The following is a 72,089-nucleotide window of genomic DNA, read 5'->3' as shown; positions in this document are numbered from 1 at the left end:
GGGAGATCATTGCTGTATTCTTACACTGAAATAATGGACGAACTTCACTTTCACTTTTATCCACATTCGTCACAAACTGTCATTAACCGAGGCTGAAACCTGAGAAATACAACAACCAGGGCGATGAGGTTATGCAATGCATTGTGGGTAATATGGGGCTCTGCTCGGCCCTGAGCTGCTCTGTTATTATTTGCGAGATACCATCAGCAAAGTATTTAAAATGTAGCGTGCCTGAATTGGTTTTTTTTTGTTGCACTTTTCTGAATCCTTCAAACCTCAGTTATATTTCTCCATTGATAAAGAAACCTTCACGAAGTCCTAAGCAGTTATTTCTTGTTAGAAATAATGCTCCTAACTGTTGTCTGTCCATACAATTATATAGATTTTATAGGTTTTTACTGATGGGAAAATCGCATACTTGTCCTTGATCGATCGACAGCAGCCTCTCTGGCTAAAGCAAAGCTGTTTCTCCAGTTTAAATAAAGCAGACTGACTAAATGTGGAATGTTTTACTACAAAAATATAACATTTCTGGCTAAAAATCCCTTTAAAACCAACAATATTCTGTGGAACCCACGGCACTATCAGAAACGTCGCTATCAGAAACAATGCGCGACGTGTTTTGGACGTAATATGGTCAATGTTTACATTAGCAAGCATCGCTAAGCATCGCTAACCCGTACTGGAGAGAGTATGTGTAAAGAAGCAGGCCATTAAAAAAGGAACTCACCTTGTGGTAAAGAGAAAAAGCATTTGAACAGGATGGCATTTCATCACGGCAGCATTTCGCTGAGTATCTCGTAGAATGCTGAGCAGGCATTAGCTCCTCCTCCTCCTCCTTTTTTTTTTTTTCAAGCTAAGGACCCCGAACCGGCAGTTCTCTAACAGGGCTGGAATAGAGGGATATGAGGGATATATGTTGTATATATCTGAGAGCCATAATATATGCCTAAAAATAGTATAATAGGGGGCCTTTAATGCTGCATGCAGCTGATGAGTCCCTGTGATGCTGTTCAGCCGGTTAAACGCCCCCTGCTGGATCCACAGTGCACTGTTTCTGTCTAAGAGCTCTTCAAATGGTCCGAGTCTCCCTGCAGACCATCCGTGGCCGTTTCTCTACCTCGAGGATTCTGGCTTCCAAGCCAATATTTCAAGGATGCCACGTCATCGAGTGGCGCAGCAGGACCGTTCAAAATGTCCAGCATACTTGGAATTCCACCGAGGCCGCGTCCTTGGTTTGGGGGAAATTTCGAGGCTGCACATGGGTAGACTTCGCGTCCTTAAAATCCCCACAATGCTTTGCGCACGGACCAATTTCAAAACCCTTGCGGAGAATGGCTGAACCGACGCAGCACACATTTAAATGTAAGTATAGTGGCGTAGAACACGTGTTGGTAAATATGTACTTTGTTACATTTGTTTCTTATCACCAAAAATGTGTTCCGTGAAAGTAAAGCAAGTTCATAATTAGATAGACATCGTGAGGTATTTATTTTCGGTACAGTTTACGTTGAAACCGTTAGAGAGAGTGGCACACTTGTTAGCCTGTTCCATTCTTCTTCGTTTTCCGACGCCGTGGCTTGGAAGCATACTTGCTTCGTTTCTGAAGGAAGTGACTTGGAAGTACGCGACTACCAAGCTAGCATCCTCGAGATTGAGAAACGGCCCCAGTCTCACAACAAATCTTGAAATAGCTACGTTGGTCGACAGGGCAAGACGTATTGTATTCACAAGTAACCCCTCTCAAGACGTGACATGGACACCATTTTGTCCTATTCATTTCTAATGACCGGTGTCCATGTCACGTGATCGCAAACTATCCCAGCGTGAGAAAAAACAAACATGGCAGATACCCGATTTATTTTTTGCCGTGGTGCCCTTGAGCAAGGCACCGGACACCCCCCTTCCCCCCTCACTCCCATTGCTCCCTGGGCGCTGTACACTAGCTGCCCACTGCTCCTAGTGCTCGACTCCTGGTGCTAGGATGGGTTAGAAGCAGAGGACACATGTCACTGTGTGAGACCATGTGAGGCCATCACAGAGGAGTTCATCCCTCCCAGTTCTATTCTATCTGACACAAGTACATTTAGGCTGAAAGTACATTTTGGCTGAAAGCTTGTCTAAAACATCTGTGTGGATATAAACTGATCCACAAACAGAGAATTGAGATCAACAAATACAAACTGGTTTCAAAAATGCCCGATCAAAAGTTGTACATTTTAGAAAGAAACACACAACTGCTGTTCATTTATCTAAATTCATTATATTATTGACCGATTCTATTTTTATTTGTGGAATTTTGTGTGTGTTTGAAGATCCTTTTTTGTATCTGTAATACAATGTGAGTTTACAAATATGTGTCTGTATTTGTAGAAGGTGTTTTAAATTACAGATTACACTTTTCATAGATTATTAATCTGTTCACACAAATCAAATTGAAACACCTACCTCCATAGCATTAGGTCTGAAACACATGCATGTTATGGAGAGCAGTATTGCTTTTGATGCCACTGCCGCCCACTTTGATTTATTTATAGATCACTGCCATTAGTTTAAACATATGTGATGTATTTTAAATTTATTGTGTGAATAACATTTAATCCGGCAGAAGAAATAGTTCCAGTTTGCTTTCACTGGAGATCTTTGCAGGAAAGTAAATGTTCCTCTGCTTCAGAAACTGAGATTAAAAACCTCCATAAAGTTTTTATGGGATAAAAGCTGACCTGAATTATTGACATGGCACTTTGACATCAAAGTTCTGCAAAGTAGAGCTGTATGCTTTTCAAGCAGTTTGTACAAATTACATTTTCTGTGAACGACGGTTTCTTGCAATCCATCCGAATTTAAAATTGCCTTGAACTTTTTGGGGGAAAGTTGTGTGAGATATTGGCGAGACATCAAACCATGCAGCATGTCTGTGCAGGGCTCCATTATTATTCATTTACTTTTTGCATATATGCTCATTTTTACAGGTTATAAACTGTGATTCCACAAGTTGAGTTCAAGTGATGAAAAGACGGATACAGTGTTTGGAAAGTACTGAATGTCCTCTTCCAGCATGAGAGTAACATGATAACAAAGGTCTCCCAACTGTAGCTGTGAACACGACAGGATGTGTGATGACCTGGAAGAGATCAGGACTGTTTGAGGCAGATGATAGCTATGTGATGAACATGATATTCAGCCTCTATGGAGAGAGACATCAAGCATGCTCATTTCTGACGTGGAGCTAATCTGAAGTAAACATTGAAGACTGCTTTCTATCCCTCCATCTTGTGACTGTGTGACTCCCTCTCTTGGATATCAGCCTGTGAAGGACACTGCTCAGGAACTAGCTGATGCTCTGTATGTGATGACTCCTTCCATTCTGGAGAGGATCACAGACACATGGATCCTGATGTTGAAGCTCAAGCCGGGGACGAGGGATATCTTTCCAACACAGTGCCCCGTTTTTTTGTGTACTTTTGAAATCTTGTCCTACATTGTTGAGACGAGTGTTAATTTCGTGAGCTATTTTTTATTTAGTTTTAGTCTTAGTCCTGTGTTAAATTTCCTTTTTAGTTTTAGTCATATTTAGTCACCTTCATCCTGTTTTTGTTTAGTTTAGTTTTAGTCGACTAAAAGTCTGAGCATTTTAGTCTTATTTGAGTCAAAGAAAACTAATTATTTTAGTCTACTTTTTGTCAAAGAAAACTTTTTTAGTCATCAGATTGGAGAACATTTCAGTCAAACTACAAACTAGCCAAAACCAATAATTTGTCATTTTAGTTTATTTCACAATAAGATTATAAAGTAAAGAGAGATTTTGGCATAGTTTTTATTTAGTAAACTACATTTTCGTCTCGTCACTTTTCGTCAACGATATTGCATGTTGATTTCGTTTACTGCCGTCGGTGCCGTCTCGTCATCGTCTCGTTTTATTCATGGAAAAAAGGCCGTTGACGAACATATTTCGTCATAGTTTTAGTCAACGAAATGAACACTAGTGAGACACATTTCGCCCTTGTAATATGCGGACTGTTTTTCTTGTGTTTTGCCCTTGTGTTGGATGTATCGCTGAGCGGCTGTTTTAGGATGCTGAGAGTCAGGTCGCTGCCAAGTGATCGAGTCTTAGCAGGCGTCTCACAGCAGGGGGTAGACGGATACCAGATTGTTGCTCTCATGTGTTAAACTCATCACTGAGACGACTGCCAAAGTGCAAAGATGCTTGTCTGTACTTACAGGCTCTATTTAAAAGGAGGTGAGGAAAAATGATATATTAACATACTGAATGTACAAGATATTATGGAGATTTTTAGTTGACCTTGAGGCGATTCATTGCTAAACCGAAGGGCTTACAGGAGGATGTTGATCATAGTTTAATATATTTACATGTTTTGTTTTTCACAGCTGTGATTATATGCCTTCTTCAGTATTGTACATGGCAAGTGTTTGGCACAGCTTAACGGTACGTCCACACAGCAGCTTTTCAAAAATCTTGAACATTTTGGAGCATTTTGGACATTTTGAACATTTTGGAGTCTGACAGCTTGGGGATTTTTTGCGAGCAATGCGACCAACAACCAATCACATGAATCTCCCGCCCCCGACATACTAAGCAAAAAACCCCGGTGATTTTATGCGAGCAATATATATATATATAAACTCCCCAAACAGGCGAAAACCTACCAGTTTCACCCACTGCCTCTGCCACCTCCCTCCATGCCTGGTTCCTCCGGTTTGTATCCCGGTAATAGTTCTGGTCGTAAAGAACCGGGTGATTTGCTACCGTAACTTCTCGTTTGGAATATGAGGAAATGAACTGCGGTCTGGCTCTCCCTGCTTACACGCGGTTTGATTGGCTAGCGCTTCTACTGTCAGATTTACATTCACGTGTTTGATTGGCTGACGCTTCCAGCTCAGCTTCAAAAGTTGAACATTGCTCGACTTTGGAATCCTGGAAATCCTGGAAATCTTCGCTTCGTTCCCCCACAATGCAGTTCGGCGAAAAGCGAGGCAAAGTGACGTCATCCCCATTCAAAGTCAATGGGCAGAGGAAGCGGTGGAAGATTCGTCTAAAGCTGCTGTGTGGACGTACCGAGAGTCAAAACTGCTCCACAAATTACAAATCTGCTCAAAGATTGTACGTGAACCCTTTGTAAAACCTCTCATAGAGATGTCCTGAACAGAGAATATGATTTGTTGGAGAAATGGAAATGTAGGGTCCTAAGATTGAATAGGACTGAAGCACTATTTTCTGAGTTAAATCCCAAATCAAATGATATCGTCTTCAGTGATTGCAATATGTTAAATCGTTATTTCGTTTGGTATCGTTTGGTATTTTATAGTTTTGGTATTGCATCATATTTACTCTTTAATCATATATTTTGGTATCATATCCTACAGTATTGTTTGGCATCGTATCGTTTTGTATCGCAATATTTGGAAATGTATAATTTGGGTTAATGTAATTGTATCATATTGTTGGTACCTTATTGTTTAGTATCATTTTCAAATATCGTTGTGTATGATTTTGTATCGCACCATTTGGTATCGTATTCTTTTGTGTGGCATTGCATCATTTGCTATATAATTACAGGTTCAGGGCTTTTGCACACGGTGTGAAAACTGCTAATATCTGTCCTGCCTTTTGTGTAATGGAGACAGGGCAATAAATAGATTACAGCCATCTTTTAAAAGGTCACAATTAAGAAACTTTGATTACACCCTTTACACCCAGCTAGGCGTGCACGCCCACAATGAGCCATTACGTTTGTGAGAGGCATCCACTGGGGAGCTCGTGTGTACAACCTCATCAGTTCATTGAAGAAAAGCCAACGCTCCATCCTCAACAAAACCTCTCATTTACTGCAGCTGCAAGTCTCCTTTATGCTTCGCTCGCCTGTGACCACCCAGTCCTGCATCCCAGGAGATTTCCATAAACCTTGAGACAGTCAGAGCACAAACTAGCAGCGAGGACACACACACACACACACACACACACACACACACACACACACACACACACACACACACACACACACACACACACACACACACACACACACACACACACACACACACACACACACACACACACACACACACACACACACACACACACACACACACACACACGCACGCACACGCACACGCACACGCACACACACATACCATGTATACATCACTTCAGGGGACATTACATTGACTTACATGCATTTCCTGGAGACTTACCCTAACCTTAACCATAACCAACACATGCCTAACCCTTACCCTTACCCTAAACCTAACCAAGTCTTCACCCTATTTAATTAATTAATAATTCCCCCCATGGGGACCTCCAATTTGTCCCCATAAGGTAGGCGAGTCCCCACACGTGACTATGTAAACAGATGTAGGTCCCCACAAGTATAGTAATGCTAGTACACACACACACACACACACACACACACACACACACACACACACACACACACACACACACACACACACACACACACACACACACACACACACACACACACACACACACACACACACACACACACACACACACACACACACACACACACACACACACACACACACACACACACACACACACACACACACACACACACACACACACAGCCCTATTGTCTTCCCAGATGCTGGGCGGTGAGATAAACCCAATGAAGAGGGAGATGGTGTTTTGGGGATGCACATTCCTTACCCCAGATGCCAGATGCTTGCCAAAGAAAGTCACGTGACCTCCCCATCGTCCTCTGCCAGCTCGACACAACCATCTGTGCATTCACTTGGCAGCCCCTTCTCCCTGCGGTCGACTTTCATTCTTGAAATATTCTCATTCCTTCCCGTTTTGATAGCCTCGAGGGAATGTGTCAAGGTGTTGCCGTCCAAGAAGTCCCTCGCGAATCGAGCGCTGCAGTTTGTAATTCCTAAACTCTACCCTGGGCACACTGTATTCTATTAACATGTATTAAAGCATATCAAAGGCCTGAGAGGAAGCACTGTGTTGATGCCGAGGACTGACAGCGCTTATATTTTTTTTAGGCAGTTCTATCTCTCTGCCGAGTTCAACATCACCCGGAGCAAAAGTTGGCTTCTTTCTTTTTTTTTTTTTTTTGAAGTGTGATTGCATTTTTTCCATGTGATGGCCACATATAGACTTATTCCATTCCAGGCCAAGAGAGAACATGTAGTGAGTGTAGACATTGGCCTTTTGTTCATTTAATTGGTTCATCTCTGCAGAATTTGATTGTACAGTGATGGACAATCTTGTGAAAGCAACAGGAGAGGAATCCAGTCAGAAGAACAACAGATGGCGAGGGGTCCGGAGAAAGAGGGACGAGATGAAATATTGTTTTTCTGATCAAGATGAAACCAGAGGTAATAAAAGTCATCTAATGAACACTGAGACATGATCACGTTGTATCGGCCCTTTCTTGACTTTATCACCGTGTCTCTGCCATGCCTCGTTGTGTTTCACATCCCAATTAGCGCCGTTTCAAATTCTTCAAGTGGCTTTTATTGCCAATCAGATAGCCTCGGTGCCCAGGAGGTTTCTGTTTAATATTTTATCCGCAGCTGTGTGGATACCATCAGATTTTGATTCCCCATTCCTCTCATTTCTTTTTAAGCTCTCATTTAAAACCCCGCCGCCGCCGCCGCCGCCGCCGCCGCCGCCGCCGCCGCCGCCGCCGCTGCCGCCGCCGCTGCCGCTCAGAATAGATCTATCACGAATCCGGTCTAACGGACGATGATGACATTCACGGGGCTAATTGATGCCGTGGAACAACCTCCGTGCTGATAGAGGGATCAGAATCATAGATATAAAACAGCGGTATTAACCACGGGGGATATATAGTTACTAAATATAATAAGGCGATAGGTCAATTGTTTCTGATAGGCAGTAGTATTTTAATAAAGAGGGAGAGCATGCTTCCTGCTTAGAGTCGAGCTTTTAAGGTTGTTGCCTCTATTTTCAGTTTGGTTCCCAGCATTAGCAGATCTTCAGGCGTTGAATAATCCATTTAACTCCATTGTTTCGGTACTCAGTTTGATTTATTTCAGTACTCAGACGGGTAAGCTGTAAAACCACCCAAACTTTATTTATTTGAATGGTTTATCTGATTCAGCGGTCACCTTAACTCGAGTGATGTATGACGTGTTCTGCATCCCATCTACAGCTCATTTAATTTAAAAAGGAACTGATTCAGCAGGAAAATGGAATAATCAATTATATTTCTCTCTGGTCTTTTTGGAAGTAATTACCTTGGATTTTGTACAGCTCTTTTTTTTCGTATTCCATACCTCGACAACATAACACTGCATTTTGATGTAGGGTATGGGAAGAACAACTTCACAAATGCAGGTTTCAAAATACAGGTGCTGCTTGAATCCAAATGTCCATGTGTTATGACTCGGTAGTCTCCAGTGGGATCTTCTTTGCTGCAGTGTGTCGGGGCAGCGGGGTGAAGACAGCTGATGCCAACAGACCTCAACACGTTCATCAGGAGGGCGGGCTCTGTCCTGGGAGGCGATCAGGAGTCGTTGGCAGTGGTGTCGGAGGGGAGACAACGGGTCTCACCCCCTGCGTGCCACGCTGGTTTCCTACCGGAGCACTTGTTTCAGCCACAGACTGAGACCACCGAAGACCACCACACAGCGCCACAGAGGTCTTTGCTCCCCCTAAGTAAAGGGCACTTCCACACCAACACTATGTGCAATACACATATCTATATAATTACCATCACTGCAATACACTCGCTGCTATATATAACTAGTATTATCAATAATGCTATGATAACGTGCAATTACGTAACTGCCACTACGTTTTATTTTTTGCACTACTAACTACTAACTACTAAATACTGCTAATAATAATTGCATTGATTGTGTGACCATCTACGTGTCTACACACTCTCACTCCCTAAGCGTCCAATAGCGACGTTTGGTCAGTGTCCGTGGCGTCCAATTGTGACGCTCCTAGGCTCCTTCAGCGTCATAAAGGGACGCAAATAGCTTTCAACTGATTGCAATGTATTCCCATCTGCGTCGGGATTTGACGCTCATGGAAGCACGGCATTCGTTTATGCCGGCTGCCCTTAAAGGCAATGTGAGCATCCATTCCCATTGGATAACGGAGAATTTTACACCCGGAAGTAAGTACTCCTCTTACTGTCGATTGATTTTACAGTGATATCTGCACTACTCATCGACTAAAAAAACACCAGATTATCCTTGTTAATTACACAACATTGATTGGTTTAAATTGTGTGCAATGCTTTTGTATTTTTCCCCTTCGATTCGGAGAAACAAATATGTTTTCTGAGTAAAGGATGGCAGAAGACACTACACTACCCAGAATCCTCAGCTATCGTTTGGCCTACACCATGTGCTCTGTTTGACAAACCCCGTTTTTTTCACCATTCATTCCGATGGCTGGCGTCTATGTCACATGATCTTCAAATGTCTCCCTGCAGAAAAAGAAAACATGGCCAAACTTCGTTTTATTCTAGTTGTAAAATGCCTATTTTAAAGTTAGTTTGGCCATTAAAATGCGTTTTGATGTCATTTGATGCGAGAAATATGAGTTGTTATTTCAGATTATGTGTGCAGTGGATGTACATGATCTTTAGTTTGCTAGTTATTATGAAGATTACTTCAGGAAATCGCGACGTTTTCATTGTTACCAAGGTGGTTGCTAGGGACGCTGCTATCGATATTATTTCTGTTATGTTGTGTAACTGTTTAATGGTGTTATCTTTATTGCTACCCCCTTCCCCGTCAATGTATAGTGTTGGTCCACAGCCTAAACATATTAGTTTAACAAAATCCGCATCTAAAGATAGCCTACGTTATTTCCCCCCTGTGCAATTCCAGTCTCAAATCTCACAGCACACCGTCAGTAACAAATACCGGAAACAGACCGAAATAATAATAATACCTTATTCCGAGTGTGCTTGCTTTTCTCTTTGAAAGTCATCACATAACGGCATTGTAATACACGGTTCGGCTGCATTACATATTACATATCTGCCGTAGTTCTGTATTTATAGAGCCCTGATGAGAAGACAAACATGAGGAACTGAAAACGTGACGTGGATCATAAATATATCAGCCATTAAACAACATCTTACATTTCTTTTCACACAATACGTCTCCTTGCAGTATCAACACTAATTCGGCTCACTTTTATATTTGATCCAATTGGTAGATAGGCTGTATTTACACCATAAAGGTGCACAGTTGATATAAAGAGACACCTGGTGGTTAAAGCATGTTATTGAATTTCAATATTTTTATTATTAGATATTAATACGATCCCTATAAAGTATATTCATTACTCGTTATTCTCTACTAATTGTTAATTAAAGACTGTATATAATGACTATTTTGCACATCCCTTTCAAGATTTTCTAAGGTTTATTGACATATCATATAGGCCTACACAACTGTGGTGTAGTTCTGCACTGAATGAAAAACTTGGGTCGCAGGTTCCTCAACAGTGCATTACAAGACATCTATCAATATTTGTGCATACCTCCAGCAATGTTAACTATGTTGAAGCACTTATTTTAACTGATATTATACATAATGTATTATACTCTTATAGATGTATGTAGATATTTCATCTCCGGCCTTGTCAGGTATTGAACAATCAATAAATAAAGAACACAGAATTGTTAAATATAAAACACAGAATTTGTGTGATTATACTAAATGATTTTCAAATAAACACAACTGCATATTTAACTGTTACACATGCTGATGTAACGCAAATGTTCCAACTTGGGATCAATAAAGTATATCTTATCTTAAGCTGATCGATGGCTACTGCCATATTTGCAAAATGTGCCTCTGAACCTTGACAAGTGCATGTTTCAGGCTTATCAATTAATGTAATGTAATGTTATCACAGGGGTCACACACATAAGACCAGCTGTTAAATAAAGCTCTTCTGACCTTAGCTGGCATGTGGGTATATATAGTAATACTGCCCATTATGGGCACAAGCAATTGTCACCCATTTATTAATTATATGTTTTAAATGTGAGTGTTTCCTGTCCCCTAAACCTCCAGGGATGTACACAGTTTAATACTGGCAACTTCTTATTATGGGAAATACGAAAACGTCTTTTAAAACTACAACTCCCAGTAGAGACGTGCCATAGAGAACATGTTGCGAAACAGAATAGCCAGCATGTGTAGTTCTGGGGACGGGGTGGGGGAGGGGGGACGCGGTGGACCCGTTCAAATCCAGTTTTGGACAGTCTGCCGTGGTTCCATCCCATTTCAAGTGCTGTTCGAGAATCGGCTTAACCCTCGGAGCACACTCTCCAATCACAGAGCTTGAGGACTATCACGGGGTTTGTCAAACAGAGCACATGGTGTAGTCCAAACGATAGCTGGGGATTCTGGGTAGTGTAGTGTCTTCTGCCATCCTTTACTCCTGGGAATGGACGCTCACATTACCTTTAAGGGCAGCCGACATAAACGAATGCCGTGCTTCCATGAGCGTCAAATCCCGACGCAGATGGGAATACATTGCAATCAGTTGAAAGCTATTTGCGTCTCTTTATGGCGCTGAAGGAGCCTAGGAGCGTCACAATTGGACGCCACGGACACTGACCAAACGTCGCTATTGGACGCTTAGGGAGTGAGAGTGTGTTGACGTTTCATATTCTCTGTGGATGTTTAATTGCTCTTTTTGCTGCACTTTTAGTGTACAGTTCTGCTGCTGTGTTTATTGTGTTTATTGTGTTTAGTTACTCTGGCACAACAATAAAGTCTTATCTTATCTCTATCATGAGACTTAAAAGACATCCAGAAGAGATTGCAATATCGTACATTTTTAACAATTTCTCTGGCAATCTTGTCAACAAAAGTCAAATGTATTCTCTTCCAAGCTCAGTTTCTGTCACCACCATCACCACCACCACCATCATCGTCGTCGTCGTCGTCGTCGTCGTCGTCGTCGTCGTCGTCGTCGTCGTCGTCGTCGTCGTCGTCGTCATCATCATCAACCTGAACCTCCAAGGACACACGCGTTCATTCGATTGTCTTTAAGCCCAGAACTGATCAAGGACAATAGCGTGTGGTGCAGTATTCTAACGTATTGTTTAGTACCGTATTCGTAGTGTGGCGTTTTGTATAGTTGTGTATGGTCCATTGCACCATTTGGTATGTAACGACAGGTTCAGGGCTTGTACACGGCTTTACATCGTTCTCTATGTGGCGTCAGAACCCGTGCAAACCCAATCCAAAATTCTGTTTAAGCTGCAAAGAAAACATCAGGAAGAATAATATGCTTCAGGCGAACTAAACCAAGGTTTCACAGTAGAAGTCTAAAACATGATTGTGTTTAAATGTTTAATATCTTATTGTTTCTGTAGACTCCATCAGGGCGGCAGTTGCTGTTTACAGAACAAGAGAAGGCCAGTGTGGCGATGGAGGATTCATTGTTAGGTCTCAATGAGGCGCAAAGTGAATTTTGATGAGAATGGTGTGGAAACAAAACAACACCATTTAATGAAAAACTCCACCAGTACCTTTTATTCCAGAATCCCATTTTCTCTGATTCACGTTGGCCAACAGCGACTCACAGGTGTTACATAACGTGAACAAGATTGAAGTGTATCAGCTCAGCAAATACTCTCCGACAGCGTAGTTAAGTGAGAACTTCATTATGTACCTGGATGACAGCACAATGAAAACAGCTATTGAACTGTTGATGTTTTTTGACACTTAATTAGAGCAGCGGTGATAAAAAAAGTTGATGGGTTTTATCGCTCTCTAAAAATACTGTACACACGGCAATAACTCCCAGCTCTCGGCCTGCGGTGGCGCCGTCGTTTTATGTCTCTAACGTTATCTTGTATCACACCACGGTGTTCAGGAAAGCAAAGAGCACAATGTTCTCCTTCTAATCTATTCACAACAGCATCCACGTCCACACATTCTCACCTCCTTCATCCGGTTTAGTCCTGGACTCCTCCTCCCTTGTGACCTGCACGTTTCTCACCATTTAGACTTGTAATAGTATTGATTCGCGTGTAAACAGGATGTGGCTCCAATTCTCCCATGGTGCAGTCTAACCTTAACGCATACATCAATACGTCAATGCTCTCTTCCCAGACTCCTCCTGAGCACACTCACAAATTGATATCCAGCATGGAGTAAATGAAACATCTATCAAATTAGACACACACACACACACACACACACACACACACGATTTAATGTACACAAGAAGAACACGTACAATATATACTTTCACTTCTGTGGTGAATCCAGTTAGTGAATATTGTGAAGCTAAACCACTGTTTGGAAATAGTGTGTGGAGTTAGATGATAACTGACAATAACCGAAAAGGTAGCTCATGTGATCCTTCAAGTGTGTCTTATAAAAACACTCATGTGAACATTAACATCAATTAGGCTCACTTAAAGGTGGGGAAGGTACGTTTCAGAAACCGGCTCGAGATACACTTTTTGTTATATTCCATGGAATGCTCTTAACATCCCGATAGCAATGAATAAGTGCTCTTAAGTGCTTTGACAAAAAATCCATAAAGAGATGTCATCTGTCGAAGCCGTAATACTGTAAAAAGTACAACTGACAGGCAGGATTGGATGGCCTCCCTGCCTGTCAGCCTTCCATCGGGGCACACACTTATCTCGTGCCCTCATTGGTCATGTGCGCGTTCGTGTGTGTTGGAGGAGGGGCTCTGTGAGGAAGTGGCAGATTTTCTCCGGTTGTGTATTTTCAAATTCTAGCGATCTCGAGCCGGTTTCTCAAACGTACCTACCCCACCTTTAAAGCAATGATCCTGTTCATACTGGTCTTTAACACTAGAACCGCCAACGGGAACTTTTTACCCGCTGCTTTTTATATTTATTTAACCTTTATTTAACCAGATAAAAGCATTGAGATAGAATCTCATTTGCAATGCTGACCTGGGCAAGAAGGCAGCAACGTTACACAAACATATAAAATACAGAGAACATAACTAAGAAAACAAAAGACGAGAAAGCAGTCACTACATGGAGCACATTGGGACAGTAAGAAAGGCACTACTTATTACTGCAAGAGCAGTTGGTGGTAAGGACTTCAGACAACTTCAATTTAAAACATGCTATTGAGACAAGTGCCCTCTGTTTCTTGATTGTATGTAACTTGTTTTCCTGAAAGTGTGTTATGTAGCACCCTCTGTTGTTAAACATTGTCAATATGAAGTCAGATTGAAAAAATGGCCAAAATAATTACCATGTATACCCATCAGCGCCAGCGGGTAATATTTACCTTATAGAAAATGCAGTGATTTTCGCCACGCGTAAACATAGACATGACGTGTTGCTATTGCAACGCCTGTTGTTTACTGCAGTTCCTTATAGATAGAGAGAGAGATAGATACTTTGCACATAACTCACGGTAGCGATATGTTATACTTCATGCTATCTGCAGAAACTAGATGGAAGCTGAGAGTCCACAGATTCTATTGATATACGTTGCATCACTGTAACTCACTCTTAACCCTGTGTTCTAGTATGATAAATAAAATAACATTGTACCTTGAAAATCAATGCGTAATAGCGGGTACATTTGACCCGTTGGCGGTTTTAGGTATACAGCGACCCCTGGCGGTTCTAGTGTTAAGACTAGGGCTGTCAAACGATTACAATTTTTAATCAGATTAATCACAGTTTAAAAATTAATTAATCATGATTAATCACCATTCGAACTATGTCTAAAATATGCCATTTATTTATGTATATTGTTGTGGGAATGGAAAGATAAATGAAAGAAGGCGGATATATCCATTTAACATACAGTATCTATGTTTATTATAACATTTTTCTGCATGTCAAAATGAAAGACAACCCACACACCTATCAATCATCAAACCGTGGGGTCTTAATTCATTACGTGTTGATTTCTATCAACGGGGGAGTACTTCAGGAAAGTCGACAGAGGGGGGGGGGGGGGGCTAGTGGAGTACTTCAGGAAAGTCGACAGAGGGGGGGGGGGGGGGCTAGTGGAGTACTTCGTGACCACAGAGCGTGAACGTTGTGATCAGCTGTTTTAGCGCAGTTCTCCAGCGAAGGGGGGAGTCTCCCTCCGCAGCCGGTTGGCGTAATTTTGGCACAGTTCCGTTGTACAGACGGACGTTAACAGCAGCCTGTCTGTGCACACGGAGACCGACTCTGTCGTCCGGTGATCTAACCGCCTTCTGGAAAAGCTTCACAAGTACGTCGGTACGCAAATGCGCTTTGTGACACAAGTGACGGTACGCATTTCAGATTACATAACCTGCGTACCAGTTATGTGCACCCCTGTACCAGAGCCATATTATTACTATTATATTGCTCTGCCCTGTACTACAGCAAGAGTATTCTCCGTCGGGACTTCCTGCAACAACACCACGCCGTTATCAAAGATGTTCTATTGAGAAGACGATCACTACGTGACAAACGTTTTCAAAACCGTGGCTACTGAAATCAATCTTACTAACTGCTGTCTGTGCAATTTACTCCGCGCGAGTTGGCAGACTTTATTTTGCTTACTTTAACATCATTGTTCATGGTGGGGCTAAGCCATTTCTTGGTATGGGTGTAGCCTACCCCAGCCATACCCTGGCGCTGCCACTGGTGGCACGTATGGGGCGGGCCATTCTGCACATGCGTTAAATGCGTTAAATATTTTAACGCAATTAATTCAAAAAATTAATTACCGCCGTTAACGCGATCATTTTGACAGCACTAGTTAAGACGCCTCCTTCTCTAAAACATATATATATTAAGTTTATCAGAACAAGATATGAGATTACAGCAGTGTGCGTCAGACTAATGAAGTGGATCGGTTCAGTGTTTTAAGTGTAACATTCGCCCGTTTTGCTTCCACCACAGCTCAAGAGGGACACGTTGTTCAGGGAATCAAAAAAGGCCGTTCTTTGGAAAGATATTCCCTGATTTTGTCTAACTCAGACTGCTAAAGCCTCAGAGGAGACTTTGAGTATTTCTTCGCACATCGGGACTTCATGGCCAGTCTGAGGAGGAATGAATAATGGCAAAGGATTGTTTCAGATGGATATGAAAACGTACTTTAACTGTGTGTAGATGCCCCAAAGTCTATGGTAGACAAATCAAATGTATTCTTTCTTTTTGTTACTTGACATGTTTTTTTGTTACCCTTAATGTTGTCAAAGGGTCCTTAATATCGAGTTTAGCAAGTGAAGTGATTACAAAAAGCCAACATTAGTTTAAATATCTATCAGGGCGCAAGACAGACTTTGAACAATTGGACACCAATTCTTTAGTTGCTTGCGGATGCCCTAAAAGCTGAGATTCATTACTTATTCATTTCAGGGGCTTTTACATTGATTTGAAGTAAATACAGTATTAAAAACAAAACAAGGCAATCAATAAATAAGAGTATAATGTCCTTTTAAAAGTGAAAGCCACTATAGGCAGTGTCTGAACATTTCAGACTGACGCCCACTTGTGGTCAAATCAATAAATAACTTATGTTTTAGACATGAATGCAAATTGAAAGCGATGTTTACGAGTTTCAGTATGGATTCAGATGCTTACAAGAAGCTGTAACAACATATGATTGGAGTCATCACAGTGTTAACAGTAAAAGGAAATGTTAGTTGCGCTGAAGTATGGGTTAACTCACAGTCTATGGTTAACTCAGACCGAGTGAATATAAATGTCAATATAGTTATATATCTCCTTCCACTTCTGACTATAATAACAACTCTCACTTGTTTTGCATGGTGCATGTTTTTGCATTTAAGACATGCATATCCCTTTAGACATTACACAGAGATCTGCCAGCACACTTAGACTTTAGACTAAAGTGTTTCAAGTTGAAGTCAATCACTGTATGTTTAACTCGCTGTGTGTGCGGTGGATCGCCTGACAACTCTGAAGCTTATCAACAATTCATTTTGGAGCTTTTTAATGGCCCGGCCCGTATTTCTCACTCAGAAGGTGGATATGCATTATTCACATTCTAATATTGTAGTGCTATTATAAACCCCGCCCCCCCCCTCTTCCTCTCTCCACCACACACACACACACGCACGCACGCGCACACGCACGCACGCGCACACGCACACACGCACACACACAGTCTCGCCTCTCGGTGATGAAATATGCGCATACTGTTTACAGCCTCATAAATTGAGGATGCAGACTCAGACATAAAAAGATTAAATAAAGCAATTCCTTGTGGTGATTGTCTTTTTTCACGCTTCATACCCCTCGCATGGAAATGAAGCGCAGAGTTTCTCTCTAGAGAGTCACGGGAAGTCAGAGCGGGGAGCCTGTGGCGGCGGGGAAGTCAGTTTCTCCGGTGTGAGCGTTGTGTAAAGGAGAGTTCGGTCCAGTATGCTTGTATCTGGAGGCCTTGGAGGCACTGAAGACCTGACTAGCTGACCACGATCTGTTTCTAAGCTCCGGATCAGAGGAGGAACACGAGGGCATGTGCAGAGCTGTTGGGTTCAGCAGAGTTCATGTCAGTGGGTTGAAGGGATGGAGAGGTGCAGGGATGAAAGACCCTGAAGTTAGCAACGCAATAGCTTCCTTGACAAAAAGAACAAATGGATTTTTCATTTGCTTTTTAGATTATTGCAGGAAAGAAGGTTGATTTGTGAAGTTTAACTGTAACCCCACACACAACTCAAATCCAGCGGCAGACACTTTTTTTTACGTCGCTATGGACAATCTTGCACTAATGTACATTTCCCAAAGATATTGAAGTGACTGTTATTTTGTATATATTGATTGTTCTGCTTTTATTTAGGTAGGCATATGTGTAAATGTGTCTTTTGATTGTGTATATAACTATATATACATATCTGCATTCATATTTTTATATATATTTGTATTTTTGTATTCGGGATTGTGGGAAACGGTATTTCGATCTCTCTGTCTGTACACACAAACTGAAAGATTGACTTTGAATTATATTGCTGATTTGCTCCCCAACGGAAGCCATTACGGCGCTCACAACAACAACAACAACTGCGTCGGGTCGATGAACGTGTTGCTTTTAATCACACGAAGCCAGAATAATTGAATAACGACTCGAGATACCAGCGAGCCGTTTCCCATCAAGCATTTCGCTTCCGCAGCTCGTGGAGAGCAACTGCGCCAACTCGCCTCGCCTCGCTCTCAAGGCTGCGGGCGTCTTTGTCCCGCGAGATTTCAAAGTCTCATGTGGGCGGGCCTCCAGAGCAAGTCGGACAAAATGACTAACCATCATGCAACGCACTAGCAAGACGTTGATCGCAACTGCGCAGGTCTTGCTTGTCTCAAACAAGCTTACTGAATACACGTACTATACAGAGATGCTGTATGAGAATCCAATGTGAGTTTGGAACATTGAACAATTAATTTTAAATCCTCGACATATGCGAGTTGAGTTTAAGTTGCTTTATTCGTTGTTGTAAGAAAACGTTTCCGACCTTTCGACTCGAGGCAGAGAAAGCCCCAGAGGTCCCACTGATTCAGAACCGGCCATCATGTTTCTCTGTTTTTATTCTTTACACTTTAACCGCAGAGCAGATGAAATCTCCCTCTTTATGTATGTGCATGTTTGCTCTGAGAAGAAGCCCTGATGAATCCCAGCAGCAGGTTAATATGTTTTGTTGTGTGCGTACAGCAGCTACTTTTTCGAATAACAAAAAGACAATGCACTGATGTTCTGCAACCTGTATAATATTATCATATTTTATCAGTTCAACAACCAGATATACAGTAAGGTGCACAGCAGCCAAATGTGAGCCGAAAACACTTTACATAGAGAGCATTCAGCGACACATTGAGTCCGATTTCCAAGAGGTAGATAATTATCAAAAGACGGGTCGATGTAACGTTTAATATGAGCAGAACTTTGTTGCAATGAGAGGAGTCGTCATTGGCTGCATTGTATAAAGTGTGTAGCTTGTATTCAAATTCAAACTACTTTATTATCCACTTCATTTACATACAAATCTGTCTTGGCACTGGCAGATAAGTGTGTGTGTGTGTGTGTGTGTGTGTGTGTGGACTAGCATTACTATACTTGTGGGGACCTACATCTGTTTACATAGTCATGTGTGGGGACTCGCCTCCCTTATGGGGACAAATTGGAGGTCCCCATGAGGGGGATCATTAATTTTAGGGTGAAGACTTGGTTAGGTTTAGGATTAGGGTTAGGGTAAGGTTAAGGGTAAGGGTAAGGGTTAGGGTTAGGCATGTGTTGGTTATGGTTAAGGTTAGGATAAGTCTCTAGGAAATGCATGTAAGTCAATGTAATGTCCCTTGAAGTGATGTATACATGGTATGTGTGTGTGTGTGTGTGTGTGTGTATGTGTGTGTGTGTGTGTGTGTGTTCGAGGGGAGACTTATTTAAGCTATCTGTTATTGAGCATGTTCACAGATAAAGGAATTAAGGATTTCTTAAAGTCTGAAACCAGAGCCCAGTCTGCTCTGATTGGTTAACTGGCCAGCTCTGATTTTAGTTTTATTCACAGGTTTCCGTACCATAATTCGATGCTTTATCGGTGAGAACACTCTCTTACTGGTTTGTAAGCCATGGACAGAGTGTGCTGACTGGTGTTAAAGCTCTTCAGTTTCTAGAGAAGAGCGATTCTTGCTCTCTTGTAGATGTAGTCCACATTATCCTCAAAACTGAGTTTGCTGTCTTTTATTGTACTGAGGAAATTAAAATGGGTGATCTGTAGGATCTGCTGTCTTGTTACCTCTTATACAGCTCCTTGGTCTGGGTGACATTAAGATCTATACAATTGTCGAGGAAAGGCTTCTGATTTACTGAAGTTAGGTGGTGCCTCTGGAGGTAGACTATGGCCATGTTATCTGCAGAGAGGGCAACAGTACACTCATCCTTTACTCAAGTAGAAGTACAGATACTCGTGTCTAAAAATACTCTGGTGAAAGTAGAAGTACTGACTAAACTTCTTTACTCAAGTCAAAGTAAAGAGGCTTTGAAGTGTACTTCAGTAAAAGTACCCATAGCTAGCAGCTGTTTTAAAGAGTACCTGACCTCCCTTTATATTAATAGAACAATAATGTCATTGTTAGCTAATGAATGTTTCCATGCTGAACAACGGCAACATGACAACGTTTCCATTGGTCCCTCTTCTTTAGAGAAGACCAGGAAGTGATGGATACACGGATCGTGTTCCAACCAATAGGCACGCAGTGACTCTAAAGAATAATGATCACGCACCAAACACACATTCAGACTAAAGGAACCAGCTGTTTGGGAAATGAGAGAAGTAGAAAGTACAGGTATTTGAGTTCAACATGTAAGAAGTAGAAAGTACAGGTATTTGAGTTCAACATGTAAGAAGTAGAAAGTACAGGTATTTGAGTTCAACATGTAAGAAGTAGAAAGTACAGGTATTTGGGTTCAACATGTAAGAAGTAGAAAGTACAGGTATTTGAGTTCAACATGTAAGAAGTAGAAAGTACAGGTATTTGGTTCAACATGTAGAAGTAGAAAGTACAGGTATTTGTGTTCAACATGTAAGAAGTAGAAAGTACAGGTATTTGAGTTCAACATGTAAGAAGTAGAAAGTACAGGTATTTGAGTTCAACATGTAAGAAGTAGAAAGTACAGGTATTTGTGTTCAACATGTAAGAAGTAGAAAGTACAGGTATTTGTGTTCAACATGTAAGAAGTAGAAAGTACAGGTATTTGTGTTCAACATGTAAGAAGTAGAAAGTACAGGTATTTGTGTTCAACATGTAAGAAGTAGAAAGTACAGGTATTTGGTTCAACATGTAAGAAGTAGAAAGTACAGGTATTTGGTTCAACATGTAAGAAGTCAAAGTAAAAGTCGTCAGAAAAATAAGTAGTGGAGTAAAGTACTGATACCAGAAAATGTACTATGTACAGTAACGAAGTATTTGTACTCCACTACTTCCCACCTCTGGTTATCTGAACACTTAATAAGAGGGAGGTCACTTTGTTGCACTTCACTTCATGTGTGTACATTTAAAACAGCAATGGAGAAAGTACAGTAGTGAAAGTTGTGTAAGAATGTCTTGATTTATTTTTGAGGGTGCATTGAAACTGTGTTTTCCATGGCTTTCTCTCTGTACACATTCAGTTGATGTCCATAATGTGCACAAATACTTAAAGAAACTGATTTCCAGTGCCACTAACAATGATTGTAACATCAAATATAACCCAGAACACCGCATTCATCTCCCAGCACTGAACGAACATCTGGCCGACACCTGTAACCGCCTCTCATGCATCTCTTTATTGAATTACTCCGCAGAGAAAAGTCTTCATCTCACGTTACAATAAGTCACGAGCAGATTTGGAAAGCGGCGGCAGCTCGTTGTGTTGTGACTTGACAATAAAAAGATTGATACTGATTTTCATATTTTATCGCAATGTTTACCACTCCTTCGCTCTCTGAGGTAACATATCCGTTTTTGGAATGGATCAGAGCTAGTAGTACAGCAAGCACTACGTAGTGTTTTATTTATGGGAATATTTTCCTAGTTAAATATTAACTTTGGCTCCTTTTCCTGCCAGGTACAATGTCTCCAGAACGGCTGCATAGTTTAGCAGATAGCAAGCTCCACTGTAACCTTTACGCTTCCCCAGTTGACGTGGAACGGATCGATAAGTTAATACAAAAATACTGGATGTATAATAGCAACAAGTCACAGTCCACCTGCCTGTGACCTTTTAAAAGAAGTCCAGAAATGCTGCATCCTCCAGTGCATCCAGTACAATATGCTTTGTGAGGAAATACAGAAAGAGGAGAAAGAAAGGATTGAAGCACAAAAACAAATGTTGCATCAGGCTTCTTAGAAACTCCTATAGTTGCTGTTTTACAATCCTCCAAGGTCCTCGGCCACTTAGTGTGTGATTGGTCATCCAATCTGACACTCTACACTTTGAACTCAACAGTGCTTTTATCGAAAAAAAAGTGCATTACTTTTCTTTATGAAGTACCAAACGGGTACATTTTATTACATGTATGATATATTTAAAATGCTCTCTTGCTCGTCAGTGAGGATTACAATGCAACAGATGATTTTGATGCGACCTGTAACGACAAGGAGGGCCATATCAGTATGTAGTGTCTCTACTTTAAAGAGTCCTCTCCTGCTGATGTTCAGGTGTATATCAGTATGTAGTGTCTCTACTTTAAAGAGTCCTCTCCTGCTGATGTTCAGGTGTATATCAGTATGTAGTGTCTCTACTTTAAAGAGTCCTCTCGTGCTGATGTTCAGGTGTATATCAGTATGTAGTGTCTCTACTTTAAAGAGTCCTCTCCTGCTGATGTTCAGGTGTATATCAGTATGTAGTGTCTCTACTTTAAAGAGTCCTCTCCTGCTGATCTTCAGGTGTATATCAGTATGTAGTGTCTCTACTTTAAAGAGTCCTCTCCTGCTGATGTTCAGGTGTATATCAGTATGTAGTGTCTCTACTTTAAAGAGTCCTCTCCTGCTGATGTTCAGGTGTATATCAGTATGTAGTGTCTCTACTTTAAAGAGTCCTCTCCTGCTGATGTTCAGGTGTATATCAGTATGTAGTGTCTCTACTTTAAAGAGTCCTCTCCTGCTGATGTTCAGGTGTATATCAGTATGTAGTGTCTCTACTTTAAAGAGTCCTCTCCTGCTGATGTTCAGGTGTATATCAGTATGTAGTGTCTCTACTTTAAAGAGTCCTCTCCTGCTGATGTTCAGGTGTATATCAGTATGTAGTGTCTCTACTTTAAAGAGTCCTCTCCTGCTGATGTTCAGGTGTATATCAGTATGTAGTGTCTCTACTTTAAAGAGTCCTCTCCTGCTGATGTTCAGGTGTATATCAGTATGTAGTGTCTCTACTTTAAAGAGTCCTCTCCTGCTGATGTTCAGGTGTATATCAGTATGTAGTGTCTCTACTTTAAAGAGTCCTCTCCTGCTGATGTTCAGGTGTATATCAGTATGTAGTGTCTCTACTTTAAAGAGTCCTCTCCTGCTGATGTTCAGGTGTATATCAGTATGTAGTGTCTCTACTTTAAAGAGTCCTCTCCTGCTGATGTTCAGGTGTATATCAGTATGTAGTGTCTCTACTTTAAAGAGTCCTCTCCTGCTGATGTTCAGGTGTATATCAGTATGTAGTGTCTCTACTTTAAAGAGTCCTCTCCTGCTGATGTTCAGGTGTATATCAGTATGTAGTGTCTCTACTTTAAAGAGTCCTCTCCTGCTGATGTTCAGGTGTATATCAGTATGTAGTGTCTCTACTTTAAAGAGTCCTCTCCTGCTGATGTTCAGGTGTATATCAGTATGTAGTGTCTCTACTTTAAAGAGTCCTCTCCTGCTGATGTTCAGGTGTATATCAGTATGTAGTGTCTCTACTTTAAAGAGTCCTCTCCTGCTGATGTTCAGGTGTATATCAGTATGTAGTGTCTCTACTTTAAAGAGTCCTCTCCTGCTGATGTTCAGGTGTATATCAGTATGTAGTGTCTCTACTTTAAAGAGTCCTCTCCTGCTGATGTTCAGGTGTATATCAGTATGTAGTGTCTCTACTTTAAAGAGTCCTCTCCTGCTGATGTTCAGGTGTATATCAGTATGTAGTGTCTCTACTTTAAAGAGTCCTCTCCTGCTGATGTTCAGGTGTATATCAGTATGTAGTGTCTCTACTTTAAAGAGTCCTCTCCTGCTGATGTTCAGGTGTATATCAGTATGTAGTGTCTCTACTTTAAAGAGTCCTCTCCTGCTGATGTTCAGGTGTATATCAGTATGTAGTGTCTCTACTTTAAAGAGTCCTCTCCTGCTGATGTTCAGGTGTATATCAGTATGTAGTGTCTCTACTTTAAAGAGTCCTCTCCTGCTGATGTTCAGGTGTATATCAGTATGTAGTGTCTCTACTTTAAAGAGTCCTCTCCTGCTGATGTTCAGGTGTATATCAGTATGTAGTGTCTCTACTTTAAAGAGTCCTCTCCTGCTGATGTTCAGGTGTATATCAGTATGTAGTGTCTCTACTTTAAAGAGTCCTCTCCTGCTGATGTTCAGGTGTATATCAGTATGTAGTGTCTCTACTTTAAAGAGTCCTCTCCTGCTGATGTTCAGGTGTATATCAGTATGTAGTGTCTCTACTTTAAAGAGTCCTCTCCTGCTGATGTTCAGGTGTATATCAGTATGTAGTGTCTCTACTTTAAAGAGTCCTCTCCTGCTGATGTTCAGGTGTATATCAGTATGTAGTGTCTCTACTTTAAAGAGTCCTCTCCTGCTGATGTTCAGGTGTATATCAGTATGTAGTGTCTCTACTTTAAAGAGTCCTCTCCTGCTGATGTTCAGGTGTATATCAGTATGTAGTGTCTCTACTTTAAAGAGTCCTCTCCTGCTGATGTTCAGGTGTATATCAGTATGTAGTGTCTCTACTTTAAAGAGTCCTCTCCTGCTGATGTTCAGGTGTATATCAGTATGTAGTGTCTCTACTTTAAAGAGTCCTCTCCTGCTGATGTTCAGGTGTATATCAGTATGTAGTGTCTCTACTTTAAAGAGTCCTCTCCTGCTGATGTTCAGGTGTATATCAGTATGTAGTGTCTCTACTTTAAAGAGTCCTCTCCTGCTGATGTTCAGGTGTATATCAGTATGTAGTGTCTCTACTTTAAAGAGTCCTCTCCTGCTGATGTTCAGGTGTATATCAGTATGTAGTGTCTCTACTTTAAAGAGTCCTCTCCTGCTGATGTTCAGGTGTATATCAGTATGTAGTGTCTCTACTTTAAAGAGTCCTCTCCTGCTGATGTTCAGGTGTATATCAGTATGTAGTGTCTCTACTTTAAAGAGTCCTCTCCTGCTGATGTTCAGGTGTATATCAGTATGTAGTGTCTCTACTTTAAAGAGTCCTCTCCTGCTGATGTTCAGGTGTATATCAGTATGTAGTGTCTCTACTTTAAAGAGTCCTCTCCTGCTGATGTTCAGGTGTATATCAGTATGTAGTGTCTCTACTTTAAAGAGTCCTCTCCTGCTGATGTTCAGGTGTATATCAGTATGTAGTGTCTCTACTTTAAAGAGTCCTCTCCTGCTGATGTTCAGGTGTATATCAGTATGTAGTGTCTCTACTTTAAAGAGTCCTCTCCTGCTGATGTTCAGGTGTATATCAGTATGTAGTGTCTCTACTTTAAAGAGTCCTCTCCTGCGGATGTTCAGGTGTATATCAGTATGTAGTGTCTCTACTTTAAAGAGTCCTCTCCTGCTGATGTTCAGGTGTATATCAGTATGTAGTGTCTCTACTTTAAAGAGTCCTCTCCTGCTGATGTTCAGGTGTATATCAGTAGGTAGTGTCTCTACTTTAAAGAGTCCTCTCCTGCTGATGTTCAGGTGTATATCAGTATGTAGTGTCTCTACTTTAAAGAGTCCTCTCCTGCTGATGTTCAGGTGTATATCAGTATGTAGTGTCTCTACTTTAAAGAGTCCTCTCCTGCTGATGTTCAGGTGTATATCAGTATGTAGTGTCTCTACTTTAAAGAGTCCTCTCCTGCTGATGTTCAGGTGTATATCAGTATGTAGTGTCTCTACTTTAAAGAGTCCTCTCCTGCTGATGTTCAGGTGTATATCAGTATGTAGTGTCTCTACTTTAAAGAGTCCTCTCTGCTGATGTCCAGGTGTATATCAGTATGTAGTGTCTCTTCATGTCTCCATGCTTTAATGTTCAAAAAGCTCTTTATTTGTCTCATACTGCCTGTGCTGCAGCACCTCTTTTCACCCTCTGTCTGAAACCAGAGCCCAGTCTGCTCTGATTGGTTAGCTGGCCATCTCTGTTGTGATTGGTCAACCGCTTAGAGATGTCCCGCCCCTTAGCCTATCAGGTACAATGTGTTGGAGTGCTAGCCAATGGAGGTGTTTCAGGCAGGGGGGAGTGGAAGAGAAACTGTGATTGTAACTTTTGCAGACCATTTACATGCACACAAACCTATTTAAAACACTACAGGAAAGAGAAAACCCCAAAAGTATAACAGGGCCTCTTTAAAACATATATTTTCGTAAATAATTACCACAACATAATCAAATCCTTTGCATATAGTCCACTTATATCAACATACAGTATATCATTCTTAACAGGAACTGTGGTGATCATTTGAATGATAGACTACATCTTTGTAATCTGTCACAATCCCCTTTGCCAAATGGACTTGTTCTCCTGTCGGGGGGGGATTAGGGTTAGTCGTTACATTTTGATGGAGGTAACCTTTAAAAGCATCCCACTGTTGTACTCTGACCTTTTGTTTTTTTGCTGCACACCTTCTTTCACTATCCTGTCCAGACAGCAAGGTTTGCACAACAAAATGGCCTGTTTTCCTCTTACAACAGATTGATGCATCTCCACAGTTCATTTTAAAGGCTTCGGAATCCCCCAGTGACGAAGGTAACAAGATACCACCGTGTTATGCTGTTCAGTTATAACGTGTGTGTTTGAAAAGTGTTCCCCCTCCCGTTTTTTCTGTTGCTCCGTCCTGATTATGTTCACCTGGTGCCCCGTGTTGTCTCCTCCCCCCTCACCTGTGTCTTGTTGGGTCAATTAGTGTGGGTATTTAGGCTCTGTGTTTCCTGTGTTGTGGGGCGTGTGTGCAGTGGCGTTTCTATATGTACAAAAGTGGTGGGGCACAAAAAACTCAGACGTCTAAATATAAGCTTCTGCAGAGAGGTTCATGGCTAGTGAGGCTCTGGCTCTGACTCTTCAGGTTTACAAATATAATATTTGACCAAAATCAAAATAAAATATTATTTTCAAAAGCTTTTTTTGTCTGATGCTTCAATTACTTTTAAACAGACAGTTCAACAGAAGGATACCCAAAACATGTAATTTTATCATTTAGATATTGAATTGTTCTCTCTTAGTAAGATCCCATTTTCAATAAAATTGCAGTCTTACCTTGACATGAAGATGAAGTCCATTTGCCTATCCCTCTGGACAAAAATCTCTATTACTTTTTTGTAAAAATCCTCCTTATCTTCTTGTAGTTTCAAAAGTCTATCATAAATCTAATCTAATCAATAGATTTATGATTCGAAAATTATAAAAGTAGGGTAGACATGTGGATATTAACCGGCGGAACAAAACGTGCATTTATCTAACAGGTTTGTTTCCCACAGATCTTATTTTGAGCTATTTTCTCAAATTCTATGGAGAAATCTCATTGCTTTTAGGTCGAGGGAAGCCATGCGCAGCTTACTTCCGGGTTTTAGGACGCCTCACTGAGCTCTCTCGTCTCCTCTTCACACACCACACTTTTCGCGGCACACGTACTTACAGCCAATCAGCTCTGAATTATGTGAGATGACGTATGGTGGGGATGGCAGCTCTATGCCCCTCTGATCATTATTTTTTTGCCACACACATTAAATAGGACAATACTCTGAGCATGCGCAGTGTAGTTTTTACAGTCACCATTGACTTAAACAGGGAGAGGGAGGGGCAGGATCGGGTTTTGTCCCACATGGCTCAAACAGCTCAATAGGCACACACTGTAGACACTAATTAGAAGAACACAGACTAAAACAGCAATGTACAGACGAATCAGATGATTAAACATGATCTTAAAATATATTTAATATATTTTCTTATTTATTTTTTGCATTTTTTTGTAATCATTATTTTTAATACTTTCTGCTGACACTAGGTGGGGCTGTGCCCCACCTGCCCCTAATGACCAGTCGCCACTGCGTGTGTGATCCTTGTGGCAGGTGCCTGTGTTCACGGGAACAGCAGATTGAAGCTGTGTCCTGTGCTCGAATTTAATAAATGCCCACACCGGGTTATATTTTTGGACGTTCTGCCTCTGCCTCCTTGCTTGGTCGGGCCGATCAATTGTCGGCTTCACACCCCCCATTGTAGTTAAAAACATGTATAAACTAGGGCCCCCAAAAAGCATCTTGCATAGGGCCCCCAAACAGCATCTCACATAGGGCCCCCAAACAGCATCTTGCATAGGGCCCCCAAACAGCACCTTGCATAGGGCCCCCAAACAGCATCTCACATAGGGCCCCCAAACAGCATCTCACATAGGGCCCCCAAACAGCATCTCACATAGGGCCCCTAAACAGCATCTCACATAGGGCCCCCAAACAGCATCTTGCATAGGGCCCTCAAACAGCATCTCGCATAGGGCCCCCAAACAGCATCTCACATAGGGCCCCCAAACAGCATCTCACATAGGGCCCCCAAACAGCATCTCACATAGGGCCCCCAAACAGCATCTTGCATAGGGCCCCCAAAAAGCATCTTGCATAGGGCCCCCAAACAGCATCTCGCATAGGGCCCCCAAACAGCATCTCACATAGGGCCCCCAAACAGAATCTCACATAGGGCCCCCAAACAGCATCTTGCATAGGGCCCCCAAAAAGCATCTCACATAGGGCCCCCAAACAGCATCTCGCATAGGGCCCCCAAACAGCATCTTGCATAGGGCCCCCAAACAGCATCTCACATAGGGCCCCCAAACAGCATCTCACATAGGGCCCCCAAACAGCATCTCACATAGGGCCCCCAAACAGCATCTTGCATAGGGCCCCCAAAAAGCATCTTGCATAGGGCCCCCAAACAGCATCTCACATAGGGCTCCAAACAGCATCTCGCATAGGGCCCCCAAACAGCATCTCACATAGGGCCCCCAAACAGCATCTTGCATAGGTTCCCCAAACAGCATCTCACATAGGGCCCCAAACAGCATCTTGCATAGGCCCCCAAACAGCATCTTGCATAGGGCCCCCAAACAGCATCTTGAATAGGGCCCTAAACAGCATCTCTGCATCTTGCAGGTCTCCCTTGAAAAAGAGATCTATGATCTCAATGGGACCAATCTGGTTAAATAAAGGTTTGAAATGAAATGAAATAGGGCCCCAAACAGCATCTCGCATAGGGCCCCCAAAAAGCTAGAAACGGCCCTGATTACTAACATACAGTTTTGTAACTCACACCATAAGTTTCAAAGACGTTTTGTTTACCCTTCACAGAGCAACACGTTTCCATTTCATTAATTACAATGTGAAAGGAGATTCAAGATGCTATTCGTTCACGTTTAATATGTTTCTTCTTGTTGCAGCATTGTTTTCAAACTGCCTTCAGAGAAGTGCTCACAGTTTTCGAACATCAGCAAACTTTCTTTACCATTTGAAATTCGAACAGGCAGAAATGTTCTTGAATGCAACACCAAAGAGAGTATTTTCCAGCAGCAGCAACACCACATCATAGTGTTGTGACTTTGACAATAAATAAAAAGAAAATAGGCGAAAGAACATTGTTACGAAAGAAACGCACATAAAACTGAGATATTAAACATTACAGGCTCCTTGCATCGGCTCTGTTAACATTGATATGTGTGGGATTGATGCCTTTTCTTACTCTATTTATTGACTGTGACATTTTCCAGGCTTTGAAGGATTTCTTTTGAAATATTCAACATTTGAGATGTTTTTTGTAAGTATTGCTGTGCCCCAAAGTTTTATTTTTTCATCTTCAGCTCCCATCTCAGTAGCACATTGTTGCGCTGTGCAGAGTCCCGGTTTGATTTCCCAGGAGACGTTCAGCGCTCACCAACTCATGCGAACACAATAACTTCAAGATTAATGTCACGAAAACAAAGACGTGATCACGGCTCTCCGCTCAGATCTCACCAGATTTCTGCTCTGACAAAGGCACCCCGTATTTTTAAAGTTGCTCTTGAAATGATGCAGTAATGTTGTAGTTAAAATGCTCATTATTAGAACATAATGGGGAACGATAAGTGTTCAGTGTAGTGCTATACTGCTTGGTATAATACAGTATAATGATAGTGTAATGGGTGTGTACACTGTCAGAACAGTGTTTCCATCTGAGTGAGTGTGTAACCTCATGTGGAGAAGAGTAGCGGACTCTGCTGCTAAGGCTACTGCGCGTGTCTGTATGTGGGTCCCACTCTCTCGCTCTGAGCATGTTTCTGTATATGTGTGTGTCAGGTTGAACGAAAAGGCCACTTGTAGGGTAAGGTTAATCATTATACATATAGGAGGCGTGTGGCGCAGTGGATGGGCGTAGGTGTTGGGATCAGGGGGGCACAGGTTCAAACCCCACTGCAGTCAGCATGTCGTTGTGTCCCTGACGGCCCGTCCACACAGCGGCGTGCGCTGACGCTTGCCGGCGGGCGTGTCTGACACTCGACCAACAACCAATCACATGAATCTCCCGCCCCTGACACACAAGCAGCGGTTTGATTTGCTAGAGCTTGTACTGGCATATGATTCGATTGGCTGACGCCTCACCGAGGCGTCAAAAGTTGAACATTGCTCAACTTTTGCAGCGAGACACGCCAGCTACGCTCCACGTCGCTTCCCACGATGCATTTCGGCTAAAAGTGACGTCACCCCATTCAAAGTGAATGGGGAAGCGTCAACGCACGCCGCTGTGTGGACGGGCCGTGAGACACTTCAGGGGGTTGCCCACAGTATTGAGTATGTAAGTCGCTTTGGATAAAACAAGCGTCTAACAAGTGACATGTACTGTAATCCACATTGCCTGAAGCTAATGAGATGCGAGGTTACGACTGAGAAAGAGACCAGTGGTAAAGCTCCCTTCGCTTGGTGGGAAAATAGGACTATTTTAAAGTATGCAGATGACTCTGTAATTGTTAGTAGGCTCCAGGACAATGAGACCAGCCACGGCCCTGTCGTTGACGACTTTGTCAGGTGGTGTGAGGAGTCCTATCTGCAACTGAACATAAGCAAAACCAAGGACATGATCATTGATTTTAGAAGACATCCCCACATACATGAAGTCTTAACAAACCAGAATCAGAATGTAGAGCAATCATACAAATATCTCGGGACAATTATTGACTCAAAATTGAGCTCTGATCCAAACTGTGAATCTGTGTGCAAAAGGGGGCACCAGCGTTTGTATTGTCTTAGGAAACAGTCCTATTTTAACATTGACAAAACCATGATGATTATGTTTTATCGTGCTTTTATCGAGTCAATTCTGTCTTTTTCACTAATGTCATGGTTTGGGAACCTGACTTTGAAGAGCAGAAACTCTCTGAGTCAGATCATAAAGTGGTCCAGCAGGCTGATTGGTGAGCCACAGCTAAACCTGGAGACCCTGTGCCTCAGGCAGTTACAGCTAAACCTGGAGACCCTGTGCCTCAGGCAGTTACAGCTAAACCTGGAGACCCTGTGCCTCAGGCAGTTACAGCTAAACCTGGAGACCCTGTGCCTCAGGCAGTTACAGCTAAACCTGGAGACCCTGTGCCTCAGGCAGTTACAGCTAAACCTGGAGACCCTGTGCCTCAGGCAGTTACAGCGGTTATCCAGCTCTATATTAGACGATGACTCGCACCCTCTGCACTCAGAATTCAAGCTTCTTCCTTCGGGCCGGAGGTTACTCGTCCCAAGGAGTAGAACGAAGCGGTATAAAAACAGTTTTATCCCAGCAGCTATTGCACAAACACATCATAGGAGCGTCACACAGATGCCTATTTTTATTTATTTATTTAATTGTGAATTTTGAATGTCCATGTTTGTACTAGTGTTTTCCTTCTTAAAATGTTTTTAAAATATTTTTGAGATTTGGTTGAGCAGGGTATACTTGTACTTTTACTAGTCCTTTATTAGAGATGTGTCTGTTGTTTGTATTTGTTTTTAGTGTCAGGATGGAACCCTTGTATTTTTCTCTGCAAACAGAATCTACCTACGGGTACAAATAAATAACCTGAACCTGAACCTGAACCTGATAGTGAACTTTGGTGAAGTTCAAGAAGCAGTCAATGTGACGGAACTCCCCCAGGGCACGTGTACGGAAGTATACATGCCAACGTCTGCAGAGAGTTACGGTCACGTGTGTAGGTAACTAGTTGCTGAAAAAGAAACTTCACCAGGGTCAATCAATAAGGGACAAGAAGGTTCGCTATAAAGCTGCGAGAACAACGTTTGTTCAACAGTGCGATCCCGGGGTCTGCTCGGACTTTGTTTTTGTAGTTTGATGAAGTAAAGTTCTTTTTGCACCAAACTCCAAAAGTGCAAATACAAAAAAGAGAATTAATTTGTTTTAGTGTCACCGGGTACAACGAAATAAAGACATTGGTCAGGGCCGACCCTGCTCGACACACAACAAATTGCTGTTATTCTTCAAATATAAACAACCATGGTATTGTCAGACTTCATTCCTTGTTGAATTTGGTTAAAGACACATTTGGATACCTTACTGAAAAAGCTAATCAATACTACCGTGTTACAAAATTGAACATAGGTATGTAAACGTCAGAGTTGTGAATTATGTCATTTTTACATCATGTGTATTTTCTACTTTTGTGATGCTATTTTAAATCTATTGGAGATGTTCCATCCATCCATCCATCTTCTCCCGCTTATCCGTGGTCGGGTCGCGGGGGTAGCAGTTCCAGCAGAGAGCCCCAAACTTTCTTTTCCCTGGCGACATCAACCAGCTCTGACTGGGGGATCCCAAGGCGCTCCCAGGCCAGCGAAGAGATATAATCCCTCCACCTGGTCCTAGGTCTACCCCTTGGTCTCTTCCCAGCTGGACGTGCCTGGAACACCTCCCTAGGGAGGCGCCCAGGTGGCATCCTAACTAGGTGCCCGAACCACCTCAACTGGCTTCTTTCGACGCGAAGGAGGAGCGGCTCAACTCCGAGTCCCTCCCTGATGACCGAACTTCTCACCTTATCTCTAAGGGAGACACCAGCCACCCGGCGGAGGAAACCCATCTCGGCCGCTTGTATCCGCGATCTCGTTCTTTCGGTCATGACCCATCCTTCATGACCATAGGTGAGGGTAGGAACGAAAATGGCCCGGTAGACAGAGAGCTTTGCCTTCCGGCTCAGCTCCCTTTTCGTCACAACGGTGCGGTAAAGCGACTGCAATACCGCTCCCGCTGCTCCGATTCTCCGGCCCATCTCACGCTCCATTGATCCCTCACTCGAGAACAAGACCCCGAGATACTTGAACTCCTTCACTTGGGGTAAGGACTCATTCCCTACTTGGAGTGGACAGTCCATCGGTTTCCTGCTGAGAACCATGGCCTCAGATTTGGAGGTGCTGATCCTCATCCCAGCCGCTTCACACTCGGTTGCGAACCGATCCAGTGAGTGCTGAAGGTCGCAGACCGATGAAGCCATCAGAACCACATCATCTGCAAAAAGCAGTGGTGCAATCCTTAGTCCACCGAACTGCAGACCCCCCCCCCCACGACTACGCCTCGAAATCCGATCCATGTATATTACAAACAGGATTGGTGACAAAGCGCAGCCCTGGCGGAGGCCAACCCTCACCGGAAATGGGTCCGACTTACTGCCGAGGACCCGGACACAGCTCTCGCTTTGGGAGTACAGAGATTGGATGGCCCTGAGTAGAGACTATTGGAGATGTTAACACACTAAAACACACTTTTTCTCTCTGGCCTTTTAAAAGTGAGCAGAGCATGACATTTTTCATTTTGTATTTTAACTGTGTCTGCCTTTATATTTGTTGTTTTTAACTTAAATGCTACAAATTGCAATATGTTCCGTATATTTTTTATTCATGTACAGCACTTTGGCGCGACCGAAAGTTGTTTTAAAATGTGCTTTATAAATAAACTTGATTTGATTTAACATTTTGAATTGTTTATTTCTACTCTGGGTTTACATTTCCTGTTCAGCTGTTTCTTCACGAATGTTAAACTGAGTTGGAAAGAACGGAAGAAGAGATGGAAATCTTAATGCCTTGTCTTTTTATGCTGCTGCAACGCAAACATGTCCCACATTGGAATCATTAAAGCGCTTCGTATCCGATTCGTCTTCGAGAGACAAGCAGTGAGTGACTGAAGGAGTTCAGCGGCACAATAACCAATCAAATTGTATTTTTTGAGCCATATATCACAAATTGCACATTTGTCTCCGGGGGCTTTACACACTGAACAGATGTCCTTCCACACAAGGAAAGAGTCCTTCAGAAATAAAACGCCTGGCAGCTGAACACACTCCAGAGAAACTTTCCTCCCGAGCAGAATCACCTGTTGATTCCCGCTGAAGTGTCCTTGTCAGACTTTTGGGAGTGAGGTGGCAGGAGGTTGATGATGTGTTTCATAAGACTTTCACAGCTCTTACATGTCATCCTGCAGTGTGTGTGTGTGTGTGTGTGGGACTTCAAAGTATAGCATGCCTCAGTCTTCACTCAGCTCAATGTTGATTTCACATGAGATATAGGCCAGTGTCTATACAAAGATGGTATGTGTGTGTGTGTGTGTGTGTGTGTGGTTAAGGTGGAAGACAGGCACCAGAGAATCCCACAGATTTATGCTGACATCTTTATTGCTCTCTCTCTCTCTCTCTCTCTCTCTCTCTCTCTCTCCCTCATATCCCAAAAGAGCTGCTTATGATAATGACACAATACACAGGGGCTGAATATATTTGCATGGCAATTATTTCTTCAAAAGTTTGATATATTCCTTATTTGCTTGCTCGAGGTGTTCCTTGCTCTTCTGTCACACAGCCTGAGGGGATAATTGCCTTCAAGATGTAGGTGAACGGTGTGAAGCCGCCTGTGTTGCTCTCTCTCTGCGATCACAGGAAAACATCTCTCCTCTTTACCCACTTTTCTTTGTTTTTGAAAAATCCAATCCGTGGCTTTTTTTGTTCGTGTGCCAACCACACACATCTTTTCTACTCATAGTTTTTCAACTTCACCACAAGGCCTTCTCTGTATCATACATTTGGTTACGAGTACATTGCACACACGCATATGTACTTACATGCCATTCATTTTCTCCGTCTTTTAATTGTAAGGCATTGTATTATGATGTCTGCCCCTGGACATGATTTTGTTAAATTCTCCCCTTGAGACTTACTTCTGAAAGATGTTTTGAAACTTATTCGTCATAATGTTTGTAGTTATTTCGGTCTCTGATGTAATTGAATAACTCATGAGAGGTTTATTTATATTAAGCTATGCTTTCTGCCCTCCTGCTTCAACTAACTTTATTTGATTTGTACCTTGACTGTATATATTCATATTATGACTTAATAACATGTTGTATCCACAGCCTTGCACTGTGAAACTCTTACAAACGATCTAGCCGTGGAAATGGAAGATTACAACCTTTAAACACTCATACAACTCGCTCAGTAGCATGAGTGGGTGCTTTAAGCAGTATGCACCCACTAAGAAGCTATATATAGCCGCATGTCTAGACTAAAGAACATATAACATAAGTACAATTGTCATAACATTATTAAATAACTTCATAACTTATCAGCCTAATGTTGGATGAAACCTAAAACAAAACAATTATCTCCTTACTTCGACTAAATAACAGTCCAACCTTTTAGAAAGCACTCTTCTGACCTTTATATAACTTGAACATATATAAAGCTTAAAAACCTTAGATCTGCTATGAACAGAGCAATCTCGACATTCCCCTATATAAATATACTGTTGTTCAGCTAATAGTATATACTGTATGTCTTCGCTGGATTTAGTGGAACATATCATCCAGTAATTGTTCATTATTATAACACATAATGTCAGTCCACATTTCCATGTTGTAGTCAGCCATTGCATTTCAGATTATACATCTTAACAAGAAAATCTATTTTGTTTAGGTGTCATTGTGTTTCCAGGTTTACAAAACTGTCTTCCAATACAAATATCAGTCTTTGTAAACAGGTCAATGGATGCTGCTCCTTACGCCGTGTGAGGTTTCCAGAGACAGATGGGTATGAAAACGCTGCCGCAGTATGATTTCATTTCGTTCTCAGTGCGGTGTCCAGACTGTTTGTAGAGCGGAGGTGTTGTGCCATTGATCTGGGCCATCTGATAAGCAGCCCAGCGACCGGCTGTTAACCTCAGACGAAGGCAAAACATCCCGCTGCTCCATTTCTCCCGAGCAGAGGAAGGACAGTGCTGAACTCCTTTTTATGATTCCTCCAAAGTGACATAGTTCATAGTTTTATGAAACACAATAGAATAAAGAAACTCCTGAGGAACCTTCAGATTGTTGTCTGTAAAATAAAACTACTAACACTGTTTCTCTACAATCCAGAACATGTGATTTGTTAGAGGCATTCAGTTGTGGAAGAAGTACTCTTACAAAAATATAAATACCACCATGTAGAAAGTCCTGCATTATTTATCTTTAATTCCTTAAAGTACAAAAGTATAAGAATCAAAATACATTTGAAGTACCAACACGTTAAGTATTTATTATGCAGAATGGCCCTTTTAGGAATAATATATTTATTGTAATACTTGTATACTGTAGTTAGTAATCCATTATAATCTTTTTAAGTTTGCAGCAGGTAGAGGGTGAGCTATAACATTAATAGCTTTTATAGGTGTCTTAATCCATCCATATCACTACATCAAAATGTATCGGTTGATTTATATTGAGTATTAAAGAACATACTTTTACACAAAGTAGTTTTATTATATTCATGTTTTAGTGATTTTCATACAGAAACGTAGCCTTGGTAAGAAAAGACAATAGATTTCACCGAAAATGCTCAAAATGACTAATTGCTTTTAAAAGTCTCATTCTTAAAGAAAATCCATTTCAGACTAAGAACTTCATATCCTAATCCAGTGTTGTTTATATTTAATATACATTGTACCTAGAAAATGACAGTTAAATATAGTGAAGTTGACGTATATATAATGTAGTAAAAAGTAGCTTTCAGAATGTAGTGGAGTAGAAGTATACAGTATTATAACTTATCAAAAGTAACTTAAAATTGTAACTAGGTACAGTATTTCAGTTACTTTCCAACACTGGAGGCACTTTACTGCTGCTGCATACTGGTAGCAGTTTTATTTGAAAGAATAATTTAGCCCTACAGCAGTTTACAGGCATTTTGAGTTCACAGGTCGAGCTATTTCTGCTGTTTCCCGCTGTAATAAGAAATGTTTGCTCTGAAAAGCCTTTAGCTTGGGGCGTGCCCGAAGAAATATACAGGATTTGACACCAATAGATTTGTTAAAGGAAGTTGCACTGAGGGAGTTTTATCATTAATGGGTGTGTTTTAAAAAGAGCTGAAGGTTAATGGAAAGTGCCGGAAGGCAAAATACTGAATGGCTCGACATCGAGGGATGGTTACTAATGAATTTGAGACTGATAGCCGCTTTGAGATTACTGTACGTCATTATAAGTGAGAGCCTTGTGCCGTTACACAGAATCAGTTCTAATGTGGATACAGTTAATGGAAAGCCAACAGGATGATACTCAACATGAGGATTCAAACATTGATTGAAAGCTTAATTTATTGAAAAATAAACGAGCATTTTTTAATCCACGATATGAAATGTAGCTGTTCTCTATTTTGTTTTGATCAACCTTTCTATGTATAGAAGCACCTAATACATATTTAAACAAGGTAACAACACTATTATTTAATTTAGGGTATCATTGTATTTTTATGCTACCTTAAAGGTGGGGTAGGTAAGAATGGAGAAACCAGCTCGAGTGCCCAATAATTTGAAAATACGCAGCCGGAAAAAATCTGCCCCTTCCTTCAGACTGCCTCACAGAGCCCCTCCTCCAACACACACGAACGCGCCCATGACCAATGAGGGCACGAGATAAGTTTGTGCCCAGATGGAAGGCTGACAGGCAGGTAGGCCATCCAGTTACTTTAGCCGGGCCGGCTCAGATGATTGGTCGTGCTTTTTACAGCGCCACGGCTTCCACAGATGACAATTTTGTATGTATTTATTGTCAAAGCACTTAATGTATTCATTGCTATCGGGATGTTAAGAGCATTCCATGGAATATAACAAAAAGTGTATCTGAAGTGAATTGCCAATTCACTGGCTCGACTCGGTATCACACCAAGACGTGAACATGTGACGATTTACCATGCTGGGAGACGTGAAGATGTCACAATTTCGTCCCTTCAAACGTGACAATTACACGTTATTGTTAACATGGCCCAAATACCCAGAAATTAATATCTAATAATACAAATAATACAATTCAATAACGTGCTTTAACCACTAGGTGTCCCTTTCTATCAGCTGTGCACCGTTATGGTGTAAATACAGACTATCTACCAATTGGATCAAATATAAAAGTCAGCCGAATTAGTGTTGATACTGCAAGGAGACATATTGTGGGAAAATAAATCTAAGATCTTGTTTAATTGCTGATATATTTATGATCCACGTCACCTTTTCAGTTTTGGCGGCAGTTCTTCCTGTTTGTCTAGAAGTCTTCTCATCAGGGCTCTATAAATACAGAACTACGGCAGATATGTAATATTTAATGCAGCCGAACCGTGTATTACAATGCCGTTATGTGATGACTTCCAAAGAGAAAAGCAAGCACACTCGGAATAAAGTATTATTTTATTTTTTAAAAAAGTTTTCGGATTTCACATCACATAAACACCAAATCCCAGCATGCATTGCGGCTAAACCATCCAATCACCGAGCTGAGGATCTTGCCTACGTCTGTTTCCGGTATTGTTTTTGACGGATGTATTTTGTTATACACACAGTCCTTCACATTTACATTTTAATTTACATTAAAGTATTTCGTGAGGCCTTCTAAAAGGTTTTAAAATACATGAGAGCAACAAATGCGTCACTTCCGGGCAAAAAGTACGGCTCCGCCCACTTTTGGGGGAAAACAACGCTGTCATTTGAATGGCGATCAATACAATTTCAGAAGTTTTTGCCAATCCGATCAGAATTGTAAGAAAACCGTGGATTTTTGGATCTTCAAAGAGCCTGATTACAAAGGCCAGTCAGGCAAACAATTACATTAAGCCATCTATGTAAATCGATAGCCTACTGCTATATTTAACCATTAATCTAGCTCGATCGTCGATTTGTAAATCGACGATCGAGCTAGATTAATGGTTAAATATAGCAGGCTATCGATTTACATAGATGAGAGTAACGTCACTTTACGGCCCCGCCCACTTTTGGGGGAAACAACACTGTCATTTGAATGGCGATTGAGCCTGAAGCCACAGAGCTCTTCTTTTACTGTCCTTTGTTCTTAGAGGAAGTCCAGAAACACTGAACTCTGGTTTTGTTTTAATGCTTGAGGTGCAATAAATGACACAGCAGCTTTTTGGCATGATACAACTATTATTTTCCGCCTCGCTCATGAGAGTAAAACCTGGAGAAATTACAGCCTCGCCTACTGATTTTAATGTAACCATATATCGAGACCGATTTTCGATTTCAAATGATAGAATGTAATTGTTTGCCTGACTGGCCATCGTACTGGCTCTTTGAAGATCCAAAAATCCACGGTTTTCAAAAAATTCTGATCGGATTGGCAAAAACTTCAGAATTTGTATTGACTGCCATTCAAATGACAGCGTTGTTTTCCCCCAAAAGTGGGCGGGGCCGTAATTTCGACCCGGAAGTGACTTAGGTGTTACTCTCATCTATATAACTACGGTTCTAGTTGAAGAGCTTGTAAATTAACATGAAGCCAAGTTGTTGCCTGGCAACGCAATCGCACAACGTCACGTCCGTTAATTCCACAACCGCACGCATGGATTATAATCGATTTAATACATTAATGTAGCCTTTGTTTCTGCTAAAAGAGGTGTCGACTAGCTGGGGCAACAAGAACATTGGCGAAATCGAGTGTGACTATTAACAAATAAATCATTATTATATTAATATTGACAACAACAACCGACCGTCGTGGTACAACAATTGCTTGGCATTTCCGGATATTTGGGCCATGTTAACAATACCGTGTAACTGTCACGTTTGAAGGGACGAAATCATGACATCTTCACATCTCCCAGCATGGTAAATCATCACATGTTCACGTCTTGCCGTGATACCGGGTTGGTGTATTCACCAGGTATTCACACTGGCCGTTTCTCAATCTCGAGGATACTGGCTTCCAAGCCAATATATATATATCGAGTGCTTCCGAAGGACTGTTCCAATCTCTGGAATTCCACGAGGCCGCGTCCTTGGTTTGGGGGAAATTTCGAGGCTGCACATGGGTAGACTTCGCGTCCTTAAAATCCCCACAATGCTTTGCGCATGGACCAATTTCAAAAACCCTTGCTCAGAATGGCTGAACCGACGCAGCACACATTTAAATGTAAGTATGTAGTGGCGTAGAACATGTGTTGGTAAATATGCTACTTTGTTACATTTGTTTCTTATCACCAAAAATGTGTTCCGTGAAAGTAAAGCAAGTTCATAATTAGATAGATATCGTGAGGTATTTATTTTCGGTACAGTTTATGTTGAAATCGTTAGAGAGAGTGGCACACTTGTTAGCCTGTTCCATTCTTCTTCGATTTCCGAAGCCGTGGCTTGGAAGCATACTTGCTTCGTTTCTGAAGGAAGTGACTTCGAAGTACGCGACTACCAAGCCAGCATCCTCGCGATTGAGAAACGGCCTCTCTGTCCTAAACGGCTTGTTGGAGCTCCTGCCACCCCCTCCCTGTGAGCCCAGTGTGCTCTGATTGGTTGGGACGTTGTGAGGCTCGCGAGGAGCGGACAGGCTTCCGGGTCGGCGATACAGCGAGACACAGCGAAACTCATCCTGAGCACACACAAACACTCACAGCCGAAGTAAAAACAATAAGTGTGGCTTGATATTGAGAAAGAAAAAGGTTTCTAACGCTGTGAGAATGGGTTTGCAGAGAGCATTTCTCCGCCATCCCAACTCGTCTATTACCAGCGTTCAGGGAGCTCTATGCAAGTCAATGGGACTCCCTGTTAGTTAGCCAAGGGATCCTGGTGTGTGAGGGGCTCCGCGGATTGGTCCATGTGGGCCAATCCGGTCATTTGTTGTTGATTTGGGTGTTCACACGTCACAGAACCCAGGAAGCAAACAATGGAAAATTAGAAATCTCCAACGAGGCTTTTTTGGGCAGCATCTAGGTCTGTGTTAGAGTTTTACTCGCTACAGGGTGTATTTTGAGGGTTTGTGACTCTGCAGACCGTTCACATGCAGAAAAACCTTCATAACAACAAGGGGACGGGTGATAACAGGAAAAGCATGACATGGGACCTTTAAGTATAAATGCATTTGTTACATTTTTAAATAACTAAGTGGACGCTTTACCGGCACAATGCAATCCTATACAGTTGCCATAAAGCTGTCTATAATATTTGGGCATTTGTTTTTAACACTGGCTATAAACAGGAACTTTGTATTGTCTGTATAAATACAACCCAAAATACACCATAACAGCACACTTAAACTCTATAGGGAGATTAATGAGCATATATAGTTTAACATATATAGTGGTTTGTGGGAATGTATTAATGTCATGTACGTTTAGTATGTTTAAACAGCATCACTTAAGAAAACGTGGAGAACAAAAAAAATCTTTTGTTGCAGCCTTGACTGTCTGCAGTAATTATCTCGCATCATTACTGCATCCAGCCTTGTGGATTTATCGGGCTTCTCTTGGTTTCAGTATGCATGTTTACCTGTGAACACTGAAATGTGTGCGTCCTCCTTTAGTCCTTGAGCCTTGGCAGGATATCAAACAAGCTCTTCAATTTCACCGGACGCATGTTTGCTCAAACCCTCACTGCTGTACTGGACATTCAAGCGTTTGTCTAAGGCAGGGGTGTCTAACAAATCCAAGTTGATAAGGAAAAAGCCCAATAACTTATTTACATAACAAGCTTAACATATACTTCCTATTTTTCCTTATTATAATCAATCTGAGGCGTCTGTTTTAAGAAATGGAGAGCATAACTTCCCTACATTTGATTGATTTTGCTAACTTATAATTTAACTTATGAGGAAATATACCTCACTTCGAGCCATTAGCCCAGACCTTCGTATATTTTTCTGTATGTGGACCTCGTTGAAAAAGGTTTGGACACCCCTGGTCTAAGGAGATAATACAGCTAACTATACTATACTCTGAATGGGAATATCTTCCTCGGATGGTATGCATGCTTGAGTGAAGTCTTGTTTACCTTCCTCTGACACCTTTTGTCTGTGTGCCGTGGAGAAGCCATACCGATCGGAGAGTCTGAGAATAATGCAGTTTGACCCGCTGCTAATGACGCCCTGACACTTGGTTAACGGAGCTCTACATTTAGATATCTGCCGTCTAATTGAAAGTGACAGGACGGCACCTGTAGCTCTCTCGGAACAGTGTTTACCAGGGAAATGTTAGGGGCGACTGTGAGGGGAAGAGGACTGGAGGGATCTGTTGGGAAATCTGGTTATTCTTCTCCTGGTAGTTCTGTTAAACCCATTTATTCACTCTTGACAGCCGCCCACAGCCACAGTTCATCACTGTCCGCCACAAAGCAGTCTGAAGGGAGTGATAAAGGGGTGCACTACAACAACTCTAACTCAAAGTATATTTGTTTAATTTCTAGAATATGTTTTTACACTTGATATATGAGCTAATACCTATAGATATGGGGTCTTATTTTTAGACAGAAGTATCTAAGACATTTTTAATGGAAAATCACCAGCATCAGAAAGCAGAAAACTATTGGGCATCAAAACAAGTTCTCCCAGCTAGTAACAAGATCTCATTTGTCTAAATATCTTATTTCAAGAAAAAGCAAGGCAAGTTTATTTATATATCACCTTTCAACACAAGGCAATTCAACGTGCTTTACAAAAAACGAAAGACATTAAGAAAATGTTATTTAAAATCAGTCATTAAAAAGAAAAGATAAGGTGTAGTCATGGATATAAACATTAAAAGAAAAAATACATGGATACAAGTTACAGTGCAGTTTAAGATGTGAATAGTTCAATTAAAATCAGCGGCAAAAAGAAAGTCTTTAGTCTGGATTTAAAAGTAGTCAGAGTTGCAGCGGACCTGCAGGTTTCTGGGACTTTGTTCCAGATATTTGGAGCATAATAACTGAACGCTGATTTACCATGTTTAGTTCTGACTCTGGGGACAGAAAGCTGACCAGTCCCTGAAGACCTGAGGGATCTGGATGGTTCATAATTTAGCAGGAGGACAGAAATGTATTTTGGGCTTAAACCATTCAGTGCTTTATAAACCAGCAGCAGTATTTTGAAATCTATTCTTTGACACACAGGAAGCCAGTGTAAAGACTTCCGAACAGGAGTGATGTGATCCACTTTCTTAGTGTTAGTGAGGACTCGAGCAGCGGCGTTCTGAATCAGCTGAAGCCTTCTAATATATTTTTTAGTGAGACCTGTAAATACACCATTGCAGTAGTCGAGTCTACTGAAGATAAAAGCATGGACAAGTTTTTCCAAATCCTGCTGTGACATTAGTCTTTTAATCCTAGATATATTCTTTAGGTGATAGTAGGCTGATTTAGTAACTGTTTTAATGTGACTGTTGAAACTCAGGTCAGAGTCCATGACTACACCTAGATTTCTGGCTTTATCTGTTGGTTTGAACATTGCAGACTGAAGCTCAGCGCTAACTTTTATACGTTCTGACTTGGCTCCAAAAACCATTACCTCAGTTTTATCTTTGTTTAATTGGAGAAAGTTCTGACACATCCAGTCATTGATTTGTTCAATGCACTTACTCAGTGTTTGAATTGGAGCATAGTCTCCTGGTGAAATTGTTACGTCAATTTGTGTGTCATCCGCATAGTTATGATAACTTATTTTGTTGTTTTTCATTATCTGAGCCAGTGGTAGCATGTAGATGTTAAAGAGAAGAGGCCCCAAGATGGAGCCTTGAGGTACCCCACATGTCATATTTGTCAACTCAGATGTGTATTTACCAATAGAAACAAAGTTGTTTCTGTCCTTTAGGTAGGATTCAAACCAATTTAGAACTGTTTCCGAAAGTCCCACCCAGTTTTCCAGTCGGTCTAGTAATATGTTGTGGTCAACAGTGTCAAACGCAGCACTGAGATCTAATAATACTAACACTGAAGTTCTGCCACTGTCTGTGTTTAAGTGGATGTCATTGAAGACCTTTACAATAGCAGTCTCAGTGCTGTGGTTTGGACGAAAGCCTGACTGGAACACATCGAAACAGTTATTTAAATTAAAGAAATTACTCAACTGTTGAAAAACAACTTTTTCAATGATTTTACCTAGAAATGGAAGGTTTGATATGGGCTTGTAATTATTCATTACTGAAGCATCTAGATTATTATTTTTTAAGAGCGGTTTAATGACTGCAGTTTTCAGGGCCTGTGGAAAAATACCTGAGTGAAGAGATGTGTTTACTATATGAAGTAGATCTGAGGCCATGCAACGAAAAACATCTTTGAAAAATCCTGTTGGAATAATATCAAGGTAGCAGGAGGAGGATTTCAGAAGTTGAATAATGTCCTCTAGGTTTTTATCATTAATCTGATGGAATTGTGTCATGGTGTTTGACTTGATGTTAAGTGGACACAGAGACAACACATTTGCTGTTCCTGATGCAGAGGCACTGACTGCTTGTCTGATCTCTGAATTTTGTCAGTGAAAAAGGAGGCAAAATCATTGCACGCCCTGGTGGATAGAAATTCAGAGGCTACTGACACTGGGGGTTAGTTAGTCTGTCGACGGTAGAAAACAAGGCACGTGCGTTGTTTTTGTTTTTGGTAATGATGTCAGAGAAGAATGATTGTCGTGCGTTTTTCAATTCCAAATTATAAAGGCCAAGTCTCTCTTTATAGATTTCAAAGTGAACCTGGAGATTTTTTTTTCGCCACCTACGTTCAGCTTTTTGACACTCTCTTTTTTCTGCTCTCACGGTCATGGCCTTTCTCCATGGAGATATTTTCTTCCCAGTCACTTCCTTTACCTTAGTTGGAGCAATGGCATCTATAACATTTTAAATATTTGAATTAAAATGATCTACTAGCTCATTTACTGAGATGCTAGCAGGGGCAAGTGTGGAAGAAAAATTCTGAGTAAACATTTCCCTAGTATTTTCAGTTAAATATCGCTTTGTGGTTACCTCTTTTTGAACACTTGTGTGAACAGAAATAGAGCTCTCAAATAACACACAGGAATGATCAGCGAGTGCAACATCAGTCACCACAACCTTAGAGATATTCAGACCCTTTGAGATAATTAAGTCCAGAGTGTGCCCCTTATTGTGCGTGGGCTCCGTCACATGCTGAGTCAGTCCATAGCTATCAAGAACACAAAACAGTTCTTTAGCCCCTCTGTCCTGGGGGTTGTCAACATGGATGTTAAAATCACCAACAATGACTAGACGGTCAAAGTCAATACACACTATAGACAGCAGTTCAGTAAAGTCATCACAAAAGCGTGCACAGTATTTGGGTGGTCTATAGATATTTAGGAACAGAGCTCGAGAGGAGCATTTCAACTGAAGGGCCACATATTCAAAAGAAGCAAAGTTTCCATACGATGTCTTCCTGCATTGAAGGAAATCATTGAACAAAATAGCAACTCCACCTCCTTTCTTATGCATTCTTTCCTGACTCATAAAACTAAAGTTGGGAGGGGTTGATTCGATAAGAACAGCTGCACTGTTATTTTGTTCAATCCAAGTTTCCGTTAAAACATAAAATCAAGATTGTGCTCAGTGATAAAATCATTGATTAAAAATGTTTTTCCTGCCAGAGACCTGACATTTAATAAAGCTAGTTTAAGTTTGTTAAACACACCATCAGTCATGTTTTTTGTGACAAGCTGTGGCTGACATGGAATCACTGCTAAATTTGATAAACTCACACAAACATTTGAGCACTTCCTGTTTCTAAGATCATTCACCGCTCTTAATCTGTTACCTATCAACACAGATATCGGCAAAGCTACTGGCAGGCAGGGCCCCGGCATCTCCTGGAAAGAGTTGATAGTGCCATACGCCCTTGAGCCTGGACCCAGCACATATCAGTAAGAGTTTGTTGCGTTTTGTACACACACATCCTTATCAGGCTTCGGAGACTGCAGATGCTTTCTTGAAGGAAGGGGAGGTGGTTGACGTAGGCACGGTGATGGAGACGGGGGAGATGGTATGGGGGTAGAGGACATGCTGCCAGGGGGGGGAGGTGGTTGACGTCGGCACGGTGACGGAGACGGGGGAGATGGTGCGGGGGTAGAGGACATGCTGCCAGGGGGGGGAGGTGGTTGACGTAGGCACGGTGATGAAGACGGGGGAGATGGTCCGCGTCTCCGCAGTGATTTTGGTGGGCGTCGTTGAAGAGCGGGGGTAAAGTACATGCTGCCAACCCTGCGTATCGTCTTAGTTTGGTCTTTGAACTCCACGAAGGAATCGGTGCCAACCCTCTGTATCTCCTTTGTGTGTTCAGCGATCTCCAGGAAGGTGGGCGAGGTTGAAAGGGTGAACGGAGACTAGAGAGAGCTGTGGACTGAACGAAGAGTATCCTCAGAGGTGATAGGGGGGCTGAAGGGCGGTGAAGACTCCTCCATTTGTCTCCCATAATCAAGACATTCCTCAGGCGGGTGCAGTGATAGATTTTCAAGGTTTTCTGAGCGATGTGTTGTGTCTTTCTCTTGTTTTGATTCCTCTTGTTGCTTGTCCTTGGCAAAGGGAACAGATTGATGACGCAGGCAGTTGAATATGTTAGAGATAAACAATTTCACTCCTGATTTGTTCAGACAAACTCCATTTGCCTTAAAAAGATGTCTGCGGCCCCAGAAAAAGTTAAAGTTGTCAATAAAATTGACAGAATGGTCAGTACAGACAGATACCAAGCAAATATTCACAGATTTTTCTATTTATTACAAGCGAGAACACCTAGTTTTCCTTATTTTTGACTTGTTTTTGGAGCAGCTTTTTTCCCAGTGTGCTTAACATTTGTGTTGTGTGTTACCCACAATTCATGCATGGACAGCTATAGCACTGCAGTAGTAAGATTTCCTGAGAAAACAGGAGATATCAGCAGCAAATAGATTCAATTTAATGGAAATCTAAACCACAGTAGCTCTCAAAAAGACGTCTCTGGATCTTAGCTGTTGGGCATAATGCAGTGTTAGTGAGACAGCTAACGTTAAAAGACATGAATGTGACAGTCACAGCTGTAATGGTGTAGTTAAACCTTGCATATATAGCCAGGAGGCTGTAGATAGGCTCTTATCGCGGCAAAATAAAAATACACTTCAGCAAACAAGGTCAGCTACATTTACTTGGCATCCATCAAAGGACGCCGCTGAAAAACAACATTAACCGTCTGGAACATTCGTACTAGGAAGGTAAATACTGTCAGAGGTCAAATGTACAGACAGGTGACAAATAGGGGATGATATAAAGCACATGTGTCAAACTCAAGGCCCGGGGGCCAAATCAGGCCCGTGGTGGATTTAATTTCGGCCCGCAGGATAATTTCTAATTCCTATTAGATCTGGCCCGCCGGTATATTGCACGTACACCTTCACTCCATCCTGAGGGTCTCCTCCGCTCAGAGCCTGAGCCCAAACATTGATGAACTTGCACCCGAGATGAGATGCCAAGTATCTGAACTAGCATCACAGAGCAGCACACTGAGTTTACATGGATGCTTCCTTCTGCACTTTCTCTCACGACAACAGGGCATGTTTGGTTTCTCTTTGAGGGGAATAGTTTTGTTGAAGCTGTTGTTGTCCTGTGGAAAAATGTAATCACAAGAAATTACTCTGCAGATAGAGCCGTAAGAAATGAATGCAACTGATTATTTAATGTTTAATGTTGTTTTTAAAGTCAATAATGTAAGCTTTGTTAGTTCCAGGTTTAATATGTGCAATAAGTTCATTTCAATAAGTTTTGCAATAAACATTGAACCAGTCCGGCCCTCGACTATACCCATTTATTTTTATTTTGGCCCACTGTGTATTTGAGTTTGACACCCCTGGTATAGAGCGATATTTACCAAAAGGTTATCATTGGGGCTTCGTAAAAGCAACACGTGGCTGCAGAACATTCACTTGGAAGTGTGTGTGATTGTGAGTGCATGTTAAGGGGAAATGTACCAACAAATCAATCAAAATATTTCCTAAGAATACGATTTTTTGGATTAGATCGGGTTTCTCACTTTTATAAACACATTGTTTTTGAGAAATAGATCTTCAGGTACATGTGGAGATGTGCAGGACTACTATTGGCATATTATAATGTCTATTCAATAATGACCATGAATAAAATAAATCTAAAAGTTTAGCTATTAGCTCATTTCCATCTGCAGTCCCCGTTAGTATTCAGTGCCCATTTTCAAATGTACTTAAACTCTTAAAGTTACAACTTGAGAGCTTCACCGCATTTTAATGAAACAAATGTTGATTGCACGATGTAATGGCTGTGAAATAGCAACGCCATCTGTGTTTAGATTGGTTTCCTATAAGCTCCGCTTTAAAATGCAATTCAATCTGCCACCGGGTCAGTTTCTCCCGGGGTAATAAAGGCTCCGTGGGAGCACCCCGAAGTAAAAGGAATGCGCTTGAGTTGCTCCTGCTCTTATGAAGGTAATAAAATAAAATAAAACAAAGGCTCTGGATACTCTGAATAAAGACAGCAAACTCTTTATGGCTCCCACATAGTCAACAGCAGGACATTATAGCTTCAGTACTTACTTTTCACAATAAAGGTTCTGGACGTAAACACTGCATGACTTTGCACACAAGAGGGAAATCAACAACATGTCTCACAACTTATCAAAATGGCTGACAGTAGAGGCAAAGAAAGTGAAGCATTCAATATATAATTTCTACCATTCCAGATCAGTAAATAACACAACCTGTTAGTTATTGGTGTTGCTTACTCCACCTTCATCATAGCACTGATATTTGGGTTGACAGTTTTTTGGGTTTCTTATGGTTGCTTCTAACCCAGGGTTATGGTTAGGGTTAGGGTTAGGGTTAGGGTTAGGGTTAGGGTAATGTTGTGAATCGAGTGGCCTGTGTTCGTCATCCATAACATACGCCCGCCCATACCATAACCCCACCACCACCATGGGCCACTCGATTCACAACATTACCCTAACCCTAATCCTACCCCTACCCCTAACCCTACCCCTCACATCAGATATTGACTGGTTTTCGGACCCCCCCAGACCCCCCCAATAAAGCAAACCTGCACGTTTCAGAGTGGCCTTTTATTGTGGCCATTCTAAGGCACACCTGTGCAATAATCATGCTGTCTAATCAGCATCTTGATATGCCACACCTGTGAGGTGGGATGGATTATCTCGGCAAAGGAGAAGTGCTCACTCTCACAGATTTTTTCAGATTTGTGAACAATATTTGAGAGAACTGGTTATTTTGTGTTTATAGAAAATGTTTTAGGTCTTTGAGTTCATCTCATGAAAAATGGGAGCAAAAACAAAAGTGTTGCGTTTATATTTGTGTTCAGTGTACCTCACTTCGAGCGAGTGGCCCAGCACGTCGTATTTTTCTGTATGTGGCCCTCGTTGAAAGAGGTTTGGACACCCCTGGTCTAAGGAGATAATACAGCTAACTATACTATACTCTGAATGGGAATATCTTCCTCGGATGGGATGCATGCTTGAGTGAAGTCTTGTTTACCTTCCTCTGACACCTTTTGTCTGTGTGCCGTGGAGAAGCCATACCGATCGGAGAGTCTGAGCATAATGCTGTTTGACCCGCTGCTAATGACGCCCTGACACTTGGTTAACGGAGCTCTACATTTAGATATCTGCCGTCTAATTGAAAGTGACAGGACGGCACCTGTAGCTCTCTCGGAACAGTGTTTACCAGGGAAATGTTAGGGGCGACTGTGAGGGGAAGAGGACTGGACATTCAATATATATATATATCAATATATAATATCTACCATTCCAGATTAGTAAATAACAAAACCTGTTATTGGTGTTGCTTACTCCACCTTCATCATAGCACCGAGATTTGATTTGACAGGTTTTAGGATTTCTTATGGTTGCTTCTTACTTTGCGTAGAAACGTTAGCTAGGCTGCTTCTGTACCTCAGGCTATTGTGCTTAAGATATGTTAGAAAAGTCTCTGTTTAATTGTCTCTGTTTAATTGTTTTGCAACTAGAAATGTCACTTAAAATGAGCATGTTTTTGTATTGTTTCCAACGGGGAGAGAGCGTTTTTGTGCCCCTGCTCCGAGTACTTTCAGTTTCAAGTATTTTAACTTTTACAGCTACGTTACTGTAGATCAGTGTTTCTCAAACTTTTTCATACCAAGGACCACTTAACCAATACAAAAACACTCGCGGACAACCTAACTCCACAAATATAAAAAAACACATCATTTTTCTAGAACAGATTATAAATCGCCTGAAAATGGTACAAACAAGTGGCAACATGTGTGATGAAGGTGTTGCGCTGGGCTATATCTTGCAATCAAAAGTGAAACTTAACCTCGCTACATTGCGGAGATATTCCCGCGAGAGTGCGGAAAACTGAAATGTATTTATTTATTTCAAATGTGAAATGTTACCAATATACTCACGGACCACTAGGGGGCGCTCACGGACCACCACCGGTCCGCGGACCACACTTTGAGAAGCACTGCTGTAGATATTGGAGGTAAAGCTAGTTTTTGGTCATGTCTTTCATTCAGAAACTTTCATATCCATAACCGAAAAGCCCTGAATGATGGGGCCGGTAAGGGCTGTAGTTTTATCGCCACAAGTGAGTTGTCCTCTTCTCTTAACAGCTGAGGCTCATTCTTGAAAGGTGTGAGAACAAGCATATCCTCCCTTTGGATATAACAGTAAACAAACAAAGTAGCACAAACAGATAATAACATCCAGGGAGATGTAGTAGAAACATAAAAAACATATTTGGAGAATGTATTTATGAAACGCTGGACGAGGCTCTCCCCAGCGCCCTGCCAGAAGGCAAAAGAAAAGGCCCTTGGTGTAGTTTGTGGATTGTTCATCTATACCAGGGGTGGGGAACCTTTTTCCTCTCAAGGGCCTTTTCAATTTTTTCAACATCCTCCGAGGGCCGTACACAGGGGCGCCGTAAGGGGGTGAAAAGTTAGGACGATTCTAAGGGCCCATGACTGACAGGGGCCCCAAAATGTTCAGAACATTAAGAAAAAAATGTAAGTAACCTTTCATCAATCCTCAATAATTAACATTAATAGAACGTTATATTGATAAATTACTCACTAAACTTACGATTCATTTAACTTATTTTCTTCCAAAATTAATTACCCAAAGCCTCTGTACACCCCTTCTATTTACATGTAATGGTTTGGTCCTGCCTCCAAACGCGGTGCGGCACCGGCACTTGCAGAGAGTGAAAGCATGTGAGGAGGGATGCTAGTACTTAGCCTACATACATGTGTTGTACCATGTTTCAACAACCAACAAAGTCAGGCTCTAAGAAAAGAAGAGAAAGACAAGAGAGAGGGACTAAAGGGCGACAGTATGTCACCCAGTTTTCACAAGAAAAGGTGGGTGTGGTCCATGAGTGGTGGAAATGATTCTGTTAGCTAATGTTTTTTTGTTTACTAAGCTGACATTAAGTACTGTTAATATCTTTATAGAAAATGCAAAGGTCTTTCATTTCACTGCTCTTTTAGCTGACATTTAAAGGATGGTAGGTAATTCACTTCAGAAACACGTTGTTATATTCCATGGAATGCTCTTAACGTCCCGATAGCAATGAATATATGAAGTGCTTTGACAATAAATACATACAAACATGTCATCTGTGGAAGCTGTGGCGTTGTAAAAAGCACGACCAATCATCTGAGCTGGCCCGGCTAAAGTAACTGGATGGCCTACCTGCCTGTCAGCCTTCCATCTGTGCACAAGCTTATCTCGTGCCCTCATTGGTCATGTGCGCATTCGTGTGTGCTGGAGGAGGGGCTCTGTAAGGAACTCTGAAGGAAGGGGCAGATTTTTTTCGGTTGTGTATTTTCAAATTCTAGCGCACTCAGGCTGGTTTCTCCATTCTTACATACCTACCTTTAATAAATGCAGGCACATTTTTAGCGCCTATTCATACTAAATCAGTTGTCCCTCCCCTGGTGCCAGGACCCACAGATCCATCTTTAGGCTCAGCAGCCCTGTCCCCCCATAAGGCTGAACCTGAACCAGCTTTTCCCCAAACTGAAGGAAGTGAGCAGCATTGTGTTGAATGATATGCCACTTAACATATCTGAAGGGAGACTGGAATACAATAAATATATATATATATATATATAAAAAACAAAAAGCTAACATCTAATTTAAATGATACATTTCAAACACAGTATTTTCCCACATAGCCAATGATCTATATAAAACAAAAAACTGCTTTTAGTCTATTTAGGATGATGGACAGTTTGAAGCATTGAGTGATCAGTCTGTAAACAAAATGTTAATCACAGACATTTTGGCTATGATATTAATACTAATGTTATTATATTAAAGCAGGGGTGGGGAACCTCCGGCCCCCGGGCTGTATACGGACAGCTAGAACATTTGGTACTGCCCTCGAGGTAATTTATAAATAAAGTGGCCTGTGCCTGGTGGTGGGGCCCAATGTGATATATTTTCATGGGGCCCAAAATCCCTGGCGGCGCCCCTGGCCGTACAAATGGTTGACCTCTGCTTAAAAATACTAAAATCACAGCCCATTAATTTGGCCTTTCTTTCATGCTGTGCAAAGAAAAAGCAACCTCTTAGCTAAATCCAGATATCTTACCATGACTCGCGCATGTATGCACGTGCACGGTTGTGGCATGACCTCCAAAACAGAAAGATATAGACACAACATGTGTGCAAATGTATTTAGTTTCCTATCCATGTGGACACGATTTAAGTGTGGGGGGGGGGGGGGGAGACCTAACCTCCTTTAGGGGGTTAGATTTATTTTTAAATATTGAAGTTGAAAGCATCAATCTGGTGCACTTTGAGAGCAACATTAGGCGATCTATGGATACATCTCTCAACACCCAGATGAAACAGAACTGTAAGCAGATTTTCTTTTTCTTTATGGATATTTTACAAATCACTCCCCTTTCAAACTGTATTCTTGTTTATTAATAACAATTTTTTTGTACTGTCATATAGTAGGCTATTTTACACCCGTTTACTTTATTCTCTTATTTTTGTATAACTATGATCATATAAAGATGTGCTTTTACCTCACTGGTTATGTAGAAAAAGCTTCTTATATTCGTTAGCATAGCTAGCTAACCAGATGCTAATAACAACAGAGTTATTGACTGTATGATGATGGGTTTACAACTAAAGACACAGCCACGCAAAAACTGTGGCATGAGTACAGCTCCTTATGGGTACTGCAATTTCTGGTGCTCTCGGTCAGAACTGCACTCCTGTCAGACGAGACATATACCACGTGATGACACGTTAGGCTCGTGTTGTGTTCAAGGACCCTGATCTTGGCCAGGAAAAACAGGCACTCACTTGTTTATTTTGTTTGCGTTCTAGATTTCTTTAATTTTTTTCTTTTTTGCGTGTGTTTCTAAATTACCTCGAGGGCCATACCAAATGGTCTTGCGGGCCTTATACGGCCCGGGGGCCGGAGGTTCCCCACCCCTGATCTATACGATAAGAACTTTTCAGGAGAAGAATAAGAGTAAAAACCGAGGGGACAAATCAGTGTGAGAAAAGGCATTTAGTTGGCCAGTATTCCCTGATCAATAACTCCAGCTGAAGTTCAGTTCAGGCGACAGCACCTTTAAACTTTTATATCTTGAGAAAACCTCCCTTTCTGCTGCTGCCAGCTCTATAAAAGGAACGCTATTTGTCCTCGCCTCCTTTATCACCGGGGCCCAGGCATCTAAAGGAGTTAAGAAGCAAAAGAAAGGACTCCATATTTGTTCTTATCCTCATTAGGCGCTAGCGAACCAGACACCTTCTTTTTAGTTTCTTCCCGCGGCCATCCGGTCTGACTTCTTCTCTTAAATCTTTCTTGAGGCAGGCAGCGGTGATGGAGCTGGTGCCATGCAAGGTATGATCTTCTCCGGCGATACTAAAGCTCTGAAAAAAGGTTCTTGAGCAGAAGGAGGGGAGAGGAATGAGCTCACACTTCCTGCGGCTTTGTATTCAAAGTCACAGCCAACCTAATTTTCACCAGGAATAGCTACTAATCAAGTTGTGAAGGCATCATTTCCCAGTTTAAAGCCCATTCCAGTCTTTAACTGGCCCATCAATTCTGCAAGGGTAGTTACAATTATTTTCACGTTACAACACGTCAGTGCTTAGTTTGGTTATTGTGCAGTTACCGCCATCTGGATGCAACCGTTTCGCAAAATAACAAAGGTGAGAGATTAAGGCGTTTATCTAAAGTAGAGAAGAAATTAACTACATTCATATCGTGCGACTTTTACTCCAGATTCAAAATACAAAGGATTCAAAGGCTTTTTTGTCTTTGCACGACAGCTACAGCTTAGTTTTGGCAATGAACACGTCCGTCTCTCCCAACAATGCAACAGATGCGATATTCAAGACAGACAAAGAGACAGAGCAAGAAATGCTGTACCTTTTTAGTCCAAAAACTTTATCCAAACACCGTAATTGTTAAGTACTATTAAGTTTAAGATTTGACGAGCAATTTTATCAAATGTGGTCCATTGTTAGAGTTTAAACTAGTCAGCAGAAGGTGGACAATGACTTTATAAAATACCCTTCACAGGCTTCAGACGTGTCCACACAAAACTTGTTCCTAATCAAACTCATGTCGCAGGTTTGAGGAAGCAGAGAAAGAGCAAAGGGAGCTCTGTGATGCAACATAATAATGGGCTTGCAGTGCGAAAAGAACATTGATCAGAACATTTATTACATTTGACAACCTTTTGCTGCAAGTTCTCACATTTTGCAACACCTTTCATTTAACAGCATTGCCTTGTGGAACCACTTAAACTTAGTTTCTACGAGCATTACCTGGACTTTTGGATACAGGTACATTAGGTGACAAATATATTACTTAAAGCAACTTTTGTATGAACTTAGAAACTGCGATTTTACCTTAAAGAGGACATTCTGCACATTTTCAGGTGTATATCATTATGTAGTGTCTCTACTTTAAAGAGTCCTCTCCTGCTGATGTTCAGGTGTATATCAGTATGTAGTGTCTCTACTTTAAAGAGTCCTCTCCTGCTGATGTTCAGGTGTATATCAAGTGTCTCTACTTTAAAGAGTCCTCTCCTGCTGATGTTCAGGTGTATATCAGTATGTAGCAGTGTTGTAGTCAAGTCACCAATTCACCAGTCCAAGTCACCCTCGAGTCACCACTCTTCGAGTCCGAGTCCAAGTCCGAGTCACCAAGGGAGAGTCGTAGTCGAGTCCGAGTCCAAGTCCGAGTCACCCAAGGAGTGTCCAAGTCGAGTCCGAGTCCGAGTCATCATTACCTGTGTTCGAGTCCGAGTCCAATTCCGAGTCACTTAAGAAGAGTCCGAGTCACAAGTCTTCATGTATTAATCTTCATGGATATATGTTTTGAAATGTAGCTGCTCCTCTACATTGCTGTTATCCTGTCTATTGAACTGCTGTGAAGCGAGTTTGGCTACAGTTCTTGTAATAGGTGCTATACAAATATAAAGCTTATTTCTAATATTAATATTATTATTATATATAAATAAACTATATTTAAAATGAGTTACCTTTTAGAGAAGTGATTATATTTGTATGCCAATATTTTCCTATGGTAAAGTTTTCGTTTTGCACTTTTATTTTGATAGTAATAAGATCGGGACTCTTATTTTGAAGGAACTTTTACGGGTTAAATCAGTTTACCGATAAAGATTTATCCCCAGAAAGCACATGGCTACTTAGCATGCAAAATGACATCATTCTGCATGTTAAGTATGTGCTTTCGTTATCGGCTGAATCTTTATTTATTGATTAGATCACGTTACTCTGATGATAGTGTTCAAGACAGCCTATATGTCTGAACTCGATCCTTAGAGTAATGTGTACGGAGCCTTCTCTTCTATATTGTTTCCACATAACGAGCATTTTGCTCTGCTCTTTTCCAATGTGGAAGCAGAATGTGTGAAAGCATACAGCATGATGCGGGGTGTGTCTGTAGACATCTCTAGACTGGAATAGCGGGGCCCAGTACGTGAACTCGCCATACAGGATAGAGGACATCAGACTCCAGAGAAAATGTGCTCGAGTCCGAGTCCAAGTCGGAGCGTCAATGTACGAGTCGAGTCCGAGTCATCGTGGGGGGGGGAATTCACGAGTCCGAGTCCGAGTCCAAGTCATCCTGTGCGAGAATTCACGAGTCCAAGTCCGAGTCGCGTCAATCAGTGCACGAGTCCGAGTCGAGTCACGAGTCCTGAAAATCGGCACTCAAGTCCGACTCGAGTCCGAGTCCAGGACTCGAGTACTCCATCTCTGGTATGTAGTGTCTCTACTTTAAAGAGTCCTCTCCTGCTGATATTCAGGTGTATATCAGTATGTAGTGTCTCTACTTTAAAGAGTCCTCTCCTGCTGATGTTCAGGTGTATATCAGTATGTAGTGTCTCTACTTTAAAGAGTCCTCTCCTGCTGATGTTCAGGTGTATATCAGTATGTAGTGTCTCTACTTTAAAGAGTCCTCTCCTGCTGATGTTCGGGTGTATATCAGTATGTAGTGTCTCTACTTTAAAGAGTCCTCTCCTGCTGATGTTCAGGTGTATATCAGTATGTCGTTTCTCTACTTTAAAGAGTCCTCTCCTGCTGATGTTCAGGTGTATATCAGTATGTAGTGTCTCTACTTTAAAGAGTCCTCTCCTGCTGATGTTCAGGTGTATATCAGTATGTAGTGTCTCTACTTTAAAGAGTCCTATCCTGCTGATGTTCAGGTGTATATCAGTATGTAGTGTCTCTACTTTAAAGAGTCCTCTCCTGCTGATGTTCAGGTATATATCAGTATGTAGTGTCTCTACTTTAAAGAGTCCTCTCCTGCTGATGTTCAGGTGTATATCAGTATGTAGTGTCTCTACTTTAAAGAGTCCTCTCCTGCTGATGTTCAGGTGTATATCAGTATGTAGTATCTCTACTTTAAAGAGTCCTCTCCTGCTGATGGTCAGGTGTATATCAGTATGTAGTGTCTCTACTTTAAAGAGTCCTCTCCTGCTGATGTTCAGGTGTAAATCAGTATGTAGTGTCTCTACTTTAAAGAGTCCTCTCCTGCTGATGTTCAGGTGTATATCAGTATGTAGTGTCTCTACTTTAAAGAGTCCTCTCCTGCTGATGTTCAGGTGTATATCAGTATGTAGTGTCTCTACTTTAAAGAGTCCTCTCCTGCTGATGTTCAGGTGTATATCAAGTGTCTCTACTTTAAAGAGTCCTCCTGCTGATGTTCAGGTGTATATCAGTATGTAGTGTCTCTACTTTAAAGAGTCCTCTCCTGCTGATGTTCAGGTGTATATCAGTATGTAGTGTCTCTACTTTAAAGAGTCCTCTCCTGCTGATGTTCAGGTGTATATCAGTATGTAGTGTCTCTACTTTAAAGAGTCCTCTCCTGCTGATGTTCAGGTGTATATCAGTATGTAGTGTCTCTACTTTAAAGAGTCCTCTCCTGCTGATGTTCAGGTGTATATCAGTGTGTAGTGTCTCTACTTTAAAGAGTCCTCTCCTGCTGATGTTCAGGTGTATATCAGTATGTAGTGTCTCTACTTTAAAGAGTCCTCTCCTGCTGATGTTCAGGTGTATATCAGTATGTAGTGTCTCTCCTGGGACATGTCTCCGTGCTTTAATGTTCAAAAAGCTCTTTATTTTTCTCATACTGTCTGTGCTGCAGCACCTCTTTTCACCCTCTGTCTGAAACCAGAGCCCAGTCTGCTCTGATTGGTTAGCTGGCTGGCTCTGTTGCACTTAGAGATGTCCCTCCCCTTAGCCTATCATGTACAATGGGATTTTAGCCTTTACAGACCATTTACATGCACTAAAACCTAAACAACACACTACAGGAAAGGCAACACCTCAAAAAGCATAATGGGCCTCTTTAACCCTCTGGAGTCGGTGCGTCGCGTCCAGGTGCGCATAACTTTACGTAATTAATCATATATTTTCTATTATAAGGAGTAGAAATATGATTCAGATATCTGCGGAATCGCTGGAAGAGTAGCTTTCCAGCGGTATCTCCTGTGAGACTGTAACCAGGACACAGCAGCCAATATGGCCGCTCAAAACAGCTTGACTTTACACTGTGTGGGATTGGTGGATTCGTGTGTCCGTCAAGGAAATCTCGGCCGGAAGCCATCATGGTCTGAAATGACCGATGGACATCGAGAAATCACTAAGGACCTACCCACTAAGTAAACAAAACATAAACCACGTGTCTCCCATCAGTTTACGTCTGTGAGGAGAAAGAGAGAGCCAGAGAAAATGGCTAAAAAAAACGTTACAGTTGCCGACTTCGCTAGAGATTTTTTCCGCTAGCAGCAGTGAAGATAGAGCCTCAGAATCTGAAGTCTTCGACTCTTCTGAAGAAGAAGAACACAAAGACAACAACAAGGATCCATTTGGACATGGGTAAGTGTAAATATTACAGTAATAGTGTACTGGCAATGTGTGGGGAATACGGCGAAAATGAACAATAGGTTTATTGATATATATTTTTTATCGATAGTCATGAACTTTTTTTTTTTTTGGGACAAATAGACTCTCCATTAGCAACGTTTACTCTGTGTTAACGTTATTTTGGTGTGTAAAAGTGAGATTACATGTGTTCAGGAGCGACGTGATGTATGGAATACATGTTTATTATCGGTCACATTATATAAATGAAACATAATGATGACAGTTTATAACAGGTGGATGAAATGTGTTTTGGCGATTAGGCCCAGGTTTTGTAGGACATCATTCGGGAAGGGAAAGAACCGTTTCCGATGAACCCCCAAAAGAAGTGAAGTATGAAGTACTGAACGTGAAGACATCTTACCTTGTGGGATGCAGTGGAAATCTATGGATGAAAATGAGAGGTTAATACATGTGGGAATTTAGACTTACTGATGCCTCCCAGGCGTCCTTCCTGGCCGTACGGGGCATCCCGGCCGTACCGGGCATCCTGGACGCACAGGGCGTCCCGGACGTGCGGGGCGCCCTGAACGTGCGGGGCAACCTGAACTTAGCAGGGACACATTTATACAGACCCGAAGGTTTACTACCTGGCATACAGGGTTAGATATGGCAATAATATTAAACATGAACACAGACCCGGAGGTCACAACCTGACGTGCAGGGTTAAACATGAACACAGACCCGGAGGTCACAACCTGACGTGCAGGGTTAAACATGAACACGACCCGGAGGTCACGACCTGACGTGCAGGGTTAAACATGAACACGGACCCGGAGGTCACGACCTGACGTGCAGGGTTAAACATGAACACAGTGACACGTATGCTGACGTGCTATGAAACCACCACCACCAGTATAGGCATAATTACCATTTTTTAGTGTTTGAGAGACCTTGGATAGCCAGCACGCGCTGATGTCCGGCGAATGTGGGATGTGAAGGCGGAGGAGGACCACCGCCCGAGTTGCAGGGATGAGGGAGAAATGCCTGATTGCAGCAGAGGTGGCTGCGCCTATCTGAACGAAAGCCCTGATATGCTATTAAGACGCCACAACCAGTTATGCATTATTTACCATCGGTAAACTGAAGAGCTCTTGGATTGCAGCACGAGCCGATGTCCGGGCGAAGAGGGAGATGTAAATAAGTAAGCACGAGCTGTTAGCTGGAGTACAGTAATGCATGAATATCATAGCCTGGATTGATGCGAGCCAAGTGAGCAAACCCGAGAATATGAATGAAGTGCAGAATGCACGCAGAAAAGACGTACACTTAGTTAAATGCTGAGACATGACCCACGATATAGTATAGCTTAATAGCAGTTAAGTGCGCCAGGATGAGTCATAGATGCTGATAAACTGATTGAGTGATTAAGATTGTCTTCCATCATCTGAGTGAGGATGATGGGAGGAAGGGGAGAGCAGATTTAAAGGGGTTAGCAGGTGCGATGATTGGCTAGCCGGGGCGTAATGCCCCTGATCACTTATTGAGATAACGTGTGACACCCGATGATGTTGTCTTCCTGATTGAACTTACGCTGAGCTACATTTCAATCAGAGAGACGTGATGTATGAGTACATGTTTATTACCGGGACACATGATATGCGGGAATAGTGATGACGTATTACGACAAGTAACTGTAATGATGTTTTGGCGATTAGGCCCCGGGTTTGCAGGATGATCATTCAGGAGGGAAAGAACCGCTCTGATGAACCCCCAAAAGAAGTGAAGTATGAAGTACGGAGCTGTGAGCAATCCTTACCTTGCGGCTGGCTGCGGAGATCTATGGATGAAAAGAGAGATTAACATGGGGACATGATGAGCGCCGGAATCGCTTCCGGGCTGCGGGGTTAGACATGCGCGGGCCCACTGGCCGCAACCTGCACGCAGGGTTAACCTAAGCGCCGAGCTGTGCCGCAACCTGCGCCCGCAGGGTTAAACCTAAGCGCGGACCTGTGTCCGCAACCTGCACCCGCAGGGTTAAACCTAAGCGCGGACCTGTGTCCGCAACCTGCACCCGCAGGGTTAAACCTAAGCGCGGACCTGTGTCCGCAACCTGCGCCCGCAGGGTTAAACCTAAGCGCGGACCTGTGTCCGCAACCTGCACCCGCAGGGTTATCGCAGGGTTAAACGTGACGCGGACCCACGTCCGCAACCTGCACTTGCAGGATTAGCATACGCAGATCCGGAGTCATAGCCTGACAGATACGGAACCGTAGACACGTATACATGCTGACGTGTTACCACACCAGTTATAGGTATATTTACCATATTTAGTGTTTGAGGGACCTTTGGATAGCCAGCACGGCACTGATGTCCGGGCGGATGTAGGATGTGAAGGCAGAGGAGGACCATCGTCCGAGTTGTTGCAGGGATGAGGATGAGACGCCTTGATTAGCAGCGGAGGTAGCTGCGCCTATCCTGAACGAATGCCCCGAGAATAATTGGGGCGATAAGCCGGATCTAATGAGAACTTGCTTTAAGTAATGATTGAACTGGCGTTGAGTTAAGGGAATATCCCCTGAAATAAGAAATAGTGGTGAGAGAGGATTAATGAAAGGTCTAAGATGCAGAATTTGATCATGGATTTATAAGGGCAGAACGGGGAATCGTTGCGAGCTGCGATGACGGAGCAAGCGCCTCCGCATTTGGAGTGCTTAATGCTTAAACTAAAATGCTAGCGTGGAAGGATAGGTCGTTTTTTTTTTTTTTAGCAATATACATGACATATAGCCTATTATAGATGTCTCCGGTACCGATAAAAGACCAATACGTTGGAGCTTAACGGCGCGTAAAACACACGTGATGACATCACCAATGAATCGACGACTGAATAAGTTGGCAACTAATTTGGTAATCAATTTTGATCGATTAAGTCGATTAGTTGTTGCACCCCTACTGCCGAGGAGATGTTGTTGTAGCAGATTCAGCCGTTGGTGCACCGAGAAACGGAACATTTTTTATTTTATTTTTTTGGGAAGAAAAAAGAGAAAAATACGATCATTTAGTCAATAATCATTAATTATTGGGAGTGAATTCCTAATTTATTTGGTATCTGGTCGTGTCATAACCAGGATAATGTGCAGCGACTTGTCATTGAGGAGAAGAAGCCCTACGAAACACCATTCATTTCAGGTAATATTGTGTTGAAGCTTGAAACTGCGTTAGTTACTGAGCATTAGTAATTACCCGAACTGCATTAGTAATGCATTACGTTCTTCGTACGCAAGTAATACGTTACTGAAACTCCATACTGTAACACGTTACACCCAACACTGCCTGGAACTCACCTTAACCCTGAACTAAAGGTAGAAATGCATAGTGTTGAATTTCCTGTCGGCTCCCAGACCGTAGTCGTGGAAACGGGGGGGGGGGGGTTGACTCTCTGTCGTCTCCCAGCAGAAGCAACACGCTTCGGGTTCAATAACCCATTTTATCGGAAAGACTGGAGAGAGGCGAGCTCTTCTTGGGAGGTCGTTGCATTTATTTAGCTCTTCTGTTTCGCGAGATAGATTCGCAAGATCACAGACCTTCCTTTTTCTGCTGCCTTGTTTACTTCTAGAAAACATGTATCCCGCTCGCTCGCTCGCTCTACCATACCCACACACACATGCACGTGTCACGCCCCTCTCTTAAAGGGTAGTGATCTCGTTCTGCATGACCCAAATGTCATAACAATATAACGAAACATCTCGTGAATTTGTTGCAACTGCCTTTTGCCAGCGCTACCCTGACGCCTGTTTTAGAGGTGAGGCGTGGGAGGAAGTAACTTCAATGGGATGTAGCTTAACCCCTGCCTGCCTGCAGGAGGGGTTGTGGTTGAAGCCAGAATGGGTAAAGCTTCGCCTGCGATGAGGACCGTTCCGCGTGAAGCCGGAAGCGCCGCATTTGAGCCAGTGATGCCCTCTCGAGAGACTGAAGGCGTGCGTCAATTGTTTGCGTGAAGAAGCCCATTTCCATTAAGCCCGGAGGAACTTCCGTGGAGCCCGATTTCCTTGTCTTTTCCTCCCGCGTCCGGGTTTGCGGGGCGGCCGGCTGGACCCGCTAGCCGACTGGGGAACGCCGCCTGTAGCTTAATCCGCAAGACTGCGGAGCTGATGAATAATGCCTGGAGCTGGGAAGAAGCCCTGCTGCTGCTTGCACGTTGACACCTGGAAGACAGCTGATAGAAAAGGGGAGAGCACATATAGAGGGTTTAACAGGTGCGATAATTAGGCTTGTGAATGGAGGGGCGTGATATGTTGGCTAAGGAGTGGCACTCCCTGTCATCCAGTGGAGGGAGCGAGTATTGCCATGACGAGCAATACGGAGTGATAGGTCTTCCTGCCTGAACTTGCGCTGAGCTTCATTAGATGATTAAATTAATCATTTATTCGTCCCACATTTATTCACATGTCACATTTACAGTGACATGTTTTTGCCATCGAGTATTTTATCATACTGTTCTGTACAGATGAGACTTTGTCATAGATTTATTTATATGTGTGCCTATTATTATTCTACCGTCCTGTACGTGAGTGAGTGAGTGAGTGAGTGAGTGAGATCGAGATCGAGAGAGACTCCTTCTCCAACCTCCCAAACTTTCTTTTTGCATTGTGAAATGAAATTAGTTGTAATTATTGTCCTACATTTTAATTTGTTTTACAGAGATGTTTCACAGCTGTCTGGGCCTAGTGGCCCACAGGCAGCGTTTATCCATTTATCCGTTTATCCATGGTTGACACGTCTCATCAACGTTGCGTGGAAGTCGGAAACGGTACCGAAGGAGTGGCAGACCGGGGTGGTGGTCCCCCTTTTCAAAAAGGGGGATCAGAGGGTGTGTGCCAATTACAGAGGCATCACACTACTCAGCCTCCCCGGGAAAGTTTACTCCAAGGTACTCGAAAGGAGGGTCAGGCCGATTGTCGAACCTCAGATTGAGGAGGAACAATGCGGATTCCGTCCTGGTCGTGGAACGACGGATCAGCTTTTTACTCTCGCAAGGATCCTGGAGGGGGCCTGGGAGTACGCTTATCCGGTCTACATGTGTTTTGTAGACTTGGAGAAGGTGTATGACCGGGTTCCCAGGGAGTTACTGTGGGAGGTGCTGCGGGAGTATGGGGTGAGGGGGTCTCTACTCAGGGCCATCCAATCTCTGTACTCCCAAAGCGAGAGCTGTGTCCGGGTCCTCGGCAGTAAGTCGGACCCATTTCCGGTGAGGGTTGGCCTCCGCCAGGGCTGCGCTTTGTCACCAATCCTGTTTGTAATATACATGGATCGGATTTCGAGGCGTAGTCGTGGGGGGGGGGTCTGCAGTTCGGTGGACTAAGGATTGCACCACTGCTTTTTGCAGATGATGTGGTTCTGATGGCTTCATCGGTCTGCGACCTTCAGCACTCACTGGATCGGTTCGCAACCGAGTGTGAAGCGGCTGGGATGAGGATCAGCACCTCCAAATCTGAGGCCATGGTTCTCAGCAGGAAACCGATGGACTGTCCACTCCAAGTAGGGAATGAGTCCTTACCCCAAGTGAAGGAGTTCAAGTATCTCGGGGTCTTGTTCTCGAGTGAGGGATCAATGGAGCGTGAGATGGGCCGGAGAATCGGAGCAGCGGGAGCGGTACTGCAGTCGCTTTACCGCACCGTTGTGACGAAAAGGGAGCTGAGCCGGAAGGCAAAGCTCTCTGTCTACCGGGCCATTTTCGTTCCTACCCTCACCTATGGTCATGAAGGATGGGTCATGACCGAAAGAACGAGATCGCGGATACAAGCGGCCGAGATGGGTTTCCTCCGCCGGGTGGCTGGTGTCTCCCTTAGAGATAAGGTGAGAAGTTCGGTCATCAGGGAGGGACTCGGAGTTGAGCCGCTCCTCCTTCGCGTCGAAAGAAGCCAGTTGAGGTGGTTCGGGCACCTAGTTAGGATGCCACCTGGGCGCCTCCCTAGGGAGGTGTTCCAGGCACGTCCAGCTGGGAAGAGACCAAGGGGTAGACCTAGGACCAGGTGGAGGGATTATATCTCTTCGCTGGCCTGGGAGCGCCTTGGGATCCCCCAGTCAGAGCTGGTTGATGTCGCCAGGGAAAAGAAAGTTTGGGGCTCTCTGCTGGAACTGCTACCCCCGCGACCCGACCACGGATAAGCGGGAGAAGATGGATGGATGGATGGACATTAAGCATTAAAAAAGAAAAGCTAATAAAATAAACATTAAGGAAAAATACATGGATAAAAGTTACAGTGCAGTCTAAAATATGAATAGTTCAATTAAACATTACAAGAAAAAGTATATGGATAAAAGTTACAGTGCTAATAAAATAAACATTAAGGAAAAATACATGGATAAAAGTTACAGTGCAGTCTAAAATATGAATTTAGACAGACTTTCTTCACCATATTTTGCTCGCATGACATCCACAATCGGACCCTCAGGAGGCTGTACACACCCCCTCCCCTGCTTTGCTTCCATAACAAAGTCTTTAAAGTGTTACCAAAACACTATTTTTCATCCGTCGATGCCAGATATTCCAAATATCTCTGCTTTCGAGCAGTCCCTCTCATAAATGTCATGGAGTTTAATTACGTTTAAACATTACAAGAAAAAGTACATGGATAAAAGTTACAGTGCAGTTTAAGATATGAAAAGTTCAATTAAAAGCACCGACAAAAAGAAAAGTCTTCAGCCTGGATTTAAAAGTAGTAAGAGTTGCAGCGGACCTGCAGGTTTCTGGGAGTTTGTTCCAGATATTTGGAGCATAATAACTGAACGCTGCTTCTCCATGTTTAGTTCTGACTCTGGGGACAGAAAGCTGACCAGTCCCTGAAGACCTGAGAGATCTGGATGGTTCATAGTTTAGCAGGAGGTCAGTAATGTATTTTGGGCCTAAACCATTCAGTGCTTTATAAACCAGCAGCAATATTTTGAAATCTATTCTTTGACACACAGGAAGCCAGTGTAAAGACTTCAGAACAGGAGTGATGTGGTCCACTTTCTTAGTGTTAGTGAGGACTCGAGCAGCGGCGTTCTGAATCAGCTGCCGCTTTCTAATAGATTTTTTAGTGAGACCTGTGAAGACACCATTGCAGTAGTCGAGTCTACTGAAGATAAAGGCATGGACAAGTTTTTCCAAATCCTGCTGTGACATTAGTCTTTTAATCCTAGATATATTCTTTAGGTGATCGTAGGCTGATTTAGTAACTGTTTTAATGTGACTGTTGAAACTCAGGTCAGAGTCCATGACTACACCTAGATTTCTGGCTTTATCTGTTGGTTTGAACATTGCAGACTGAAGCTCAGCGCTAACTTTTAAACGTTCTGCCTTGGCTCCAAAGACCATTACCTCAGTTTTATCTTTGTTTAATTGGAGAAAGTTCTGACACATCCAGTCATTGATTTGTTCAATGCACTTACTCAGTGTTTGAATTGGAGCATAGTCTCCTGGTGAAATTGTTACGTACATTTGTGTGTCATCTGCATAGCTATGGTAACTTATTTTGTTGTTCTTGATTATCTGAGCCAGTGGTAGCATGTAGATGTTAAAGAGAAGAGGCCCCAAGATGGAGCCTTTAGGAACCCCACATGTCATATTTGTCAACTCAGATGTGTATTTACCTATAGAAACAAAGTTGTTTCTGTCCTTTAAGTAGGATTCAAACCAATTTAGAGCTGTTTCCGAAAGTCCCACCCAGTTTTCCAGTCGGTCTAGTAATATGCTGTGGTCAACAGTGTCAAACGCAGCACTGAGATCTAATAATACTAACACTGAAGTTCTGCCACTGTCTGTGTTTAAGTGGATGTCGTTAAAGACCTTTACGAGAGCAGTCTCAGTGCTGTGGTTTGGACGAAAGCCTGACTGGAACACATCGAAACAGTTATTTAAATGCAAGAAATTACTCAACTGTTGAAAAACAACTTTTTCAATGATCTTACCTAGAAATGGCAGGTTTGATATGGGCCTGTAATTGTTCATTACTGAAGCATCTACATTTTTATTTTTTAAGAGCGGTTTAATGACTGCAGTTTTCAGGGCCTGTGGAAAAATACCTGAGTGAAGAGATTTGTTTACTATATGAAGTAGTTCTGAGGCCATGCAAGGCAAAACATCTTTGAAAAATCCTGTTGGAATAATATCAAGGCAGCAGGAGGAGGACTTCAGAAGTTGTATAATGTCCTCTAGGTTTTTATCATTAATCTGATGGAATTGTGTCATGATGTCTGAATTGATGTTAAGTGGACACAGAGACAGCACATTTGCTGTTCCTGATGCAGAGGCACTGACTGCTTGTCTGATTTTCTGAATTTTGTCAGTGAAAAAGGAAGCAAAATCATTGCACGCCCTGGTGGTTAGAAATTCAGAGGCTACTGACACTGGGGGGTTAGTTAGTCTGTCGACGGTAGCAAACAAGGCACGTGCGTTGTTTTTGTTTTTGGTAATGATGTCAGAGAAGAATGATTGTCGTGCGTTTTTCAATTCCAAATTATAAAGGCCAAGTCTCTCTTTATAGATTTCAAAGTGAACCTGGAGATTTGTTTTTCGCCACCTGCGTTCAGCTTTTCGACATTCTCTTTTTTCTGTTTTAACGGTCATGGCCTTTCTCCATGGAGATATTTTCTTCCCAGTCACTTCCTTTACCTTAATTGGAGCAATGGCATCTATAACATTTTTAATTTTTGAATTAAAATGATCTACTAGCTCATCTACTGAGATGTTAGCAGGGGCAAGTGTGGAAGAAAATTCTGAGTAAACATTTCCCTAGTATTTTCAGTTAAATATCGCTTTGTGGTTACCTCTTTTTGAACACTTGTGTGAACAGAAATAGAGCTCTCAAAGAAAACACAGGAATGGTCAGACAGTGCAACATCAGTCACCACAACCTTAGAGATATTCAGACCCTTTGAGATAATTAAGTCCAGAGTGTGCCCCTTATTGTGCGTGGGCTCCGTCACATGCTGAGTCAGTCCATAGCTATCAAGAACACAAAACAGTTCTTTAGCCCCTCTGTCCTGGGGGTTGTCAACATGGATGTTAAAATCACCAACAATGACTAGACGGTCAAAGTCAATACACACTATAGACAGCAGTTCAGTAAAGTCATCACAAAAGCGTGCACAGTATTTGGGTGGTCTATAGATATTTAGGAACAGAGCTCGAGAGGAGCATTTCAACTGAAGGGCCACATATCCAAAAGAATCAAAGTTTCCATACGATGTCTTCCTGCATTGAAGGGAATCATTGAACAGAATAGCAACTCCACCCCCTTTCTTATGCATTCTTTCCTGACTCATAAAACTAAAGTTGGGAGGGGTTGATTCGATAAGAACAGCTGCACTGTTATTTTGTTCAATCCAAGTTTCTGTTAAAAACATAAAATCAAGATTGTGCTCAGTGATAAAATCATTGATTAAAAATGTTTTTCCTGCCAAAGTCCTGACATTTAATAAAGCTAGTTTAAGTTCGTTAAACACACTATCAGTCATGTTTTTTGTGACAAGCTGTGGCTGACATGGAATCACTGCTAAATTAGATAAACTCACACAAACGTTTGAGCGCTTCCTGTATCTAAGATGATTTACCGCTCTTAATCTATTACCTATCAACACAGATATCGGCAAAGCTACCGGCAGGCAGGGCCCTGGCATGTCCTGGAAAGAGTTGAGAGTGCCATACGCCCTTGAGCCTGGACCCAGCAGATATCAGTTTGCAGATTGTTTTGGTTTGGATGATTGTGGTAGGCATGGTGATGAAGCCGGGAGAGATGGTGCGCATCTCTGCTTCGGTGATTTAGAGTAGAGTGATAAACACCTGTTTTACTCAAAATTCGAATTTAATTTTTTTCATTTTAGATATGAATAACACATTTATATACAGTGTAATTCAAATATTTCACTGCTTTTGTGATCCTAAGACTTTGGTAACCAAATCTAAAACACCAAAACAATTCGATCACATGAGTAAATGTGTGTTTTCACAAGAGTTTTGAAGATGTTTCCGAAAATCAGATGTCAAATTTTAAGCTTTTTAGCTACTTATCTCATCAAACAGTGCTCTAATGTGAGTAATTTGCATATATAGCAATACCAGAGATTGTCTTGAACATTTTGATATGTAACACATGGGGTGCCATGTTAGAAGAAATACATTTAAAAGGTGATTTAAGAAAACATCTAAACATCGAGAAAATATCCTTGGACTCCAGAGGGTTAATGCTTATTTAAACAGCTTTACTATTTACATTCACAGTGTCCCTGACATGATGGAGACAGGCTTCATATCACAAGTGAAAGATCAAGGTGTCTGTTAAATGTTATTGTATTTTCATTTTTTTTTATGTGACCGCTGACCTTGTGAAATAAATCTTTTGGACGTTGCATTGATCGATAGGAAAGCAGCCTGTTGAGATGCGATTAAGTCTGTACGACACGTCAGATACAGGCCATTTGACCGCAGAGTCATCGTGTTATGTGTGTTGAGTTTTTTAGTCAATGCTGCAGATGAATGCACAGAGATAACCAGTGTCAGTGTGTGTGTGTGTGTGTGTGTGTGTGTGAGTGTGTGTGTGTGTGTGTGTGTGTGTACCCATCCATCAGTTCAAAGAGCAGAATAACCAAGAGTGACATTCAATTACGGTATGCTAATGTGGGTTTGGGCTTCACCATTCATTTACTTAATTAACAATTTTAGACGTGAGCTATCATGAGCAGATTGCAATATTCTTTCCAATAACAGGCCATAATGAAATATATTATTAGCAATAAAGTTAATGGAACAAGTGAAGTGAGACTCCTCATCACCGCTGGATGAATGGGAAATTACTGATCGTAAAGGGAACAAACAAAGAACACGGACTGAGGAAAGTAGCTCCTGTAAAGCAGAGTTGATGGGATGTGCAACGTGAGCAAGTATTATTATTCTGATGATAAATAGTGTTTACGTTGTCCACCTGTCATCGGGCGGCCTAAAGAGAACCTTTTACCCCTTGTTGTTATTGCAAATTGGACCTTGTTCTCAATTAAAACGTAATTAGGAGGCTAAAAGAGAGAGCTGGATGTTTTGACGGGCCCAAATGAACTTAAGACGCATGAAAGTAATTAGAAATATTCTGCTGGACCGTTCAGCATCTGGCATTCATTTAGAAATTCTCATTTGTGGTTTGATTGTTTTTCTGATGTGCTGCTTTATACTGATTTAGCTTATCAAAGAAGAGAACATCCAACACAACACACATTCATTCAATTTGATGAACTTAGAGCTGAATCAGAATCAGATATTCTTAATTCTTCTCACAGCCGGGGTAATGAACAATGTTACAGCAAAGGAGACAGTGCAGATAGAAGGCTAATATATGGAATAGACTTACTATTAATAAGTCACTGTAGAAGCATACCTTATCAAAATCAAATGTGCACAACCAAGGTGTAACAATAAGTAGCAGCATTATAATGTAGCAAAGTAGCAGGGTGAAATAACATTAATAAGTTCTAAAAGTAAATATTAGACAGTGTTATTTCACATTTTCACACGGCTTAGTTGAATACTCGATTCTGATTGGTCAATTTGGACATTTCCTCGGTTGTTAATTCTGGCTAACAGAACGTTGCAAGGAGGATCAAGGGACTATGTGCAGTCATATCAATATGCCGAAAGATGTGCGGTCGAAAAACACCATGAAATACTTTTTGAATATAGACATTTGTATTCATTGGGATAAACCCCTTGAGATGCACCATCTCGTTTTCAAGGGGGTCCCGACAATAGCAACAACTTACAGACATACATAAACAAAAAGACAAATGCAAAACATGACACACAAGACAAACCACATACAGTCTGTTAAGTGAAATTCAAGCAATGCATACAATCATTACAATTTGAGACAGTCAAGCAAATCAGTTTCATCAATATCAGTTTCATGAATAACAAGTGCAGACCGGTTGAAAATGAGATGATAATGCATGTTTAAACAAACCCAATGATGCAGGAGATCTAATAGCAGCAGGTCAAGTATTCCAGTCTGTTGGGGCTTTGAACATGGACGCTCTTCTGCCAATACATTTTTTTGCCGAGGGGACAGAGAAATAAATCTGAACAGAATGTCTAACTTGATGAATTGGTGAGTAGTGTACAACATACTGCTTTAAATAAGGATATTCCATGTTATATTTGTGGAGAGCATGGACATGTGCATTCATGAAGGCTGCATTGTCCCCAGAATAGAAAATAAAAAGAGAGCTACAGAAGGAAAGATGTTAAAAGACAGAGAGCTGGACGTCAGAGTAAACACAGAAGAAGATAGACAGGAAGTAATAATAACAATAATAATACAAATAATAATCTCTATTTATGTTTCACCTTTCAATCAAGATGCAGAAATACAAGATACAAGAGATACATAAGACAATATACACAATAAAGAGTGAGGAACATAGTAAAACAAGTTATAAGCAAACAGAAAGAGTGATAACACAGAACCATAACACATTAAAACATGACAAGTGACAACACTAATATTTCCCCAAGATTAAAACCAAACTAAAAAGACAGTTGTTTAATTTACTTTGAAAAATTCCAATGGAGTCGCTGCTCTATAAGAGCCAATATAAGGTAAACACTAAAGGGAACAGCAGAAGAAGACAGACAGGAAGTAAATACTAAAGGGAACAGCAGAAGAAGACAGACAGGAAGTAAATACTAAAGGGAACAGCAGAAGACAGACAGGAAGTAAACACTAAAAGGGAACAGAAGAAGACAGACAGGAAGTAAACACTAAAAGGGAACAGCAGCAGAAGACAGACAGGACATAAACACTAAAAGGGAACAGCAGCAGAAGACAGACATGACGTAAACACTAAAGGGAACAGCAGCAGAAGACAGACATGAAGTAAACACAAAAGGGAACAGCAGAAGAAGACAGACAGGAAGTAAACACTAAAGGGAACAGCAGAAGAAGACAGACAGGAAGTAAACGCTAAAGGGAACAGCAGAAGAAGACAGACAGGAAGTAAACACTAAAAGGGAACAGCAGAAGACAGACAGGACGTAAACACTAAAGGGAACAGCAGAAGAAGACAGACAGGACGTAAACACTAAAGGGAACAGCAGAAGAAGACAGACAGGAAGTAAACACTAAAAGTGAACAACAGAAGAAGAAAGGAAGTAAACACTAAAGGGAACAGCAGAAGAAGACGGACAGGAAGTAAACACTAAAGGGAACAGCAGAAGAAGACAGACAGGACGTAAACACTAAAGGGAACAGCAGAAGAAGACAGACAGGAAGTAAACACTAAAGGGAAAAGCAGAAGAAGACAGGAAGTAAACACTCAAAGTGAACAACAGAAGAAGACAGGAAGTAAACACAAAAGGGAACAGCAGAAGAAGACAGACAGGAAGTAAACACTAAAGGGAACAGCAGAAGAAAACAGACAGGAAGTAAACACTAAAGGGAACAGCAGAAGAAGACAGACAGGAAGTAAACACTAAAGGGAACAGCAGAAGACAGACAGGAAGTAAACACTAAAAGGGAACAACAGAATAAGACAGACAGGAAGTAAACACTAAAGGGAACAGCAGAAAACAGACAGGAAGTAAACACTAAAGGGAACAGCAGCAGAAGACAGACAGGACGTAAACACTAAAGGGAACAGCAGAAGAAGACAGACAGGAAGTAAACACTAAAGGGAACAGCAGCAGAAGACAGACAGGAAGTAAACACTAAAGTGAACAACAGAAGAAGACAGGAAGTAAACACAAAAGGGAACAGCAGAAGAAGACAGACAGGAAGTAAACACTAAAGGGAACAGCAGAAGAAAACAGACAGGAAGTAAACACTA

This window comes from Pseudochaenichthys georgianus, chromosome 16, assembly GCF_902827115.2.
Source record: "Pseudochaenichthys georgianus chromosome 16, fPseGeo1.2, whole genome shotgun sequence".
Classification (NCBI taxonomy): domain Eukaryota; kingdom Metazoa; phylum Chordata; class Actinopteri; order Perciformes; family Channichthyidae; genus Pseudochaenichthys; species Pseudochaenichthys georgianus.
The sequence above is the reverse complement of the archived record's forward strand: the minus strand, read 5'-3'. Positions refer to the sequence as shown.